Source organism: Oncorhynchus mykiss, chromosome 21 (assembly GCF_013265735.2).
Source record: "Oncorhynchus mykiss isolate Arlee chromosome 21, USDA_OmykA_1.1, whole genome shotgun sequence".
Classification (NCBI taxonomy): Eukaryota; Metazoa; Chordata; class Actinopteri; order Salmoniformes; family Salmonidae; genus Oncorhynchus; species Oncorhynchus mykiss.
Window position 1 is genome coordinate 29,875,988 of NC_048585.1, and position 68,682 is coordinate 29,944,669.

Below are 68,682 nucleotides of genomic sequence, written 5' to 3' on the forward strand. Positions count from 1 at the left end.
CTTTATGACAATACATAAGGCCTTGTTTAGAGGTTGAACAAAATGACAGTTACTTCCAAAGATTTTCAAAAAAAAAATCCTGGTTGACAGATTTCCAGGAATCTTCCAACCACAATTTCTGACTCAAGTCACATTATGCTGGCTTGCAAAGTGATGCGTAATTCCTATTGGAAACCAGCCAGAGATAGGCTATTCAACAGTTGGCATTCTTATTCGCCAACACTCTGCATTCACAATGACTGCAAGGATCAGAAAAATTATAAGGAGACTATCTAAATCAATTAAACTGGAATAACCATTTCAGTAAAGGGTGCATTTTTTTTTTAGATTAGATTAGTCAAATAATACCTTATCTTTATTTAGCATAAGATTTATCTATCAATCCATCCCTCAACCTACATGCAAAAACACAGATATTAAAAACACATTTTAAAAATCGACCTGCAGTAGAGCATGCTGGGGAAAAGTTATTTTGTTGTTATTTATAACTTTAAAAAAAAATTGAGTTGATGTTTTGAGTCAGTACCACATAAACATTTTAAGTAATAATGACTTTTCATTGACTTTGAGTTCAACTTACCAGAAGTATTTGAGTTAATAATGGCTTAAGGTTTACAGTGTAAGAATGGATCTTTCAACATATTGATTTCTTTTACACTATTTTATTTCACTTCTGGAATAAAACGTTATAACTTTCGATCCTGCTCGGGTTGGAACGTGTGACTCACTAATAAGAGAGAATTGACAGAACGGTAGAAATTCCAGCAGTGTGATCGTTATTGTTGGCAGTAAGATGAAGGGAGTATTACCCTGCGAGGCAGAGGCTGGCACATTTCACTTTTTAATTTACACCAATCACTAGGTGTCAGGCTGCACCATCCGCTCTACCGGTCATTACATTAGGTTTCCTCGTGTACAGATACGTTCTCTGGGAGGGAAGCACACTGCTCTTTCCACAAAGTGATGGCTCTTCTCTCTCTCTCTCTCTCTCTCTCTCTCTCTCTCTCTCTCTCTCTCTCCCCCTCTGCTATTTTCTCCTCCTCTGCTCGTTTCTCTCTCCCCTCTCCCCGCCTGTTCCTCTCCCTCCTCCTCCTCCTCCCCATTCGTTTACCACCTCTCACCGCACCCGTTGAATATGACATCTGTTTTTTTTTTGCATTCAGATCACAGGCAGGTAAAGAAACCGACAAAACGGGAACGAATCAAACATATCCCAAATCCCTCCAACGGTCCCCCCCTAAATTGACTTGTGATCCTACAATTCCCTTGACCCGTTCTTTTAGATGAGAGAAGCAACGGAACTCCTTACAGAAGACGTGGTGGAAGTGGTGTGTTAGTATGATTTGTTGCGGGGATAGATAGGGTTCAATGTAAGATACACCATCAGCCTCTGTTACATACGACTGATTAAAGCATGGCATGAAGCAGGCTGCTGTGGAATACAAATCTGTTTTGTGCTCCAAAGATAAATAACGACCTAATGATGTCTTCATGCTAGGCTACATATAATTAGATACAAAAAAACATTATCAAGACATAATGTTTTTAATTCAAGTTCAATATAACATTTTGAGTCTTTCAATTGAGACGGAGTCGTTCATGTGTGTGAAGTAGTGCGTCCTTATTCAGTGAGCTCTGAAAATCACACCATTCATATCCCAATTATTTTCATCTAATTATCCCATATGAATTATAATGAATTCTATCACAAAATACGACGTTTGGGCTACGGATGAGATCAGATGTATGGATCGTTCCTAAATGCCATCAGAGGGGATGCTGTTTCTTGGCGCGCGGAACATAGCAGAGAGCGCATTCCTTTGGGTCAATATTGGAACTTCATTGCGGAGCTCAGCAGTTTCCTTTCCCAACCCTGAACCCTCTCATTTAGCTACAGGTCACGACTGATTGACGATACAGTGGACTGTCAACATCAACTATGCATATCGACAATGAAAGGATAAATAGTTATTTAAGGGCTAATTTGCAGAGCCATCGAGGGTAATTAATTTAACAATGAGGGAGAAAAAAATGCAGATGGATGAGGAGCGAATGATTCTTCAGATAGAGGAAGATAGGGGAAATCTGGAAGAATGATGTTTGATGGGACCTTATCAGACATACGAAATCTATGAAACGAAATATGTAGTTTAAAAAAAATGCCTACCTGCTTTTCCGTGACTTGATTGAGGGTTCCTCGCGCCTTCGCAACCCACTCACAGATGCACGCGCCTCTGGTTTTCGGTGCTGAAAGGGACAGCGCATGCAGCCATCCAGCCAAGCAGCGAGCGCGCGTCTCCGCCAAATGAATCACAAAAAAACACCCACCGGCAGCGATTGGTCTCCCAACTCTCTCTCTCTCTTTCTCTCTCACCCTCTCTCCGCATACCCCCTTCTCCCTTTATCAGCATCGACACCATGTATCTGTTGCATAAATTACACAGAAACTGTATGGAATGCAACATTTAAGCAGTCACATTCTGATGCATCTGCCCAGAAGAGTCCATTAAATGAATCAGTTATGATTGAAATCAACGTCTGTAAACAAGACATCTGAGACGACATCGATAAGCCTACATCTACTATCTGCATAATAGCCGACAAAAAACGCAGGCATTGATTGATTCCTCTCGAACGCTCACACCAATGTGCATGTGTTGCTACATGCAAATAGGCGAATTCTAATCAATTGGCCTATTGGTTGCAATTGTCAATTTATATGAAATGATATTATATTTATATTAATGTATATTAACTTATGCTATATATTAGTAATTAACAACCAAAATGAATACGAACGGAGGTACGAGCAAATGTCAGGCAGCTGATTCATCAACAAAAAAAGTATTTTACGTTCAATGAGGCTAATGTGCGAGACGTGATAAAATTGTGTCATGACTTTAGGAGCGAGCGCCTCACTAGATAGAGCACTATCGCCATCTAGCGTTACGTAGCCCACAGTAGGTCTAGAAACGAAACTTTGGTCATGTCAATTCATGGCAAACTATTGATTTGAGCTCTTCTGTTAAAAAAAATCCCATAGGTTGAATCAACCTAAGGATACTTTTTTTCAGGGATAGACTAATATCAATACGCAAAAACACTTAAAATCCACCAATAATATACCTACTTAAATCCGAACCTCAATATCCAAAGTAGCCTAGCCCAAAGACGCCTGGGGGTCAGCGGAGGTACTACAAGGGGTCCGCTGCCTGATCACAAAATACTGTATCATTTACAGTTCACACCGCCTGTCGGGCTGCTTTGTATAGCAAGCCAAGGCCAAGTGACTCACTCTCTGTACGAGCGAACCATTTTCGTGAACGGTACCTAATAAACTAAACGGCTGAAGAAAATACTTACAAATCCTTCTTCAAATCTACTTCAATCGCTGTGGATGATTGGGGGAGGAGACAGGTTAAAAAGTGACATGAATAAGTGATCAAGGCTTTCACCTGGATTCACCTGGTCAGTCTATGTTATGGAAAGAGCAGGTGTTCCTAATGTTTTGTACACTCGGTGTGTGTAAAACGTTACTATTTCATATTTTTTTTTATGGCTATAAACAACAGATTTAACGGATTTTGGGCAAGGGATCATTGGAAAAAGTTGAGGGTACAACACAGAGTAATATTATTCATTCAAATTAAATCTTTACCCTTAGATGCACAGCATGGGCCTAGTTTACACAGATATTGGCAGTCACATTTAGCAGAGGCTGCTGGGGGGAGGAGCTATAGGAGGATGGGCTCACTGTTATGGCTGGAATGGAAACCACATGTTTGACTCCGTTCCATGAATTCCATTCCAGCCATTACAATGAGCCCATCCTCCTATAGCTCCTCCCACCAGCCGCCTCTGACACAAATAATCAACTCAATTCTTGTATTACCTAAGAATGTTGTTTTGAACATAAATTCACTGTACTTTATGCTTTACACTGCAGCATTCTCTCTGCCCCACGGACAAATGTGTAGAATAGCATTGAATTAGCTCTCTGGTGACAAGTGGGGAGGCCTTTAAAATGTTTTTTTCCCCCAGGGCTCTACTTTTTTTTTTTTTTATCTTTTTTTTTAGGGGGTGGATCAGCTTTAATATTGCGGATAGATTGTTGCTTCCGTCAATGTCTGCATAATTTCCAAACCCCCATATATTTTTCCATTTTGGATTTAAATATAACTTTTATATGACTGATGTCTTTAGTGAGCGGTCTAATGCCTTAATATTTAATCATTTCTGCCCTCCAAATTCATATTTTGATTAATCTGGCCATGCACTGCAGAAGTCATAGTAAAACTGCTTGTACTCTATTTTTATTGCACTCTAAAGCAGGGGTTGAAACCAAAATTATTTTCCAATCGTTCCTTTCTTAGCAGCAGAAACTGCGTGATGCCATCGCGTCAGCATGGACCAACATACCCGTGGAACATGTCCCGGAGAATTCCGGCTGTTCTGGAGGCAAAGGGGGATCTGACCCGGGTGTACCTAATTAACTGAGTATATACTGATGAGAGGTCGAAGGAGCATGGCAAGAATCGTACAAGCTAACATGCGAGCTACAAACAGATGAATAACAACGCGCAGTACAGCAGTGGTGTGCAGAACACTATCTCATCGATCCTTGTCACAGATGGGAAGACGACCACATCGGGTTCCACTCCTCATCGCCTGGTTCGACAAATTCCGGTTCCTGTTGCGTCATGCTGATGGCAGAGTTAGGATTAGGCGTAAACCAGCGTGAGTCCATGGACCCATCCTGCCTGGTATGGTACAGGCTGGTGGCGGTGATGTACCGGCTTCCATTCTGCAGAAACCTTTGATGCCATCGCGTCAGCATGGGCCAACATCCCTGTGGAACATTTCCGACTTGTAGAATCCACAGATAAATTCTGGAGCTCTGTCAGAGTGACTATCGGATTCTTGGTCACCTTCCTGACCAAGGTCCTTCTCCTCCGATTGCTCAGTTTGGCCGGGCTGCCAGCTCTAGGAAGAGTCTTGGTGGTTCCAAACATCTTCCATTGAGGAATGATGGAGGCCACTGTGTTCTTGGGGACCTTCAATGCTGAAGAAATGTTTTGGTACTCTTCCCCAGATCTGTGCCTTGACACAATCCTGTCTCGGAGCTCTACGGACAATTCCTTTGACCTCATGGCTTGGTTTTTCGTCTGACATGCACTGTCAACTGTGGGACCTTATATAGACAGGTGTGTGCCTTTCAAAATCATGTCCAATCAATTGAATTTACCACAGGAGGACTTCAATCCAAGTTGTAGAAATATCTCAAGGATGATCAATGGAAACAGGATGCACCTGAGCTCAATTTCGAGTCTCATACCAAAGGGTCTGAATACTTATGTAAATTAGGTATTGTTTTGTTTATATCTAATACATTTGCAAACATTTCTAAAACCTGTTTTCGCTTTGTCATTATGGGGTATTGTGTAGATTGACGAGGAAAACATATATATTTAATGAAGTTTAGAGTGAAGGGTCTGAAAACTTTCCGAATGCACTGTATTAACTCTTTAAAATGTCAACTTCAATGGGTAGGAACATCCTAAGGATCCCAGATAGCAAGGACCCAGAAACCATGCCAATGCTAAAAACTTCTAAAATGGTGCAGTTCAACACTAGAATGCTCTATGGTCGTCCTCTTTTAAGAGTGGCCATCAAAACTGCTTTCAAAGGTGTGTTTTCCCACGACTGCATTGAGAATGTTGAAGGCTACAATGACTGGGAATGCATGTTTCTCTCCCTGTGTTCCACTTCACAATATGAAAGCACCTCAAGAGGAATATTGTTTTTTCCACATATGGGGTTGTATGATTTAGCTGTTGCTTACTCGTGTTGTTAGCTGAGGAAAATTTTATGTGGACAACAATTTTTCATTAAATAATTTTAAAAAATCCCATAACCAAAGGTACCGCGTCTCAGCTCCGCATGGCTCTCATTTGGATCATAGGTCTTGATGGAACCCGGATCAATTTAACCCCTGGTGGGTGATAGCCTACTGATGGTTTCTCTGGGACTGGTGGCTTCTATGATTGTGGCTAGATGGAGTTCAGCTATGGACGTAACGTCGGTTAGGAGAACTAACGCAGCAGGATAGGAGAACAGCAGGATAGGATAGGTTATGAGAATTAGGTTAAGGTTAGGAAAAGGGTTAGGCTTAGACAACATTTTTACAGTTGTCCCTGACACGACAACTAGACTGAGCTGTACAAGCCACAACCGTAGAAGCCATCAGTACCATGATACCAGCATAATTAATTAATGAGGTGTGTGTCTGTGTGTAAGCCACAATGCTGCATAATATGGCCTGGGTTTGAGACAAGGGGGGCCATAATAAGTTCAGACGGAATAAGCATAAACTGAATATTTCATTCACAGCTCTCCGAACAAATGTTGAGGGTTTGATTATCTCAATTGATTCTGGCTGAAATAGTGGGGGAAATATACATTTCACAACTACAAAATAAAAACACAAGAACACATTTTCCTTTTGGGTTGTTTATTATTGGGGTAACAGTTGATTTCTTCAGGATGGATTTATGGGTTATATTATTTTCAACAGGAAGCCTAACAGATCTACTCTTCTCCTTATCCTATGGAGGCGTTCAGGTTAGTTAGTACACAGTCCTGGGAAATGGCTACACTCGTTTATATCCGAATGTAGAGGACAAATAAGGAAAATCAGTCTCGAAAAGTCAAATCACTTAATTTCCCTTCTGCTCTGTCACAGATGTGCTGCCAAAACACACATCCTCTCTTTTAAAGAAAGAAAGGAAACGCTCAACGTCATTTCACCATCTGGTTTTGACACAGTCATATGAGCGAGAGTCTGAAAATAACAGATTCTTCAGTGCTTTGAACAGAGAGAAAAACAAAAATACCTCACTATTCAGAGATATTGGAGCATACAGTGGGGCAAAAAAGGATTTAGTCAGCCACCAACTGTGCAAGTTCTCCCACTTAAAAAGATGAGAGAGGCCTGTAATTTTCATCATAGGTACACTTCAACTATGACAGACAAAATTAGGAAAGAAAATACAGAAAATCACATTGTAGGATTTTTAATGAATTTATTTGCAAATTATGGTGGAAAATAAGCATTTGGTCAATAACAAAAGTTTATCTCAGTACTTTGTTATATACCCTTTGTAGGCAATGACAGAGGTCAAACGTTTTCTGTAAGTTTTCACAAGGTTTTCACACACTGTTGCTGGTATTTTGGCCCATTCCTCCATGCAGATCTCCTCTAGAGCAGTGATGTTTTGGGGCTGTTGCTGGGCAACACGGACTTTCAACTCCCTCCAAAGATTTTCTATGGGGTTGAGATCTGGAGACTGGCTAGGCCACTCCAGGACCTTGAAATGCTTCTTGCGAAGCCATTCCTTCGTTGCCCGGGCGGTGTGTTTGGGATCATTGTCATGCTGAAAGACCCAGCCACGTTTCATCTTCAATGCCCTTGCTGATGGAAGGAGATTTTCACTCAAAATCTCATGATACAGGGCCCCATTCATTCTTTCCTTTACACTGATCAGTCGTCCTGGTCCCTTTGCGGAAAAACAGCCCCAAAGCATGATGTTTCCACCCCCATGCTTCACAGTAGGTATGGTGTTCTTTGGATGCAACTCAGCATTCTTTGTCCTCAAAACACGACGAGTTGAGTTTTTAGCAAAAAGTTATATTTTGGTTTCATCTGACCATATGACATTCTCCCAATCTTCTTCTGGATCATCCAAATGCTCTCTAGCAAACTTCAGACGGGCCTGGACATGTACTGGCTTAAGCAGGGGGACACGTCTGGCACTGCAGGATTTGAGTCCCTGGCGGCGTAGTGTGTTACTGATGGTTGGCTTTGTTACTTTGGTCCCAGCTCTCTGCAGGTCATTCACTAGGTCCCCCCGTGTGGTTCTGGGATTTTTGCTCATTGTTCTTGTGATCACTTTGACCCCACGGGGTGAGATCTTGCGTGGAGCCCCCAGATCGAGGGAGATTATCAGTGGTCTTGTATGTCTTCCATTTCCTAATAATTGCTCCCACAGTTGATTTCTTCAAAGCAAGCTGCTTACCTATTGCAGATTCAGTCTTCCCAGCCTGGTGCAGGTCTACAATTTTGTTTCTGGTGTCCTTTGACAGCTTTTTGGTCTTGGCCATAGTGGAGTTTGGAGTGTGACTGTTTGAGGTTGTGGACAGGTGTATTTTATACTGATAACAAGTTCAAACAGGTGCCATTAATACAGGTAACGAGTGGAGGACAGAGGAGCCTCTTAAAGAAGTTACAGGTCTGTGAGAGCCAGAAATCTTGCTTATTTGTAGGTGACCAAATACTTATTTTCCACCATACTTTGCAAATAAATTCATTAAAAATCCTACAATGTGATTTTCTGGATTTTTTCCCCTCATTTTGTCTGTCATAGTTGAAGTGTACCTATGATGAACATTACAGGCCTCTCTCATCTTTTTAAGTGGGAGAACTTGCACAATTGGTGGCTGACTAAATACTTTTTTGCCCCACTGTATGTAACCAACATACAATAATCTCTACTTTCAGGGAGATACAAACAAAAACTATACATCACCTATACATCTGCCAATATATCTATCGTTTATACCATCCATATGATAGTTAATATGTACATCAGTCCAAGACCTGGTTTAACAAGCTTTTCCGTTAGAAAAATACAATTTGGTCTGTTTCTATTGTGCCATTGCTTTCTGACTGAACAAGACATGGTACATTTGGTCTGTCGCCATGGCTACGCTTATACAGGCAGCCAATTTCAGATTTTTGTCTCCCCTCACTAATTGGTCTTTTGACCAAACTTATCTTAAAAAAAATAAAAAGTCTGTAGCAAATTGACTTACAAAACCATGATGCATCTGCAAAAGGACTAAGTGTCCTATTTTAAATAAATGTAAAATTTTCGCCAGAATTTTGTACATTTTCACCCCAAATTCTCATTAGTGAAATGCGTCCGGGTTAAATTCTCAGGTCATTACAAAACGTTTTCTTCAGAAAACCTAACAAAATATGTTGCTGTACATGAATCATAAATGTGTCCATAAATCAGAAAAATTGTATACTAGTTGAAGTTTACATTACACTATAATATCCTTTACATACAAATACAGTGTCTGAGGACTTGTCTTATTACCAAATCAGCTAAAGAGCTCAAATTGGGAAGTCGGATTTAATTTGATAATAACTGTATAAAAAATGTCACTGTTATGTTTAACTCAGGCCTTGTCATTAGAGGAGCAATATTAACAAATATTAGAAATATAGATTTGTTTATAACTTTTTTTGACTTTTTGTGAAAAGGTTGGTCAAATGTATAATAGCTGATAAAAAAAGTAGAATAATTATGAAATAGATCTCCTAATCTCAGTGATTCAAGAGGAAATTTGGGGGAAAATGTATTAAAATTAAAACATATTTTTTTCAAAAGTCCAATTAGTGAAAAATAAATATCAGAATTGGGCTGCCTGTTTAAAACACAGCTATAGTCACTCATCAACCAACCAATCAATGGGTCACCATCTCTTCAATGTGCCAGGGTATCGCTGGTCAGCTACCTACAGTGCCTTGCGAAAGTATTCGGCCCCTTGAACTTTGCGACCTTTTGCCACATTTCAGGCTTCAAACATAAAGATATAAAACTGTATTTTTTTGTGAAGAATCAACAACAAGTGGAACACAATCATGAAGTGGAACGACATTTATTGGATATTTCAAACTTTTTTAACAAATCAAAAACTGAAAAATTGGGCGTGCAAAATTATTCAGCCCCCTTAAGTTAATACTTTGTAGCGCCACCTTTTGCTGCGATTACAGCTGTAAGTCGCTTGGGGTATGTCTCTATCAGTTTTGCACATCGAGAGACTGACATTTTTTCCCATTCCTCCTTGCAAAACAGCTCGAGCTCAGTGAGGTTGGATGGAGAGCATTTGTGAACAGCAGTTTTCAGTTCTTTCCACAGATTCTCGATTGGATTCAGGTCTGGATTTTGACTTGGCCATTCTAACACCTGGATATGTTTATTTTTGAACCATTCCATTGTAGATTTTGCTTTATGTTTTGGATCATTGTCTTGTTGGAAGACAAATCTCCGTCCCAGTCTCAGGTCTTTTGCAGACTCCATCAGGTTTTCTTCCAGAATGGTCCTATATTTGGCTCCATCCATCTTCCCATCAATTTTAACCATCTTCCCTGTCCCTGCTGAAGAAAAGCAGGCCCAAACCATGATGCTGCCACCACCATGTTTGACAGTGGGGATGGTGTGTTCAGCTGTGTTGCTTTTACGCCAAACATAACGTTTTGCATTGTTGCCAAAAAGTTCAATTTTGGTTTCATCTGACCAGAGCACCTTCTTCCACATGTTTGGTGTGTCTCCCAGGTGGCTTGTGGCAAACTTTAAACGACACTTTTTATGGATATCTTTAAGAAATGTCTTTCTTCTTGCCACTCTTCCATAAAGGCCAGATTTGTGCAATATACGACTGATTGTTGTCCTATGGACAGAGTCTCCCATCTCAGCTGTAGATCTCTGCAGTTCATCCAGAGTGATCATGGGCCTCTTGGCTGCATCTCTGATCAGTCTTCTCCTTGTATGAGCTGAAAGTTTAGAGGGACGGCCAGGTCTTGGTAGATTTGCAGTGGTCTGATACTCCTTCCATCTCAACATTATCGCTTGCACAGTGCTCCTTGGGATGTTTAAAGCTTGGGAAATCTTTTTGTATCCAAATCCAGCTTTAAACTTCTTCACAACAGTATCTCGGACCTGCCTGGTGTGTTCCTTGTTCTTCATGATGCTCTCTGGACCTCTGAGACTATCACAGTGCAGGTGCATTTATACGGAGACTTGATTACACACAGGTGGATTGTATTTATCATCATTAGTCATTTAGGTCAACATTGGATCATTCAGAGATCCTCACTGAACTTCTGGAGAGAGTTTGCTGCACTGAAAGTAAAGGGGCTGAATAATTTTGCACGCCCAATTTTTCAGTTTTTGATTTGTTAAAAAAGTTTGAAATATCCAATAAATGTCGTTCCACTTCTTGATTGTGTCCCACTTGTTGTTGATTCTTCACAAAAAAATACAGTTTTATATCTTTATGTTTGAAGCCTGAAATGTGGCAAAAGGTCGCAAAGTTCAAGGGGGCCGAATACTTTCGCAAGGCACTGTACATGTCTTTCACTGTCAGCTAATCACACAAACCATATCTCTTGAAATGCCAGAAAAACTCAAGCCTATCTGGATGAACTGAGTTAATATGGAGTCCTTCCCAGTGGATGGATAGCTTACTATGAGCCTACTATGATCTGAGGAAATAAACCACTAACCGCTGGCTCTGGCTGGGTCAACTTCACAACCTACACATGGGAGGTCTCTCCAACCCTGTTCCCGGAGAGCTACCGTCCTGTAGGTTCACTCCAACCCTAATCTAGCACACCTGATTCTAATAATTACCTAGTTGATAAGATGAATCAGGTAAGATACCACTGGTGTTGGAGTGAAAACCGACAGGAGGGTAGCTCTCCGGGAACAGGGTTGGAGAGCCCTACCTTAAAGTCGGATCCTATAAAGCAGAACTGGAGCACCCTCTACTGGTCAGATATGGGATATCTATGGTGTGCTAAGAGCGCTCCCAACCCTGCCCTCTTCTCTCCCGACCCCTAAGGTTTATACAGGCTCAGGTCAAGACCAGGTCCAGGTGTGTGTGTGTGTGTATATATATATATATATATCTACATGTACATACAGTGATTGTAACCTACACACAGCAGTGTGATAGCATCAGTGCCTCCACAGATTTAGTGTCCACTGGCTCCACACCTCTGGCATCACGTTGGCTCCCATCCCTCCTTCTAGTGTCGGATTCCAACAATACTTTTGGTCCCGTAGATGTGAAGTCTCCCCTTCTTTCACCCCTTCCTCTCTCTGTTTCAGTTTTCCAGTCCAGCTCCTTTCTTCATCATCGTTAGCGGCGCTCCTTCATCCGCTAAGTCTCTCCTCTCGGGATGGAGGCTCCCAAGAACCGGGAGTGGGACGAGACTGGGGATCTGAGAGAGAGAGAGACAACAGCAGCTGTTAGAAGGCGCTCGGCAGTCAATTAGAGGCAGTTTAAACACCGTTCCTATTCTCTCTCCTCTGCTCTGCTGGAACATCACTACCCCAAGGACCAGCCTCCTGCCAGACATAAACACCCTAACACTTTAATCAGGTGTCTGTCTGGACCTGGATGACAAAACACACACACACACTAATCAACTGTCTGTCTGGACACTGTCACAGACACAGACACTTTAATCAGTTGTCTGCACTCGCTCCCTTTCATTGAAACCTACAGTCGTCCAGGGGAGAAAACAAGTTCGACTCTCTGGAGGAGAAGCGACACCTGAATCAGCCTGTGTGTGTGTGTCGTAGCAGACTAAGACCAAAGGGTTTCAATGATGTGTGTGTGTTAAAAGAGAATGCTCTTCCCCTCTCTGTGGTCTCTTGACACCCCACAGTGACTAACACTGTGCATAGAGCTACACACACACACACACACACACACACACACACACACACACACACACACACACACACACACACACACACACACACACACACACACACACACACACACACACACACACACACACCATAGTGGTGGGGTTAGTTTAATCACAGCTAAAGAGGCTAGTCCTGAGCGGAGACAGACAGACCACACAGAGCCCAGGGAGAGGAGTAAACCTGGAGGAGGAGGGGATTCAGCCTTATTTCCGGGCCTGGCAACAGGATCCATATTTTATTAGCCAGAGTTAGCGAACAGAGAATTAAGTTTGAGGACATCTAAACTGATAAAACATTGTGATATACGATGGTATCGTATTTCGCTTTAATTGCCACGTCCTCCTCTCTTAATATTGTTGGTTGAATCGCTCATAAAACTGTGATTGAGAATAGCCTTTGCCTATAGACTCCCACTTTCATTCTTGTTCTTTTTGAAAGCGGCAACTTTAATTAACCTTTAACTAACCTTCTTAGGCTATTAGAATGTTGGGGAAAATTGCCTACGGTTCATAACTTTAACTAGTAGGAGAATTGGCCACTTGGTTTTCGCGTCGGGGGGGATTTCTCTGCATCACACGGGATAATTTCTTTATTAATAAGCTTAAACTTGACTCAACTTGTCATTCAATTTTTCTATCGGCTATTGATATATGTTCTCCCTCATTATTACCCCGGCTACTTACGTTTGTAGGCTATTCAAACAACTTTAGGAGATGGAAGTGTAGCCAAGCCAAAAGTAATATATTCATAGCCTATCGAAATGGAGAGAGAAGGGAAAACAGCCCCCAGAAATGTAAAATAGAGACAGATAAGGATTAGCCGTTATAGAATGTGTACAACACGTTAAGAACACCGGCTCTTTCCATGACAGACTGGCCAGGTGACTTCAATCAGTGTAGATTTTTAAGCCTCGAGACATGGATTGTGTACGTGTGCCATTCAGAGGGTGAATGGGCAAGACAAAATATTTAAGTGCCTTTGAACAGGATATGGTAGTATGTGCAAGGCACCTCGGTTTGTGTCAAGAACTGCAACGCTGCTGGGTTTTTCACACTCAGCAGTTTCCTGTGTGTATCAAGAATGGTCCACCACCCAAAGGACATCCTGCCAACTTGACACAACTGTGGGAAGCATTGGAGTCGACATGGGCCAGCATCCCTGTGGAACGCACTTGTGGAGTCCATGCCCTGACGAATTGAGTCTGTTCTGAGGTAAAAATGAGAAACTCAATATTAAGAAGGTGTTCTAAATGTTTTGTACAATCAGTGTATGTATAAAATGAATAGGTTTAGGTCATAAGGTCCATACATCTGACAGAGGCAGAGAGAAATAAACACAATTTTCTGACTGGACATTTTGAGCTGCTTTGGTAGAATTCTCCACTCTACAACATATTGAACTAGGCTATAGCAGGAATAGGATATTAGCCGCAATGTCACTCATGTGCTGCCCAGTCAAGTTCAAATAGGCTAAACCAAGTTCAAATAGGCTGTCAATCATCGCCAACAGACGATACTATCGTGATATCACCCAACCCTACTCTCCTGGCTCAATCTCTCTCTCAGTCCCCCCCTCCCTCTCCCTCTCATAACACCCCATTTCACGCGCCACTTCCTCTCTTTCTCCCTTTCTTACTAGAATATATCAAACAAAGACAACCATATGTGTAGTGAGGCTCACCAGAGCATTGCCTTGGACCGAGTGCTGACCCCCTTAGCCCTGGCGCCGCTGGGCGGCGTGCTGACCGGTGGCGTGGCGTTCCGGTGGCTCCTCTTATGGGACTCCAGGTAGAGTTTCTTGGCGAAGGCCCGGCCGCACACGTCACACGAGTGGAGCGAGAAGTTCTTGGTGACACGCACCTCTGTGCTACTGCTGCTGCTCTCCTGGTGGGCGTCATGGCGACGTGTGTGGGGCGGCGTCGGGGCAGGGGTGTCGGGGTGTTGTTTGTCGTTCTTACGGGAGACAGATGACCCGGTTTGGGCCTCCTGCTGCCTCTCCTGTCTCTCCTGGTTGCGAGTGACCGGAGTGGAGGAGGAGAGGAGGTCCTGTTTGCGTGTGACTGGGTAGGAGGAGGAGTTGAGGAGCTCCTGTTTGCGTGTGACTGGGGGCGTAGGGGGAGAGGGGGCCGAGTGGCACCCGTTCACCTCCTCCTTGACTGTTGTTCCTCCTCTCTTGTTGTTGTTGGCATTGGGGGCAGAGTTGAGGACCACCTCAGCCGGCCGCTTGACCGCACGCGACTCCAGCTTGGGCACGATCTTGGCCAGGTAGCCCGTCGACTTCTTGTGCACCACCGTCACGTGGCGCAGGACGTCGCGCTTGCGCCGGGACTCGTAGCGGCAGAGCGGGCAGCGGTAGAACTTGATGAAGATGTCCGTGCCGTCCGTGTGCAGCTCGATGTGCTTGGTGAGGTTCTGGCGCGAGCTGAACTGACGTTTGCACAGCTTGCAGAACAGCTGCTTGAAGTCGAACCCCACCGAGAGCTTCTGAGGGGGTCTCCCAAGAGTCCCACTGCCACTACTAGTACCACCGGTGCTGTTGATGGAAGTGGAACGAGTTGATGTCTTGGGGCTGCTCCCACCCTCTTCCTCTTTGATCTTTTGACCTGACTTGGTTGCCACGGTGACGCCCTTCCTGTCCGTGTCCTTCCGGTCCGTGTCGCCAGGCGACGAGGCGGGGCTGGAGTCAGGGTCGTCCCAGGATTCAACCGCCTCCTCCTTCATGCTCAAGCTGTTGCTAGGGGTGCTGTCAGTGTTGGTGGCTGTTTTGCTGTTGTTGGTCACCGTGGATGTGGTTGCGGTCGTGGAGACGGAGCTAACGTTCTTGAGATTGTAGATCTTGTGGACGATGCGCATGTGTCTCTTTAACATGACCTGGGAGCTGTACTTTCTCTTGCAGAGCAGACAGCGGCAGGAGGCCAGGTTGTACAGGGCCGATGCCAGGAGAGAAGGGGCAGGGGGCACCGCGGTGGAGGCTTTGGGGGGCTGAGGGGTGGTAGCCCCCGAGGCTCCTCCGCTCTTCGGGGTGTGACCTCTCGCGGGGGAGGAGCTGGCGCTCTTGCGGGGCGGCGTGGCCTCCAGAGACAGCGGCTGGCCGGGGCGCGTGGCTATGTCCGGCGTGATGGTGTCCCGACGCAGGCCGCGGTGCACCTCGTCAAAATGGCGCCGCACGTTGGCCTTGGTGGCAAAGGACTTGAAGCAGACGGGGCAGGACTTGCCGCTGGGCGTGTGCAAGGGGCGAGACCGACCTTTGACCATGGAGAGGAGGCTGATGGGAACGGTGCGCGTCTCGGTGAACTTCCGGAGCTCCTCCAGCTTGGTCTGGTGCATCTTGCGACAGTGGCGGCGGATGCTGCGGCGAGAGTTGAAGTCCTTACCACACAGGCAGCACGAGATGGTAACGTCCTCCACCTAGGGGGAGAGAGACAGAGAGTATTATAGCGAGCATTAGTGCATGTGTGCCAGCGTGTGTCTGCTTGCGCGCTTTCTCCTGTATGTACCCACCCCGCTCGTAGACCCCTCCTCCTCGGGCTGCGCCACCTCCTCTCCTCCCTCCTCCTCCTCCTGGTCACTCCTCCTCCTCTCCTCCCCCTCTCCTGTCTGTCCATTCTCCGGCGTCCCTCCCTGCTCCCCCCAGGGCTCAGGGCTGTGTGTGTGGGTCCCTCCAGGGGTGTGTGGAGCCCGGGGGAAGTGGGCCAGCTCCTCCTCTGAGGACAGGAACTGGAACACAGCATTATTGGAGGTCTGGATTGGCTCCAGGCGCATCACGTAGTCCGGCCGGTCCTTCCTGGGGTAGATGGCCTCCAGGAAGTCCTTCATGGCCCCGCTCTGCTTGTCACCATCGCCCGCTGGATCTAAGGGGTCAGGGACGAGGAAGAGAGAGGCGTTATAAAACGCCTTTCAAATCAGACACCAACATCCTGCTCCCAAATGTGATGCGTATTGAGCCTAGAGACGTAAACAACACTAAGAAGGAACATTCCCGGGAGAAGGAACATTTTCAAACTTGCCAAAGTGAGAAACAAAAACACTATTTTGTTTCGGTTTCCAAATATGACATGTAATGAGCACAGTGTGGCAACATCAACCACGTTTCAACCATATAATTAAATAGCAATTGAACGTAACTTTGTGGTTTCACAGACATGGTCTTATGATCCCTAGTTCAATACACAGATGAGAGAACAGAGGATTTCCTAGATGACTTGCCTTTCTAGATATTGACAGATATAGACAGAAGTCATAGAGAACTGAAGAGTCGTGGCTAATTAGGCTGGATCAAAGACAAGAGGCTGGAGCATGAAAGAGAATTCAGTTAGAGTAGAGAGAGAGAGAGAGAGAGAGAGGGGAGAGACAGCAGAGACATGGAGAGACAGAGACGTGGCGAGACAGAGACATGGAGAGACAGAGACGTGGTGAGACCGAGACATGGAGAGACAAAGAGACAGAGACGTGGTGAGACAGAGACATGGAGAGACAGAGACGTGGTGAGACAGAGACATGGAGAGACAAAGAGACAGAGACGTGGTGAGACAGAGACATGGAGAGACAGAGACGTGGTGAGACAGAGACATGGAGAGACAAAGAGACAGAGACGTGGTGAGACAGAGACATGGAGAGACAGAGACGTGGTGAGACAGAGACATGGAGAGACAGAGACATGGCGAGAGAGAGACATGGAGATACAGTGAGAGACAGAGACATGGAGAGACAGAGAGAGAGACAGAGAAAGAGAGAGTGAGTGTAGACCAATGAAGACCATGAGTGAGTGAGTGAGTGAGTGAGTGAGTGAGTGACAGAAAAAAAGAGACAAGAATAGGCATTAAGTGGGCAGAGAGAGAGACAAACATCGACAAAGAGGGAGAGCGACAGACAGAGAGAACAAGAGAGCCTTAAGAGAGCCACGCACCGTCGGGCTTGGGCAGTCTGGTGAGGCAGTAGTACTCTTTGTGGGTGATGAGGTTGGGCAGGCCCCGGAACAAGCTGCGACATGTCTTACACTCAAAGATGGTGTCCACCTCATTCAGCAGCATGTGCTTCAGCTGGGCAGTACCTACACATAGACAACACCAGGGGGCAGTGTTAGTGATCACTGGCTGATACAGACAGGACAAATAGGACTGATCGATTATCAACTCCTAGAGCCTATAACCTTTTGTTGTTTTCAGATCGGAAGGAATATGATAGGTGTAATTAAATAGATTTGGTTTGGTGGAGGAGCGATCGTCACTTTTATTCAGACCGGCAAACATTGAAAGAGTCGAAGCTAAGTGTTGCACTTGAAATCGTGATTCACAACAAAATGTATGACTACGTCGTGATTCCTAATTAAAAAGACCTCCGTGCTGTCTGACTGGCAAGACTAGATGTTACCTGAACGGAAGACCTCTATGATCTGCTGGATGCCAGACTTGGAGGTCTGGAGCTGCTGCTGCAACAGAGGAGGGTCACCTGGCTCCACGCAGTACCCTGCAGAGGTCACACACTTCATTACAACACTTCAACTCTGCCCTCAGCCGTGTGTGTGTGTGTGTGTGTGTGTGTGTGTGGAGAGAGTGGCTATTTCCTATAGGAAGTGACTGGAATGGGTTTGCTGCCAGAGCCTGGGCATTTAAGAATAGAAGTGGTGGCAGCCCCTATACAATGACTGTGGTGTGAGCAACGTGTGAGTCAATGAGAGTCACAGTGTGTGTGCGTGTAGGCCCCTCCCCCGCCCCTCAGGGTGTGCTGGTTTAATCCAACCCCCTATACAGCCTGTGGTCAGATGGTGACCAATCAAGCGCGCAGACACAGCCAGCACCAAACACAGGAGAGTAATCATTACGCCCTTTCTGTTGCAAAATGTTTCTGAATTATTAAGTGATTAAAACTGTTTACATCATTTCTGAAAAACCTGGTACGGAATTACTGCAATTTAATTGGCTACAATGGGAAATCATCGAAGTCGCAAACTACAGTTGGGTCACCTGCTTACGGTCCTCCCTTCCACTGGCATACTGGTTTTCTTTCTCTTTCTGTCATCTGGTGGTCAAGCAAGTGTGAAAACATTCTGGTCTCTCTCTCATTAATGTAATCTCTCCGAGACACCTACCCACGAGCCCCTTTCTGTCCATTTACTGCAATCTCTCCGAGACACTTACCCACGAGCCCCTTTCTGTCCGTTTACTGTAATCTCTCCGAGACACCTACCCACGAGCCCCTTTCTGTCCGTTTACTGTAATCTCTCCGAGACACCTACCCACGAGCCCCTTTCTGTCCGTTTACTGTAATCTCTCCGAGACACCTACCCACAAGCCTCTTTCTGTCCGTTTACTGTATTCTCTCCGAGACACCTACCCACGAGCCCCTTTCTGTCCGTTTACTGTAACCAGCATCCGGATGTCCAAAGACATTGAAAAGTATTTGACATTTGGTCAGTTCGCCCTGGGCTTGATTTCAGTGTGCACAGACATCGTTGTTTCATACATTCCGGACTGGCTTTAATTTCAACGTCCATTGATTTTTGGTCCGGTCCCGACCGGCCTTGATTCGGCCCATTAGAATTCAGTACAGTACACAGTAGACCACACTAGAGTTGAGTACACTAATATACTGTGCTGTACTATACGGTACTGAACTCTATTGTACTGTACTATACTCTACTGTACTGAAGTTTACTGTACTCTACTGTGTTGTACTTTGATGTCCAAACTTGTGAAAGATAGAGATGTCTATTGTTTCATATTTGGTCCGGTCCAACCTAATTTGATCTTGTTTGGGGCGGAGCTCATTAAAATAATTTGTTGTTTTATTAGGATCCTCATTAGCTGTTGCAAAAGCAGCAGCTACTCTTCCTGGGGTCCACACAAAACATGAAACATAATACAGAATGACATAATACAGAACATCATTAGACAAGAACAGCTCAAGGACAGAACTACATACATTTAATAATATCCAGTGTACCCAACTATAAAAAGTTTATACCTTTGTGTAACTAGGATACATCACCATGAAGAGAACAAAATTGTTATGCATAATTATGTGTAGTACAAATCCACTTCATTTACTGTAGTTCACTAACCAAAAGAGATTTCTTCAAAGTCACGGTGTCATGTCATAGCTGACACCTCATTCTTTCTGCAGATACCTCTCCTCAGCCACTCTCCTGTCATGACACTCTCCTCTGTCATGTCACTCTCCTCTCCTGTCATGTCACTCTCCTCTCCTCTGTCATGTCACTCTCCTCTCCTCTGTCATGTCACTCTCCTCTCCTCTGTCATGTCACTCTCCTCTCCTGTCATGTCACTCTCCTCTCCTGTCATGTCACTCTCCTCTGTCATGTCACTCTCCTCTCCTCTGTCATGTCACGCTCCTCTCCTGTCATGTCACTCTCCTCTCCTCTGTCATGTCACTCTCCTCTCCTCTGTCATGTCACTCTCCTCTCCTCTGTCAGGTCACTCTCCTCTCCTCTGTCATGTCACGTCACTCTCCTCTGTCATGTCACGTCACTCTCCTCTGTCATGTCACGTCACTCTCCTCTGTCATGCCACTCTCCTCTGTCATGCCACTCTCCTCTGTCATGCCACTCTCCTCTGTCATGCCACTCTCCTCTCCTCAGGCAGGACAGACTGACCAACAATGAATGAATATATATATATTTTATCTATATAGCACCTTTCACTAGTGCTCCGCAGTATGTTTTAAGGACTTCAATCAAACTAAGGATGGGTTGGTGTAGACAAGCGGGCAGTCTTACCTGGTGTCCTGGGGGCTGCGTCGGGGCCAGGGTTAAGGTCAGTCATTGGGTTAGGGCTGCTGGGCTGTGGCTCGTCTGTCTGGCAGCTCTGGTCTCTGGTAACATGGCTCTCAGGCTCAGGTTGGGGCTCGTCCTGAGGGATCTCCTCCATCTCCACCTCCATCCTGCTGGAACTCTGACAGACAGACAGACAGACAGAGAATGGTGAGGTTTACCTTTTAAACCTCACAGACACCCCTGGGCTATACGATGGTCAGGGAAACACTGAGACAGAGGGTATGGGGTGCGGAGTTGGGAAAAGAGGCACACATAACTGCCAAAATAAAGGAAACACTTAAGTAAATGAGGGATACAAAGTATATGTGTAACACCGGCATCGCATCCCTCCAATAAAGATCCAGACATTTATAGAATCTATGCCAATGCGTATTAAAGCTGTTCTGGCGGCCCAACGCCCTAATAAGACACTTTATGTTGGTGTTTCCTTTATTTTGGCGGTTACCTGTACATCTACAGACACTCTATGACTAGCCTATGTAACAACAGCAAGTGTTATTGGAGAACCATACTTATATAGGAGAGCCACAGAAATACTGTATATGGCACTACGGAACGGCTTCTACAGCTGCATAATTGGTCTGAGTAAAAGATATCTAATGACTCATTATGCCAAGCACTATTTGATCAGCGGTGCTGTTGCTGATCTAGACACCTGCTGTGTCGTGTGGCATTGTTTGGCTGGGTCTGATAAGGGTGGGTGGTGTGGCATTGTTTGGCTGGGTCTGATAAGGGTGGGTGGTGTGGCATTGTTTGGCTGGGTCTGATAAGGGTGGGTGGTGGTTACACTACTGGCGGGGTAAGATTCTCGCCTGTCTGTCTCTCGGTTTCTCTCTCCAGGGTGATGGAGATGCTTCCCAGCACACCCAGCTAAGACACTTTCTCTCTCGCTTTCACACTAGGCTGTCGGAGATAAGGGACTCTTCTCTCTCTCTCTCTTCCTCCCTCGGAGAGGGGGGGGGGGATGCCTGAGCCATGGCTCCTCCTACCCTAACCACAGATATACACCTGACCAAACTAATGAGGATGGTCTCTGACGACCTCAGAGGAAATAAGAAATGGGGTTTTACTGTACCAATCAGTCTCTTGATGGTCCAGTGACAGATTGGCTTTCTGTATGTACAGTGCCTTCAGAAAGTATTGGCTCCCCTTTTTGTTGTGTTACAGCCTGAATTTTGAATTGAGACTATTGAAATTGTGTCACTGATACACACACACACAAACACACACACACAATACCCCATAATGTCAAAGTGGAATTTTGTTTTTAGAAATGTTTACAAATTCATAAAAAAATGAAAAGCTGAAATGTCTTGAGTCAATAAGTATTCAACCCTTTTGTCATGGCAAGTCTAAATATGTTCAGAAGTCAAAATGTGCTCAACAAGTCACATAATAAGTTGCATGGACTCATTCTGTGTTCAATAATAGTGGTTAACATGATTTTTAAATGACTACCTCATCCTTTACAGATAAGTGTACGGTCCCTCGATGGAGCAGTGAATTTCAAGCACAGATTTAACCACAAAGACCAGGGAGGTTTTCCAATGCCTCACAAAGAAGTGCACCGATTGCTAGATGTGTCAAAATAAACAGATGCTGAATATAGTGAAATTATTCAATTAGGCTTTGAATGGTATACAGTGGCTTGGCATTTTTCCTATTTTGTTGCCTTACAACCTGGAATTAAAATAGATTTGGGGGGGGGTTTGTATCATTTGATTTAAACAACATGCCTACCACTTTGAAGATGCAAAATATGTTTTATTGTGAAACAGACAAGACAAAAAAAACTCTAAACTTGAGCGTGCATAACTATTCACACCCCAAAGTCAATACTTTGTAGAGCCACATTTGCAGCAATAACAGCTGCAAGTCTCTTGGGGTATGTCTCTATACGCTTGGCACATCTAGCCACTGGGATTTTTGCCCATTCTTCAAGGCAAAACTGCTCCAGCTCCTTCAAGTTGGATGGGTTCTGCTGGTGTACAGCAATCTTTAAGCCATACCACAGATTCTCAATTGGATTGAGGTCTGGGCTTTGACTAGGCCAGTCCAATACATTTCAATGTTTCTCCTTAAACCACTCAAGTGTTGCTTTAGCAGTATGCTGTCACGCCCTGGTCTAAGTATTTTGTGTTTTTCTTCATGTATTGGGTCAGGCCAGGGTGTGGCATGGAGTTTTTGTATTGTGGTGTGTTTTGTCTTGGGGTTTTGGTGTGTATGTATTTGGGATTGTAGCTAGTGGGGTTATCTAGCAAGGTCTATGGCTGTCTGGAGTGGTTCTCAATCAGAGGCAGGTGCTTATCGTTGTCTCTGATTGGGAACCATATTTAGGCAGCCATATTCTTTGAGTTTGTCGTGGGTGATTGTCCTTAGTGTCTTGATGTCCGTGTGTATGTGCACGAGTATTAGGCTGTTTCGGTTTTCGTTTCGTTTATTGTTTTGTAGTGGTTGTATTTAGATTTGTGTTGCTATTGTTAAATAAACATGGATCGCAATCCACACGCTGCAGTTTGGTCCGACTCTCCTTCACCACACCTAGAAAGCCGTAACATATGCTTAGGGGCATTGTCCTGCTGGAAGGTGAACCTTCGTCCCAGTCTCAAATCTCTGAAAGACTGAAACAGGTTTCCCCTCAAGAATTTCCCTGTGTTTAGCACCATCCATCATTCCTTCAATTCTGACCAGTTTCCCAGTCCCTGCCGACGAAATACATCCCAAAGCATGATGCTGCCATCACCATGTTTCACTGTGGGGCTGGTGTTCTCAGGGTGATGCGAGGTGTTGGGTTTGCGCCAGACATAGTGTTTTCCTAGATCGCCAAAAAGCTCAATCTGACCAGAGTACGTTCTTCCATATGTTTGGGGAGTCTCCCACATGCCTTTTGGCAAACACCAAACATGTTTGCTTATTTTTTTTCTTTAAGCAATGGCTTTTTCTGTCCGTTCTTCTGTAAAGCCCAGCTCTGTGGAGTGTACGGCTTAAAGTGGTCCTATGGACAGATACTTCAATCTCCGCTGTGGAGCTTTGCAGCTCCTTCAGGGTTATCTTTGGTCTCTTTGTTACCTCTCTGATTAATGCCCTCTTTGCCTGGTCCGTGAGTTTGTGGGTGGCCCTCTCTTGGCAGGTTTGTTCTGGTGCCATAATCTTTCCATTTTTTATAGTGGATTTAATGGTGCTCTGTGGGATGTTCAAAGTTTGTGATATTTTTTTAGAACTCAGCCCTGATCTGTACTTCTCCACAACTTTGTTCCTGGCCTGTTTGAAGAGCTCCTCGGTCTTCATGGTGCCGCTTGCTTGGTGGTACCCCTTGCTTCGTGGTGTTGCAGACTCTGGGGCCTTTCAGAACAGGTGTGTGTATATATACTGAGATCATGTGACACTTTAAAGTCCACCTGTGTGAAATCTAACTAATTATGTGACTTCTGGAGGTAATTGGGTGCACCAGATCTTATTTAGGGGCTTCATAGCAAAGGGGGCAAATACATATGCACACACCACTTTTCAGTTTTGAATGTTTTAAAACAAGTTTTTTTTTTTTTCTCGCTTCACCAATTTTGAATATTTTGTGTATGTCCATTACATGAAATCTAAATAAAAATCTATTTAAATTACAGGTTGTAAAGCAACAAAATAGCAAAAATACCAAGGGGGGTGAATACTTTTGCAAGGCACTGTATAAATACACCCAGTCACTACAAAGATAAAGGCATCCTTCCTAACTCAGTTGCCTGAGAGGATTTCACCATGAGGCCGATGGTGATTTTAAAACAGTTTAATGGTTGTGATTTGAGAGAACTGAGGATGGATCAACAACATTGTAGTTACTCCACAATACTAACCTAAATGACCTAAACAAGGAAGCCTGTACAGAATACAAATATTCCAAAACCTGTATCCTATTTGCATCAAGGCACTAAAGTTATACTGCAAAAAATGTGGCAATGAAATTAACTTATTGTTAAGCGTTATGTTTGGGGGAAATCCAACACACCACATCACTGAGTACCACTCTTCATATTTTCAAGGATGGTGCTTGTCATTGGCAAAGACTAGGTTAAAAAGAAACGGAATACAGCTAGGCACGGGAAAAATCCTAGAGGAAAATCTGCTTCGGTCTGCTTTCCACCAGACATAGGGAGACGAATGAACCTTTCAGAAGGGCAATAATCTAAAACAGGCCAAATCTACACCAGAGTTGCTTACCAAGATGCTCATGAGTGGCTTAGTTACAGTTTTCAATTCAAATCAACTGTCACGTCCTGACCTTAGTTCCTTTTTTTATGTCTCTATTTTAGGTTGGTCAGGGCGTGAGTTGGGGTGGGCATTCTATGTTTTGTTCTGTGTTTGTATTTCTATGTGTTTGGCCTGGAATGGTTCCCAATCAGAGGCAGCTGTCAATCGTTGTCTCTGATTGAGAACCATACTTAGGCAGCCTGGTTTCACCCTTGAGTTGTGGGTAGTTGTTTTCTGTCTTTGTGTGTCTGCACCAGGCAGAACTGTTTTGGTTGTTCCCGCTTTGTTGTTTTAGTGTTCAGTTTCTTTATTAAATTTACCATGAACACGTACCACGCTGCACCTTGGTGCTCTTCACCTTCTTCCACCTACGAATATCGTTACATCAACTTGAAAATCTATGGCAAGACTTGACAATGGTGGTCTAGCAATGATCAACAACTAACTTGATAGAGCTTGAATAATAAAAAAAAAAAGTCAAATGGGAAAATACTTTTACAATTCAGCTGTGCAAAGCTCTTAGAGATCCTAAAAGACTCACAGCTGTAATTACTGCCAAAGGTGTTTATAACATATATTGACTCAGGGGGTTGAATACTTATCTATTAATGTTATATTAGTGTTTCATTTTTAATAAATGTTTTAATTTTTCGACCACTTTGACATGAGTATTTTGTGTAGACCGTTGACCAAAACAAATGACAATTAAATCCATGTTAATCCCACTTCGTAACAACAAAGTGTAGGAAAAAGTAAAGGGGGGTGTGAATACTTCCTGAAGGCACTGTAAGTCTGAGGAGAGACCTGCCTGAGGAGACACCTGCCTGACTGTCAGCACACTTCCAAGTCTTCATGTAAACTCGGCAAAAAAAGAAACGTCCCCTTTTCACGACCCTGTCTTTCAAGGATAAATCATAAAAATCTTCATTGTAAAACCATAAACAATTAATGAACATGCACATGTGGAACTGTCGTCAAGACACTAACAGGTTACAGACGGTAGGCAATTAAGGTCACAGTTATGAAAACCTAGGACACTAAAGAGGCCTTTCTACGGACTCTGAAAAACACCAAAAGAAAGATGCCCAGGGTCCCTGCTCATGTGCCTGAACGTGCCTTAGGCATGAGGACTGCAGATGTGACCAGGGCAATTAATTGCAATGTCCGTACTGTGAGACGCCTAAGACAGCGCTACGGGGAGACAGGGTGGACAGCTGATCGTCCTTGCAGTGGCAGACCACGTGTAACAACACCTGCACAGGATCGGTACATCCGAACATCACACCTGCGGGACAGGTACAGGATGGCAACAACAACTGCCCGAGTTACACCAGGAACGCACAATCCCTCCATCAGTGCTCATACTGTCTGCAATAGGCTGAGAGAGGCTGGACTGAGGGCTTGTAGGCCTGTTGTAAGGCAGGTCCTCACCAGACAAACCCACCGTCACTGGACAAAACAGGTCTGGCAAAAAGTGCTCTTCACTGACGAGTCGCGGTTTTGTCTGACCAGAGGTGATGGTCGGATTCACGTTTATCATCGAAGGAATGAGCGTTACACCGAGGCCTGTACTCTGGAGGGGGATCGATTTGGAGGTGGAGGGTCCGTCATGGTCTGGGGCAGTGTGTCACAGCATCATCGAACTGAGCTTGTTGTCATTGCAGGCAATCTCAACGCTGTGCATTACAGGGAAGACATCCTCCTCCCTCATGTGGTACCCTTCCTGCAGGCTCATCCTGACATGACCCTCCAGCATGAAAATGCCACCATCCATACTGCTTGTTCTGTGAGTGATTTCCTGCAAGACAGGAATGTCAGAGTTCTGGCATGGCCAGCAAAGAGCCCGGATCTCAGTCCCATTGAGCATGTCTGGGACCTGTTGGATCAGAGGGTGAGGGCTAGGGCCATTCCCCTCAGAAATGCCCGGGAACTTGCAGGTGCCTTGGTGGAAGAGTGGGGTAACATCTCACAGCAAGAACTGGCAAATCTGGTGCAGTCCATGAGGAGATGCACTGCAGTTCTTAATGCAGCTGGTGGCCACACCAGATACTGACTGTTACTTTTGACACACCCCCCCCCCCCCTTTGTTCAGGGACACATTTTCCATTTCTGTTAGTCACATGTCTGTGGAACTTGTTCAGTTTATGTCTCAGATGTTGAATCTTGTTATGTTCATACAAATATTTACACACGTGACAGTGAGAGGACATTTCTTTTTTTTTCTGAGTTAATTATTCAAAGAAAAGAGTATGTGTGTGCCTCTATCAGAGACTGCTCAACCCATATACCCACCCACACATTATATGTTCAATGCACTGTGAAGTTGATTTACGGTACTGTCTCTGACTGTACCACGTATTGGTCACCAGATGGTGACAAAGTCCATGTTTTGGAAGTCATCAAAGAAGATGCCACAGTAACTATTCTATTCTAGCACTACTGCCTGAAGAGTCAAACCCCCCTGTCGTGAGTCTGGTTCCTCTCAAAGTTTCTTCCTTCCAGGTAGTTTTCCCTGGTCACTGTGCTAGTGCTTTGCTGACTCACTTTAGGTTACTGTAAGGCACTTTGCAAATGTTTTGGTTAAGTCGCTGTACCTGTCCTCAACTTGCACAGACAAGATCAAAACTCGTTTTCAGATTTCTATTCTTCCAAACCTAGCCTAGTTCAATAGGGAGGAAGATGGTCATCGCCGTTTCAGAGCGGGGAGAAATAAAAGAGCACGTTCAATGAAGAGTTCAGTGGTAATGCTCTCTGAGTGCATGTTGTGAGGCTCAATCAGAAAACGTGCAGCTATCATCAGAGAGGGGACCTGATGATGAAGACTTGGTAACAGGTTCAAGTGTTTCCATGGAGACAGAGACAGAAGTAGTTGTTCCATCTCAGGTAATATGAGTATTTATCAGTGGGCCTGTGGAGACATACACTGCTACCGGAACAAACTCACAAGAGAGTCATTTAAAGGGTAAATCTGTGATTGCTAGGTCAATTTTTATTTGTTTTTTAAACTTTTAAATTCATGACATGCAACCGTCCCATTGATTCTTGAAGAATATAACTCAAAAATGCCACATAAGTTAGCCAAATTGTCTTACCCCATCAGAACCCAAAATATAAGCTTGTTTTACTCCTTTGCTAGTAAACAATGATTTGTAGACAAACACTGTATTGCCTCAAAACATGTTTAAAACGTTTTAAAATGATGTTCTCGTGGATGGTCAATCCTTGCACCCATAGCTCTGTTTGTGATTTTAAGAGTGGTTCTCCACCCCCATCCCTAAGCTCTTTACCAAATCAGTGGCGGGGGTCATTGATTTGTCATTATTTGAACTGCAGATTGCCCCTTTAACATTGCTTAATAAAACTGTACACTGCTGTCAAAGTACTGAACTCACACCTGCACAAGACTCCTGCTAGGCAGTAGGAAGTGGAAATAATTGAATGAAGAAATGACGGAAAAGTTCACAGCAATTATTTCTGTGTGTGTAAAGGGATGAGTTTATAAGTGCTGGAATAAAGACGGGATGCTTCTGTTCACGTTGTAACCCGTGTGAGACACTATAACCTCACATGGAGACTGGCTGCTGCCCCAATAAACACACCCTCTAGACAGACCACCAGCACACCATAACCTCACATGGAGACTGGCTGCTGCCCCCATAAACACACCCACTAGACTAGACAGACCACCAGCACACCATAACCTCACATGGAGACTGGCTGCTGCCCCCATAAACACACCCACTAGACTAGACAGACCACCAGCACACCATAACCTCACATGGCGACTGGCTGCTGCCCCCATAAACACACCCACTAGACTAGACAGACCACCAGCACACCATAACCTCACATGGAGACTGGCTGCTGCCCCCATAAACACACCCACTAGACTAGACAGACCACCAAGCACACCATAACCTCACATGGAGACTGGCTGCTGCCCCCATAAACACACCCACTAGACTAGACAGACCACCAGCACACCATAACCTCACATGGAGACTGGCTGCTGCCCCCATAAACACACCCACTAGACTAGACAGACCACCAGCACACCATAACCTCACATGGAGACTGGCTGCTGCCCCCATAAACACACCCTCTAGACTAGACAGACCACCAGCACACCATAATCTCACATGGAGACTGGCTGCTGCCCCCATAAACACACCCACTAGACTAGACAGACCACCAGCACACCATAACCTCACATGGAGACTGGCTGCTGCCCCCATAAACACACCCACTAGACTAGACAGACCACCAGCACACCATAATGCAAGTCTGTCCTTATAGTGAGTGATTGTCAACTTTATCAATCTAAATCCTGTCTAACAATAACAATAGGCTGGGCTTGGATGTTTTACATTCAGTTATGCAACCCTCTCCTGGTCATTTTAATTCATCTGAAGAAGAATTAGACCAAAAATATACATAACAATAGCATTATATAGGCATGCTTTCTTTTGCCATCGGCTAGTCTCCTTAAAATGGGCTAGAAATCAGTTTCTAAAGAGGGCACTGTTTAGGCCTATACTTTCAAATCATAACCCAATATAACCAAAATATATCCCTCATCTCCACAAGCTAAACACTGTCAAATTAAAATGCATTCAGATGATTTTCATTTGTCAATGAGAAAAAAACTTAAATACTACTTCTTGTTTGAAAGCAGAAAATGACCCTAGACAAGTGTAACTAACATGCGCAGTGCCCAACGGGGCGCAATAACAAAACCAAACGTTCAGTTGGGTAATACACCCCACTCGGGATGAAACCAGAAATGGTACGTTTCCCCCGCTTTAATCTGAAAGGATGCTTTATTTTTATGATTCATTATCGAGTATTTATTGTGTGCGCTATTCGTAAGAGCTTTACGGTCGAACAAAATGTACGTTTACCATACAGTGGAAATAAATATATCCATATTTTGAGAAGTCGCGAGATATCGACACCAGAGGCTCCACAATGGCCACAATGTGTCTTGTCAAACATGAAGGACGAAGTGAACTGCTCTCACTGATTAGCAAAAGTCCATGTGAGCCAGCCAGCCACCATCCCCTTACGCATTCCACGCAATGAGGAAGAGATGTTGCGAATCCGTGAAAGAAAATACCATAATACGATTCCTACACTGTTCCATAACATCTCCAACTCGTCTCCACTAGCGAGTGCGCATTGATTGTTAGCGTTTTGGTGTACAGTTATCTTTCAACGGGTAGCAGTCTCCATTAGCAACTCCATATCCCATGGGCGTGCGAGGGCCGCGGGCTGTGACGCAAATGCCACTGGTGATTTGCAAATTTGACAGATCTAATTCAATGTGGCTGGATGACTATTCACCCCGCATTTAAAACTATAACATTCCCCTCCGTGCAGGGAGATGTGGCGATGCCAGTAGCCACTAGCCAGCATATTATGTTAGGATTCGTTGCATAACTCGCCAGCCCAACTTCATAAATTGTGCAACCAGAGAGAACGGGTGCAGTAGCCAGTGTGGAAATGGTTACGTTTTGAATATGATGGCCCAATCAACACAATACGCGAAATGACACAGCGACTTATAGTGACTTCGCTAAACATGGATCAATGGTAGCCAGCACTTGGCTACGTTCTGCTAGGACGCATGCAGCTGACGATAGAGGAGGGCAGGGCAGCCAGCGAGTGGAACTTGGGACTGCATTCATACATAGACCATACGAGCGCCCGGATAAAGGGCTGCATGAATACTGTATTGTGTGCTCTTTTCTCCAAGTCCCCAAGTATTTACAAAAGGTTCGCCCAAAAATATTGTGGTGAAACACAGGTGGTTTCAGCAGCTGTCGATACATATGGAAAACTATTCAAGCCAACAAACATTTTTTAAACGTCTACTACCTAAAAATGTAAAGATAGACCTACCTACATCAACAGTTTGATATAGTAGATCATACATAAACTCAGCAAAAAAAGAAACGTCAGCTGCGTTTATTTTCAGCAAACTTAACATGTGTAAATATTTGTATGAACATAAGATTCAACAACAGACATAAACTGAACAAGTTCCACAGACATGTGACTAACAGAAATTGAATAATGTGTCCCTAAACAAAGGGGGGAGGGCCAAATCAAAAGTAACAGTCATTATCTGGTGTGGCCACCAGCTGCATTAAGAACTGCAGTGCATCTCCTCATGGACTGCACCAGATTTGCCAGTTCTTGTTGTGAGATGTTACCCCACTCTTCCACCAAGGCACCTGCAAGTTCCCGGGCATTTCTGAGGGGAATGGCCCTAGCCCTCACCCTCTGATCCAACAGGTCCCAGACGTGCTCAATGGGATTGAGATCCGGGCTCTTCGCTGGCCATGGCAGAACACTGACATTCCTGTCTTGCAGGAAATCACTCACAGAACAAGCAGTATGGATGGTGGCAATGTCATGCTGGAGGGTCATGTCAGGATGAGCCTCCAGGAAGGGTACCACATGAGGGAGGAGGATGTCTTCCCTGTAACGCAAGCTCAGTCCGATGATGCTGTGACACACTGCCCCAGACCATGACGGACCCTCCACCTTCAAATCGATCCCGCTCCAGAGTACAGGCCTCGGTGTAATGCTCATTCCTTCCGACGATAAACGCAAATCTGACCATCACCCCTGGTGAGTGAAGAGCACTTTTTGCCAGTCCTGTCTGGTCCAGCGACGGTGGGTTTGTGCCCATAGGCGACGTTGTTGCCGGTGATGTCTGATAAGGACCTGCAGGCCCTCAGTCCAGCCTCTCTCAGCCTATTGCGGACAGTCTGAGCACTGATGGAGGGATTGTGCGTTCCTGGTGTAACTCGGCAGTTGTTGTTGCCATCCTGTACCTGTCCTGCAGGTGTGATGTTCGGATGTACCGATCCTGTGCAGGTGTTGTTACACATGGTCTGCCACTGCGAGGACGATCAGCTGTCCATCCTGTCTCCCTGTAGCACTGTCTTATGCTTCTCACAGTACGGACATTACAATTTATTGCCCTGGCCACATCTGCAGCCCTCATGCCTCAGGCACGTTCACGCAGATGATTAGCGACCCTGGGCATCTTTCTTTTGGTGTTTTTCAGGGTCAGTAGAAAGGCCTCTTTAGTGTCCTAAGTTTTCATAACTGTGACTTTAATTGCCTACCGTCTGTAAGCTGTTAGTGTATTAACGACAGTTCCACAGGTGCATGTTCATTCATTGTTTATGGTTCATTGAACAAGCATTGGAAACAGTGTTAAAACCCTTTACAATGAAGATCTGTGAAGTTATTTGGATTTTTACAAATTAGCTTTGAAAGACAGGGTCCTGAAAAGGGGACGTTTCTTTTTTTGCTGAGTTCATATGGGACATGTTTCTTCATTTGTAGCATTGTGTGGCGATTTCCATCTATCCACTTTGCAGAGATCAGCACAGAAGGGCCACCAGCAAAGGAATGGTCAGCTGGTATTTGCCTCACCACTTTTGATTTGGTTTAATACAAAATATTGAACCAAAAACATTGAAAACATGGGACAAAGTAGCCTACTGTTGTTCAGACTGATTTGCCTCATGATTTGTCAATTCGTGCACAATTCATTGGTGCTTCAGTCTGATCAACGGTAGCCTACCCACTGGGCACACAATGGTTGAATAAACGTTGTTTCCGCGTAATTCGAGTGAAATTACGTGGAATCAACATGGAATAGACGTTGAAATGACGTCTGTGCCCCGTGGGTACAGCTAACAACCACCACTACAGCACAAATGTGGTTTATATTCAAACTTTGGCTGGTTAGGCTACCTAGACATTTTTAATTCAAAATTATTGATTGGAATGAATCATCAACACAATAGTGATGACATACTGATGATTAACTCTTCAATTACAAAAGCAAAGGCCTTACATGATGCAACCCGGAATAAAGCAAGCTCAGCCCTGTTAGTTTTATTGTCCAATTGCAATTGTTGTCTCTTTGCCTGTGTAAAGGACTTCCCATTAGTTTATTTAAAAATATATAATGAATATGAACAAGTACAAGGTTGCTGCACTTTGACAGGGAGGGTTTCAATGGTTTCGTCCTCCCTAGGGCCCTGAGTAAAAAACAAAAACAACATATGACCGGATTAGAAACAAATCTGGTCCCATCATAGCCCGTATAAAACTGTTTTATATTTGATTTATTACTATGTCCTACCCTACAACTTGGACTGGAGTTTTACCTAGTTAGGTTTGCCTACCAGATCAGGAGAAACTCTGTGCTCCTCACTCTGGGGCAGCACATTGCCTAGTGGTTAGAGCATTGGACCAGTAACTGAAAGGTCGCTGGTTTGAATACCCAAGCCGACAAGGTGAAAAATCGATGTGCCCTTGAGCTCCAGGGGTGCTGTACTACTATGGCTGACCCTGTAAAACAACACATTTCACAGCACCTATCTAGTGTATGTGACAATACAACTTTTTTTTTTGGGGGGGGGGACATATCCTATATATCCTATCCTCCTCCCGAGGGGACGATAGGCCTAGAGATATATCTAAAAATGTCAACTTAGTATCTCAAAATGTTGATTTATGTAGGCCCATCTCAACATTTCGACTTAGTATCTGAACATTTTGAGATAGTATCAACATTTTTTTTTACTTAGATAGCTGGATTTTGAGATAGTAGGCCTGTTGACATTGTGTCAATGGGCTTCCATAGATATGAGCAAAGCAGCACATCGTTGCGTAGCACTGGACTTCCCCAGTTTTGTGCTAACTACGTGATTGTCCAAAAGACCATTTGATTCAGTCTGTCCTCATTGGCAATCTGGGAGCCAGGACGCAGGGCAGTTTGCCGTTCTCATGGCACGATTTGCATTGCCCCATTATCCCCGAAAATCTCCTTTACACGGTTATATTGTCAGCCTCAAAACGCCAGTATTTTGAGCAACAAAAGACCAGCTTAACTTGATCAAAGCAGAAGCCAAGTACAAAATGCACCTTTCAAGCCGTAAAAGAGAGGCCCCTTCTACATATTGCAGCATGGCAGGGGAGTGCGGCGTAAAAACGGGCTAACCCAGACAAAATAAATACAAAGAGAACGTACAACACTCACATAAACACATCCATCACCATCTGAGGGAAATCCCTAAACCACTCTCAGATATTTGGCTTTGTAAAGACTCTCCCGAGGGGACGATATTACGAATGTAAAACCCTGCGCTTTGCGGCTCTGTGCCACCTTTTCCAAGAAGCAGCTTGGCGCACAGACCGGTGACCCTTCCGGCTTTGCGCGTCTTTATAACGACTAGATTTTACCAACAAATCTAATTTTAACAATGAAATATGAATAAATACATCTAGTTGTAACTATCATCGTATTTGAGTTCCTGGAAATATTATTTAAGGGCGAGTTTGAGTCGCCGAAACCAATTCCTCTCCCCTCCATGGACAGGCAGAACAAGAGAAGGATGACGCCATTTTCTGCAAAAACAACCACGTTCGGGGAGCCAAGGCGAGGGCTTTTACGCTTCCATAACGCGTTCCAGGTCTTCGATCAGACATTTAGGGCGAATATAAATGTGTTAAGAATAGTTCTTACCTGTATAAGTCTTAACCTGACGATGGAATCCGGTTTCGCGGAGTAAAACTACGGGCTTGGGCCGGGGAGCTACTTCGAGTCCGCGTCCCTGTCTGTAGCTAGCCGGAGATTGTTTATTACGCCTCTCAGCGCTCGTCTCTCGCACTGAACAGTTCCTACAGCAGCTGCCTTTGTGCACTCAGAGGGGACCTTTCAGCTAAAGGCGGCCGCTGCGCAAAGGTGCAGCACTTCTACTTTTCTTTATAAATGCCAGTGTCGTTGGCACTTTGGGGGGTAGGAGAGGAATAGTTGACCCCCCGTGATCGAGGGACACTGTTGCCAAATTCAGGCCGTTTAGTGCTCCATTTACTAAGCGCGCGCACAGGCTTTCCAGAATCCAGGACACACAAATTAAACCGAAACGTTAGCTCGTTTTGTTCTCTTCTGCGCATACTTATCGTGTATAAAAGTGCATTATTCCTTGGGAGAAGTCGTAAAACGCTAATGCAGAATGTAAAGAATAATCTGGCGATTTGGAACTGTTGGAAATGTTGCACAATGGCCATTTATAATTTCTGTGTTGGAGTTGATTTAATAATAGGCCAAACACAACAATGCCAACATTTTGGGAAAAAATACATTTATTTAAATAAATCTAAATTATTTATCTTGACACAAAATCGCAACCTGCAATTGTTCACCTGCGGGTTGAAGTGGACGAGTAGCCTATCCAATGATGCACTTGTTTATTTAAGGATCAAATCATTTATTCAACATATTTTTACTTTTATATGTCATAAAATAGGCCTATATTATAATAATGACACCTTTCTATATTTCACCATTTCCCTCTACACAGGAAGACCGCAATCAAATTTCCCTTAAGAACACATCATTTGATAATCTAATTTTATTTTTTTAAAGTTTAGTCTAGAACATTCGAGTAGCCTATTAGATAAGCCTATATTTTCATATTGCATAAGTAGTCCTATAGCATAGCTACAATTAGTCAGTGCAGATTATGAATTGTAATGATATGTTAATATTGGTTACAACAACGCATGTCGAGCATCGGCACCAGCCTGGTCTCATAGACTAGACATAATATAGTTAGTCTATATCCGGGACACTCAAATTAGTATGATATGTTTTGTCTGATATGGTGACATAAGACAGAAGATTACACAATAGGGTGGTTGGTCGAGGGGATGGTGGGTGTATAACTGGACAATCTGGCAACCCAAAGGTTGTGTGTTTGAATCTCATCAAGGACAACTTTAGCATTTTAGCTAATTAGCAACTTTGCAACTACTTACTACTTCTACTACTTAGCATGTTAGCTAACCCTTCCCCTAACCTTAACCCCTAGCCTAGCTAACATTAGTACCCTACCTAACATTAGCAATAACCACCTAGCTAACGTTAGCTAAAACAAATAGGAATTCTTAACATATCATACGTTTTGGAAATTCGTAACACATTGTATGAATTGAAATTCATAACATATTATACGAAAGGGATGATGGACATCCACAAATTAGTACATACCATATGAAATGCAGTGGAGGCTGGTGGGAGGAGCTATAGGAGGACGGGCTCATTATAATGGCTGGAATGGATAAATAGAATAGTACCACCTATTTGACTCCATTCCAATATTCCATTCCAGCCATTACAATGAGCCTATCCTCCTATAGCTCCTCCCACCAACCGCCACTGATGAAAAGTAACATACCATACTAATTGAAGTGTTTCGGTTTACTTTTACTAAGTTATGTCTACCTCTGTGTCCAGGTTGGCTGCACCCAGTCTGTGAATTTTAGTTTTTTTGGATAGCCAAGTTCAATTTTGTCATAAAAGCAACCTTGCCAAATAGCCTACCATATGGATTAATAAAATGTTGCGCAAATGTAATAACGTTTCTACAACAGTTGTGAATTCCTTTAGGAAAATGTGATTTTCAGCATTAAATGTTCTAGTGTGCTTAATAGTGAAGCGCTAGGCTAGGTGGAGAGATGGGGCTACCCACAGGTTCCATGGAATGCCATGATGATGGTGCCTTCCAATAACCGTATGGTCCTCGCTAGCAGGGTGTTGCAGCATTTTGTTGCTATGCTACCGCAAACTGTCGCGTGAGCACCGAAAGTGTCGCTTAGCTAATCACGTGCTGAATAAAAATGTGGACATGGCAAACAGTGCACTCTAGGCCTAATGGTACGAAGATTGGCGCAAAGATGGTATATTATTCATTATAAACTGGGTGGTTCGAGCCCTGAATGCGGATTGGCTGACAAAACATTTATTATTTTTACTGCTCTAATTGCGTTGGTAACCAGTTCATAATAGCAATAAGGAACCTTGAGGTCTTGTGGTAGATGGCCAACATACCACGGCTAAGGGCTGTGTCCAGGGTCTCTGCGATGTGTCATGCATAAGAACAGCCCTTAGCTATGGTATATTGGCCATATATGCCTTATTGTTTAAATAACTCAAATATCAATAATTTTAGGCTAATCATTCAAACATAGGCCTAAAAGTCATGGCTGTAGGCCAGCAATATCTCACCATGTGATGTGTGTTTTAGACATTATTTAACAGGTATTATTGGCCTAAATATTGTTTAGCCAATGTCCACGTAATATAGTATTAATAACTAGTCGAAAAGTAGTTGGAACCAACTTCTTGCATAGCCTACAATTTAGGTCTTCTGAAAAATATAGTTGTGGTATTTGAGTAGACCTCTTGAGTTATAATCCCCCAAGACCAGACCCTGTCCTTTAGGCCCAGTGAGAAATACAACAAAAGGTGGCCACCGCTATCGGCCAGACAATTAACCAAAGGACCAGCATTAAACTATTATCATAAGAATGCTGTTTGCAATGGGGGGGAAAGCCCTCGGAATTCATTGACATGCTGCATAGTGTTGGAAACCTTTTATGTCATCAATTACATGCAAGCTGCCTTTGCCATTTAACCTACTGACAGCTTCTTGACATTTTGTAGCGCTAGTTGTCTATTTGCTATAATAACCACTTTACAACACACAAATATATTATTTTAAAAGTGAATAGAAAAGGCTCCAGCGAGCCTACCAATTCTGGCAATGAGGCGGCACCTGTTGCTGCACAGTCTATAACGCAGAACTTTTTACAGGTGAACGGATAGGCTACTGTGAAGAATAGGATGAACACAGCTCTGTATTCGCTATCCCCACACACCAGGACTTCTTGTTCACTTCATTATGAGGGGAAGGATGCACCATGCCTAATACGGCTCAGATGCCAGTTTGTTCACCAACGCAATTATCAGGTCTGGTTCCAAAATGGATTCTTGCTCACCTACTAGACTGTATACCAAGTGATCGTTTGTGGTCACTTGTACAGGGGGACACAAAGATATCCTAAACATCAATACTACGCCCACCTCGGCCTTTTCTCACTGCTCCAGTCCATATGGCACAATCCATACATTTTATATTAGGTGGGCCTTTAAAGTGCCACCCCTGCAGGAACGAGGGTAATTGACTTTGCAAGTGTACAGGGGACTAATTCAAGTAAAGGGAAATGTGTGCGTGTCTGTCCTTCTTTCAGGCATAATTCATTGTGTACATCTGCACCCCACGGAAAACAAAGAAATCTCAATTGCATACTCTCGTTTACGCCTTCTAAAAACCCATTGGAGGAGAAGGTCAGAGGGGTGGAACCTCTGACTCCTCATCCAATGGGTATTGAGGAGGCAAGGAGAGAGGACGCTTTTGAGTATGAAATTGAGATTCTCCCACGGAATTACTATCCTGCTATGCTGAATCATGCACCTGGGTGGAGTGATTCCACCAAGAAGGGACAGGACAAAACAGCAGGTAAAAAAAATATTTTATATATATATTTTTTTAATCCAAAACATTGTCAAACCTGAAAATACACATCTAAATGTGTTGATAACACCATGGGGACAACAGGATAAAATAGTCACCCAGGAGTAGAAAGCACATGATGGACGCCACCACAGACTGATAAAATGAACCAGTGACTATTTCATAGTAAGAGCTCAACAAGAACCTGGTTCTGCTTTATTTACAGTGAATACAAAAATAAGGCCTTACTAACAAAGAGACATCCATGTCCTGGGTTAGTGAGGAGACTGCACTGAACCACTAGTCTACTCAAGTCTGCGTCATTCTCTATAGTGCACTACTTAGGCACTGTATTTCCCCGATACAGTGCCTTTGGTTTGATCAGGGCACGCATATTAGGGCATTGGTCAAAAGTAGTGCACTACAGGGAACAGCGTGCCATTTCAGACCAACACGTAGGGAAGACCTCAATTGCATACTCCTCGTGTCCTCTCTCTTGCCGTCATTATCGAAACCCATTGGAGGAGAAGGTCAGAATGGGCGGGACCTCTGGCTTTCTCATCCAACGGGTTTTGAGAAGACGAGGAAAGAGGACACGAGTTCAATTAGACTGCTTATCTGCTGTTCCACACTCAGTAACAAATAGCGAGGAGAGGAGAAGCAAAGTTAACATTCAGGAATAATACCTAGTCAGTCACGTGCCGTTTGCTTACCTAAATGACTGGAGAGGGGCATTGGTGGCTCCAGACCTGACCAATCAGTAGTGCACACATTTTCAGTGATCGAACAGTAACTTGTAATTGATGAGTTATAAACTGATATGTATTCTGTAGGTCTATTACTATTTTGGGACAAGTTACATGCCATCGACATTGACCACTAGCAGAAAGCGAGCATATAGGAGTCATTTGAGTGTGTCGGAGGTCATCCGAGATGGTGAAAAGAGCCAATACTTTCACCTACGAGAACTTCTAGAAATATAGAGTGCTGCAGGTGAGGGCCTAAGGACTTGGAAGAGAGTGCACTGCTGCAGAGGCAGGGTCTGAAGGCAAAACGGCAGGCATAGAAACATTCCCCCACTGTACCTACTTTTCCCAGCCCCTCCCCCTGGACCATGCAGACCTACAGTGTTTGTGATTTCCCTTAGCCATGGAGACACATTCAGTAAAATTGTAAAAAATAAAACATTTAAAAATAACCTTGTCTGAGATTCAGATAGCCTATACATTTCAAACTCTGGACCTCAATGTCAATTCCATTGCATTTTTTCATTGTTCCCATCTAAATTGGGGACTGATTTAGACCTGGGACACCAGGTGTGTGCAATTAATGATCAGGTAGAACAGAAAACCAGCAGGCTCCAGACCTCATGGGGTAAGAGTTGAGTACCCCTGCCCTACACTGTAGCCTAAAGTACACTGGTTTATAAAGGGGATTGAAGTCACAAGGAATACAGGCCTAGTCTTCATATTTACTGTTGTTGACAAAACACCTTTACAAATATATACAGTGCCTAGTGAAAGTCGACACACCCCTTGCACAGTCTTCGCATTGTGCAGCCTTACAATTCCATCTAAAAGGGGAATACATTAGATGTTTTTATCCTTCCGATCTACAAAACCGTCAACATTTTCAAAGCGAAAGAAAATGAAAGAACATTTTCCAAATTCATTACAAATAAAATAAAATAAAAAGTTGTTTTGATTGTGCGTGTCTTCCCACCCCAGAGGTCATACTTGGTGGGAAGCAAATATCTATAGAAATAGAAGTAGATTAACGATCTGGGCATATGAGGAAAAAGTGCAAAAGAGAGTATCTGAAAAAGCCTTATTCTTCCTTCAGGCAACCACTGAACATCCCCATGTATGGAACAGTAGGGGCGCCACCGCTGTTCTGAAAAACACATCTAAATTACCTAAAGTAACTTCCTATCACAAGAACTCTCGAGACAGAAGTCAAATTCCTGTCTGGCAACCACCACATTGCTCTAAACGCCACCTTCGTTTTCAGATCCGGAAAGACAAAGGAGGAGAGGAGGAGAAGATTAGACTATTGAGATGCAGCCCATGTCAGTGATGTCCCTGTAGAGCATCTATCACTGACAGAACAGAAGAACACACTGCAGTGGAAACCAGAGGTATTAAAAGGACTTGGCTAGTGCCATATGTACATTTCTGTAATGTACATATCAAATCAAGCACGTCTGTCAGAGACCAGTGGAAGAGAAAGAGAAGTCATGTTGAAAGGTAGAAACATTGGAAGAAGTGTGAAAAGGGAGAACCGCCGGCAAAAAGGACCCTTAAAAATACAAGTCACCAAGCGGTTAAAACACTTTAGCTCGAGTTCTTTTAGTAATAGGAGGCTTATAATAAATATTAAAATAATAATAAAATATACGTACACATTTCAACAATAACAACTATGATAATAATAATACTGTTTAAAAATTGACATACAAATATAATTTTGCTCAATGTCTGTAGCTCTACTCTGGTCAGTAAGAAAATTAAGAAATTATAAATTATTATACATTAAAAAAAAATCCAACACCATCGTTTTTCCATTTAGGGTGTAGGTCCTCTCTGTGTTGCAACATTTGAGACAAAGAATAAAAACAATCCTCGATAACCTGAATTCTTCCTATTTGAAAGACATTTCATGAAAAAGTGTCAGTATAAAGTCTTCCCTTGTGTGACAGACAGGTTGTTGTGTAGCCTCTGGAGTCCAGGAGGAGGAGAGTAAGTGCACTTTGAACTCTGGCATGCTGGAGAGAAGGGTGTGTGTGGTGAGAAGTGGAGGTCTGCCTGAGGAAGTTTTTGGACATGGGAATTCCTTCCTGGTCACCTGACCACACAGGAACGGGAAGCTACAACAACAAAATGTCTAAATGCATGTAGAGGGGTGATAAAGATGCCAACCTAAAGCAGGTTCCCTTTTCAGAGGGCAGTTTGTGATGATGAGTATCTTGATTTGAGTGCTTCACCCTGGAACCATGGAGACTACCTCTGCAGAACCGCCCATTGGCTGATCAATGTGTGGGCGGGATTGTGAGGAGGGACCACACATCCTAATATGGGATGGGCAGTGTGAGAGGAGGAGCCAAATCATTCTGACCCACCAATGACTCCAAGTCCCAGAATCCCTCATGGGTACAGGTGCAGAGCTGAGTGACATCACTGTTAACAGGGCAGGGCCCCGTGGTACTGACATTGGGTCAAAGGTCACAGATACTAGTCCAGCTGCCCAACATTCTGTCCATGTCTCCTGTTATTGTCAATGATGCAACTTGGACTGCAAGGGGAAAGAGAGAAACAGGGGGAGAGGAAGAGCAGGGGGAGGGCAAGAAAGGGAGATTCAAGTTGACAGTCAAGCTCAACCCATATCCAAAGACGACATCAATCTGTATAATCCATGACAGTAAAAATAAATATGAGGCAGGCTATTTTTTTGTTGAGCCAAGGTAACTTCAGTTGTCAAGTGAGGTGAATTACCATGTGAGTAACCAGGTGAGTTAGGTGTGTTTACCTGTCGAGGTGACTCGGGGCCTGAGGCCAGAAGTCCAGTGCTGTTCCTCCTGAAGATGCCGTCCAGCCCTGCTGCTGCTTTGGTCACCTTACTGGGCTTTCCTCCTCCTCCGTACGCACTGGGGCTCCTCCTCTTTCTCCCCTCCACCCCTCCTCCGTAGGCCAGGGGGCTGGGAGGAGGAAGGGAGCTGGGAGTAAGGGGTGAAGGGCTGGGGTGGTCTTTAGTGAGGGGGTAGGGTGTGGTGGTGGTTTGGTCAGGGTTGGAGTACCAGTCCTCAGCCCTGACCCCCACCTCCCTGGTACTGTGTCCTAAGGTATTTCTCCTACCACTAAGGGGGGGCACGCCAGAGCTGAGCATGGGGGTGGGAGTCAGAGTGTGGTAGCTGCTGTTGTTCCCCCTGAGAGTGTCAGAACTAGGTGGACGGGTGGTCCTCCTCTTCTTGGCCGCGCCACCATTGGCCCCTGGGGGTTTGGTGGTAGTGCCATTACGGGGTTTCCCTAGGGCAGAGACAGGGGCCACGGGCTGGGAGGGGTCCCTGATGCCAAACAACCCTGCTGCTGATGCATCCTGGGGAAAGGCTGTGGTGTAGGGCCCAAGGGAGAAGGCTCCGTTGGTGGAGGGAGGGAAGGAGAGGGGGGGAGGAGGGCTGAGAGGGCTGGGGGAGGGAGTGATGATAGGAGGGCTCCCGAGGGAGAGAGGGCTCTCAGCAGCCAGGGGCACCTTTCTGTAACACAGCAGAGGACAGGGACGTTAGAAAAACCAGAGCAATAATGAAATACATATGGATTTACAGGGGTTCAGAGACATTTCTGTCTAGAATATGAGCTGGCTGCTGATGTCCTATGCCAGAACCCCAGCAGAACCAGGTCATACTAACATCCGCCATTCCACACCTATTAATAGTGTCTATGAGTATCTGTGTGTCTTCCCCAGACAGCTGAACTCACTTTCTCCATAGAACACCTCAGAAGTCTAAAGCTGGATGTATATACATTGGAGTTTGTCCCAGAGCCCCAGAACAACGGGTCGACAAAATCATTTATGCTGCTACAATTAACACACGCACACACTTTCCTCACCTCCACATCTGAGCGTTGACATGTTTCTCCACCATGCAGTGTAACGCCAGCCTCATCCTGTCCCACCGCCGGTCAAACACATAGTGACCACGCCCCATCAGCCTGCTGCTGAACGCACAGCACTGAGACACGGAGGGAGGGGTTAACACGATCAGAAACAAAATATATAGATCAAAATCAGCCTGTATGGATGGCTTCAAGCTAGGGGTGTAACAGTTCACCAAACCCATGGTTCGGTTACGTATTGAGGTTTTGGGGTCATGGTTCGGTTCGGTTTCGGGACAGCGGGAAGACTGAAATGACATTCACAATGTTCAGCATTCACAATGTTCCTGGCATTGTCTGTTGTGACAGGATTGTTATGTTGGTTTCCACTCTGACGAGGCGTTTGTAACCATGTGGGAGGTGGGAATTTACCAGTTGTGAAGTCGTAAATACCAGTGAGCTGCATTCATGTGATTTGAACTCATTGAGAAACGCAGATTGGCTAAAAGTACAGCTATTATACAGTTATATAGTTCAAATCCACATCTTCTAAATCATGTTTTGTTGTCGCATTTAACTTCATAAAAACGCTGTTATAGAGGCCATTTCCTTAGTAGGTGACGTCAAAGGTCAGTATGTGGGAGAAGGGGAGAGCTCAGGATGATAGACGAGTTTCCTACGAGTAATAACGAGTTGGAGGGCTGTTTGAGTGGTAAATTCCCACATCCATATTGGTGACGAAAGCACCATGACACGGTCTCCTTCAGTGCCAGTGCTGCCGGAAACCCCCTATTTTCAACCACCGAAAACAGGCGCATATCCGCGGCTATAAACCAAAGACAGTAAAAAAAATATATAAACATAGCCTACCTATCGCTCTTGTAATTTCTTCAGCCCGGTCAGAATCAGCTGCCAAGGGCTGCTTGCATGCGGTATGCTGAGGTGATGTCAACGTATTTGTCAACATTTGAGGTGTTGCCAGCTGCATAGGCTATTCTCGCTGACCAGTGGCGACATACTGTTAACGTTTTACCCACAACTCTATGTCCACCGCTAATGTAATCTACTAGGAATGCAAAATGTTCCCAAACGGGAGATGTAAAACGATGGAGGATCCTCCAATTCTGGTTTATCGACCCCACTATAGAACTAGTTCCTGGCTGTGCCTCACAAAAAGGCACATTGAAATGCGCACATTAATCAAAATTAAAATCTTAATTGGCGCATAGCTTGTTTTAATGGAATAGGGGGGCGTTCGGCTCAGATTTACTCAAGAGGCGTAGGCCTGCAATGCAGCATAGCCTATAGGTCTAGTGCTTCTTATCTTGTAATATTTGTATGCATTCATTTGTGTTTACAGTGCGGAACGAACTGAGGTCTTCGTACCGAATGGTTCAGTACGAATACGTGCATCGTTACAGCCCTACTTCAAGCAGTACGGTGACATGGCAATAGATCCGCAGCCATTACTAAGGCATTGCTCTGAAGCATTACCATCAGGCAGGCCGGATGAGGTTTCCACCATATCGCTTACACAATCAAATCTCTACAAATAGTGCGCGGGGGGGGGCTGGGAGATATTGACATAAAAGTAATTTAACGATACATTTGGTTCGATAACAATAAATACACTCTTTTTTATTATTTAAAAAAACAAACTTTCCATTAGGGGCAGGGATCTAGCTTTACAGTGCCAAGTTAGACATGAAAGAAGTCAGCTATTTCATCTAACATGTTCAGGGAATGGATGGATACTTTGAAATAGGATCCAGAATGATCAGATTTATTTTTTGGCTGCTAGAGATTAATTTGCCTGCATCCTTTTTTTTTTTGTACATTTCATACATCATTTACCACCTGAGGAAGTGGGAACTCAAAACACATGATCTATATTGCTAACCCTAAATATATGATACTGATGCTAGACAGCCATGTAAAGGATCTAACAGTAAATGTAATGTCCAACAAAAACCTTCCATTGGTAGGCATCAATAGACGACTTGATGTATTGACTGCAAATGGCACATTCCGGCAGCTCATCATTTTAATTACATACCCTGTTTGGAAAGTGGTGTACGTTCCTCAATATTGAGAGTTGAGAAAAAGAGAATTTTTTAACAACAGTAAAATACTATTTTAAAAAGTTGTTTTCCCGCAATTCCATTTTGAAACGTTGCGGCAATGGTCGTATGCTTGCGCTTATCAGAATGCATCTGTCCCTTCACATGGTGCGCAAAAGTGGGGAGAGAGAGTGAGACCGGGCAGCAAAACAGGGACAGGGAAGATACTGTACTTTCAACGCAGAAAGCAGGTTAATGCACATTACAGTTAACAGAATAACTCTTTAGAACAAAAACATTGTGTAGCATATTCACCGAAAATTACAGACGTAAGCAAAATGCTTCGGTAAGAGGGCAATGTCCCTGCCGGTAGTTTTCGGTTTATCTTCCCAGCTCTAGGGAAGGGGCTTAGGGCTGATTTCAGTCTGGGTGTTAGACTGAGATAAGGGAACACTTTATAAAGGATTTACAATTAGTTTATCAACCATTTATTTGTTTACAGATATTTTAGAAGCAGCTGAATTTTTGTGATTACTTACAAACCCTTCGTACAAATTATACAGTTGAATTCAGAAGATTACATACACCTTAGCCAAATACATTTAAACTCAGTTTTTCACAATTCATGAACATTTAACCTTAGTAAAAATTCCCTGTCTTAGGTCAGTTAGGATCACCACTTTATTTTAAGAATGTGACATGTCAGAATAATAGTAGAGAGAATGATTTATTTCAGCTTTTACTTCTTTCATCACATTCCAAGTGGGTCAGAAGTTTACATACACTCAATTAGTATTTGGCAGCATTGCCTTGAAATTGTTTAACTTGGGTCAAATGTTTCGGGTCGCCTTCCACAAGCTTCCCACAGTAAATTTTGGCATATTTCTCCTGACAGAGCTGGTGTAATGGAGTCAGGTTTGTAGGCCTCCTTACTCACACACACCTTTTCAGTTCTGCCCAATACCTTGACTTTGTTATCCTTAAGCCATTTTGCCACAACTTTGGAAGTATGCTTGGGGTCATTGTCCATTTGGAAGACCCATTTGCGAACAAGCTTTAACTTCCTGACTGACGTCTTCTATTGAAGCTGTTGCTTCAATATATCCACATAATTTTCCTGCCTCCTGATGTCATCTATTTTGTGAAGTGCACCAGTCCCTCCTACAGCAAAGCACCCCCACAACATGATGCTGCCACCCCCATGCTTCACATTTGGGATGGTGTTTTTCGGCTTGCAAGCATCCCCCCTTTTCCTCCTAAAATAACGATGGTCATTATGGCCAAACAGTTATATTTTTCTTTCATCAGACCAGAGGAAAGTTCTCCAAAAAGTACCATCTTTGTCCCCATGTGCAGTTGCAAACCGTAGTCTGGCTTTTTTTATATGGCGGTTTTGGAGCAGTGGCTTCTTCCTTGCTGAGCAGCCTTTCAGGTTATGTCGATATAGTACTCATTTTACTGTGGATATAGATACGTTCATACCTCTTCACAAGGTCCTTGGCTGTTGTTCTGGGATTGATTTGCACTTTTCGCACCAAAGTACGTTCATCTCTAGGAGACATAACGCGTCTCCTTCCTGAACGGCTGAGTGGTTCCATGGTGTTTATACTTGTGTACTATTGTTTGTACAGATGAACGTGGCACCTTCAGGCGTTTGGAAATTGCTCCCAAGGATGAACCAGACTTGTGGAGGTCGACAGCTTTTATTCCTGAGGTCTTGGCTGATATCTTTTGATTTTCCCATGATGTCAAGCAAAGAGGCACCGAGTTTGAAGGTAGGCCTTGAAATACATCCACAGGCATCAAATGATGTCAATTAGCCTATCCGACGCTTATAAAGCCATGACATGATTTTCTGGAATTTTCCAAGCTGTTTAAAGGCACACTCAACTTAGTGTATGTAAACTTCTGACCCACTGGAATTGTGATACAGTGAATTAATTATAAGTGAAATAATCTGTCTGCAAACAATTGTTGGAAAAATGACTTGTGTCATGCACAAAGTAGATGTCCTAACCTACTTGCCAAAAGTATAGTTTGTTAACAAGACATTTGTGGAGTGGTTGAAAAACGAGTTTTAATGACTCCAACCTAAGTGTTTGTAAACTTCCGACTTCAACTGTACATATTTTTGCACATAGCTACCTTAATGTTAAATGTTGGGTAGACAGGTACAGAGATAGGTACAAGACACTTAACCCAAATTGCTCCTGTAAGTCATCCTGAATAAGAGCGTCTGCTAAATGACTAAGGGTACAGGTACATACCCCCAGTGGTCGAGGGTGGTGAGGGGAGTAGTGGCAGGATGGTCGGTCATCGTCTCTGTCAGGGCCATCTGGTGTTCCTGGGTCGCCCTCATCACTGGACAGACGACCGTCCCTGTCCCCTCCTGCCCTCTGCCAGACAGGGACTGGGGGGTCCTGTGTTGAGCCTGGGGGGACGGGGGTGGAGGATAGGACAGCAGCACCCCCACTACCAGGTACCCTGCACACAGAGAGGGAGAGAGAACGAAAAAGAGACAGGCAGAAAGAAAGAAGAGAAAGTGAAAGGAAGAACATGTTTAGAACTAGACACTAACATGACTTACAAATACTAACAAGTGTCAAAATCAGTTTGTTTCACTTTGATTCTATCAACAGTAGGTTACACTCCCTAGTGGTGTGAGTTTGAACTGACAGTGATTTTCACAATCAAATAAGTTAATTGGTTGCGTACACAGATTTGCAGGTGTTGCAGAAGGTGCAAGAAAATGCTTATGTTACTAGCTCCAACAGCACAGTAGAATGTCTTACAAATATGCAACTTTGGTCTAACTTTGGTCTAATATTACTGAGCAGCAAAACACAGAATCTTCATTGAAAAATGTAACAAACATGATTCCATTGAATGAATAGAAGCCATACATTGACTTTGGCCTCAGTGCTGCCCCCTACCTGGGTCTGTGTGCATTAGCCAGCCGCAGTTTGAGAGTGGAGACGGTTCTGCCATTGTGGCAGTGGGGGGGCAGGGTGGAGGGGGTAGTATCATTGGCACGGGTGCTCTGACTGCCTCCCTGTGACTCCCTCCTCTGCCCTCCCGCCTTATCTTTCTCTTTCGCCCCCTCCTTATCTTTCTCCTTCGCCCCCTCCTTATCTTTCTCCTTCGCCTCCTCCTTATCTTTCTCCTTCGCTCTGCCCTTGTGTTCCGCCAGGAGGATATCAAACTCTTTCTGCCTGCCTGGGACGGCCCGTCGGTGGATCAGGGAGTGAGTCTGGAACACACACACAATATGATAACAAAGACAAGTGGACACAAAAGGGCAATAAGAACACATTTAAATGAGACTTAAATGAGTTTTACCCTGGTATCAAGGAAAATAAAGCACACAAGGCAAAATGAAGTAATGCGCACGTATGGTCAGAATAAGCTGTGTAGCCAATCAAATGTGAGGTCAGAGGTCAGTGTGTCTCACCTTGCAGGTGAGTGATCGCGTGCAGGACCGTTTGCTCTCTGGGTCTTGGACTCCACAGTGCTTGTTAGGGTCAAACACCCTCCCTGTAAACACCAGACAGTCATCAAGAACCAAACCAGGTCATCACAGCTGATTTCAGAATTTTGTCTTCCAGAGTACCATGAAGTCATCTTTTGCCAAGAGATATTGAATGACGGGAGAGAAGTGTCTTACAAAGTTGTCTTATAGGACCTACAGTAGACTGTTCTTTGACTGAAACTTCCCAAATTCCACTGAGAAGTTTCCCCTACGTTAAACAGTTCAATTGTCCCTGTAATCTCTACATGTCATCTCTATAATCTAGGTAGTTATGGGAGTGTGCGTGTGTTTGGGAGATGAGGCGTGTGTGTGTGCATGCGGGAGATGAAAAGTGTGTGTGTGTTGAGATGAAAAGTGTGTGTGTGTCTCTCATGTGTTTAGGAGATGAGAGTAGAAGAGGCCAGTTGGGAGTCCCAAGCGGTGGGAAGGTTTTTAAGGAGCAGAAGCCTTGGCAGCAGTAGCTCATGAATTACACTTGTAAATCAAAGAGTTGGAGTGACGCACAGCACAGAGACAACAACATATGGGGGGGGGGAGACTGGGAAAAGAGACAGGCAAGAGGAGTAAAGGAAGAGAGGAGAAAGGCAAGAGAGAGAGAGGGAAAAGAGAGAGGCGGAAGAACAAAGAGATAGGAAAGTTGGAAAGAGATGCACGAGGGAAGTCTCCTCATCCACAGCAGAATTAGCAAGGCCCCAGTGCATAGGATTAGTGTTGAGCAACAGCCTCCACTCTCTCTTCTTTCAAAACAGCCCCCACCCATGCCAAGTTCCTAACCCATCATATGAATCTGTTCATGCCCCATCACTCTCATGACTGGGCAACTTTCAAAGGTTAGGGGAGATAAGGAACATGGAGGGGTTTTACACTTATAAACATAGGCTATATATTTATACCATGACCTTTATAGTGCTGAGCAAGACATGCACATTCCTGGTGGTAGAATTGAAGTTGCTCCACCTTAAATTCTTCCCTACCAGATAAAAGGTACATTAATACATTGTATGTTCTCTCCATCCGCCTTTGTGTCTGTTCACCTCGGAGGAGGATGATGTTGGCTGATCTCTGGTCAGTTTTGATCCCTGATTATAATAATTTAGATATAATATATGCTATTTAGCAGACACTTTTATCCAAAAAGCAACTAACATCAAGCATTAATACATTTTCCGTGTGGGTGGCCCCAGAGGGAAATCAAACCCATGATCATTGGCGTTGTAAGCACCATCCCACCAACTGAGCCACACATGGTAATGAAGGTAGGATTGGGGTTAGGGTACACTGATCCTAGATCTGTGGTTAGACTGTGTTCTCACCTGACAGTCTCCTATGAGGCCTGGGGGTCTTGGTTCCATTCTGCTGTTTCCTGTCCAGGGGGGAGGGGGTTGCGGGGGTCCGAGGGGAGGGAGAGGGTCTGCGGTGATTCAGGGGGGAGGGTGAGGGGGTAGAGGAGGGTTGTTTGTCCAGGGGAGAGCGAGCCGGGCTGGGCCGGCGGTCCACCAGGGATGGGGGTGTTGTGGTGGAGCAAGGGGTGGTTGGCCCGCGGCCGTTCACCAGCTTTTCCCGAGACCCCCTGAGGGGAGCTGGGGGGATCAGGGAGGGTTTGAGGGAGGAGGGAGAGGAGCAGGAGGAAGAAAAGCAGTTGACTCTGACGTGTGTTCCCCTCTCTGACCGGCCCAGACATGGCATCTTCTCCAGACTCACTACTGGCAACGACACACTGATGGGGGGAGAGAGAGAGAGGGATGGCGCGACAGATAAAGCAAGAGAGTGAGAGGAACGATATAGAGAGAGGAGGGGGGGGGGGGGGGGGGGGGGGGGCTAATTGATTGAGTAGAAAGTTGTGGGATTGTTTTTATTAAAAAAAATAACCATGACAGGGATTCGATGCAGGAAGTGTCTGCATGTTCACAAGATTTGGCCTGTTTGTGCACCCACCATGTCTTGCTGCGGACACCCTTGGGAGGGTAGACAGCGAGCGGGGCTTTGTTGAAGCGGGAGTGGGGGTAGTCTCTGGGGACCCTGAAGGGCAGAGGGGGAGTAGGACCCAGGGTGGGGGACACTGCCACATTGGGCTTCACAGAGACCACTGGACCCCTGGAGGGACACGGGGAGCCGTGCCGACGCTCTGAAACACACACACACACACACACACACACACACACACACTGTCAGGAGATATACAGACTGAATACAGACTGAGCGTGAACCCACCTGGTAAACACCCAGCATCATGAAAATGTCTTAACACTGTAGATCACTGACTGGTCAGTTATTCACACAATGAATCTGTGATGTTTGTAAGTGATCCATGGCTCCAGACTGCAACCATTTGAATGGAATTTTATTAGTGGTCACGTCGGTGCAAGCTTTGCATTGTCACTCACTCAAACCTTCCCCTTTTTTGGGCAGCTAAAAGCACAATTTTGTCAAACAGTGAAGTACATTATACTCATGATTCCTATAAAGGAAGTGTCCGATTGTATAATATCTCAAAATCCAATTGCAGGAAAAACACAGCTTTGGAAGCAACTACTGTTGTCCCTGTCGAAGAGAGGAGGGTCTCAGCTTTTTATATGTATAATTTTGTTGTGTTACAGCCTGAATTTAGCACGGATTAATTTTAGATTTGTTTGTCACTGGCCTACACACAATATCCCATAATATCAAAGTGGAACAATGTTTTTCAAAATGTTTACAAATTAATAACAAATGAAAAGCAGAAATGTCTTGAATCAATAAGTATTTAACCCCTTTGTTATGGCAGGCCTAAATAAGTTCACGAGTACAAAATAAGAAGTTGCATAGACTCACTCTGTGTGCAATAATAGTGTTTAACATGATTTTTGAATGACTACCTCATCTCTGTACCCCGAACATACAATTATCTGCTAGGTCCCTCAGTCGAGCAGTGAATTTGAAACACAGATTCAACCACAAAAGCCAGGGGGATTTTCCAATGCTTCGCAAAAAAAGGCACCTATTGGTAGATGGGTAAACATTTTAAAAGCAGACATTAAATATCCCTTTGAGCATGGTGAAGTTATTAATTACACTTTGCATGGTGTATCAATACACACAGTCACTGCAAAGATACAGGTGTCTTTCCTAACTCAGTTGCCGGAGAGGAAGGAAACCACTCAGGGATTTCACCACGAAGCTAATGGCGACTTTAAAACAGTTAAAGAGTTTAATGGCTGTGATAGGAGAAAACTGAGGATGGATCAATAACATTGTAGTTACTTCACAATACTAACCTAATTGACAGAGTGAAAATAAGGAATCCTGTACAGAATACAATTATTCCAAAATATGCATCCTGTTTGCGACAAGGCACTAAAGTAATACTGCAAAAAATATGGCAAAGCAATTGACTTTTTGTCCTGAATACAAAGTTATGTTCAGGGCAAATCCAATATAACATATTACTCACCATTTTTTTTAAAGCATAGTGGTGGCTGCATAATGTTATGGTTATGTTTGTAATCGTTAAGGACTGGGGAGTTTTTCAGGATAAAAAGAGAAACGTAACGGAGCTCAGCACAGGCAAAATCCTAGAGGAAAACCTGATTCAGTCTGCTTTCCACCAGACACTGGAAGATGAATTCACCTTTCAGCAGGACAATAACCTAAAACATGTAGCCAAATCTACACTGGAGTTGCTTACCAAGAAGACAGTGAATGTTCCTGAGTGGCCGAGTTAGTTTTTAATTAAATATGCCTGAAGACCTGAAAATGGTTATCTAGAAATAATCAACAATTTGACAGCGTCAAGTTTTTAAAGACAAATTGGCAAATGTTGCGCAATCCACGTGTGGAACGCTCTTATACTTATCCAGAAAGACTCACATCTGTAATAGCTGCCAAAGGTGATTATAACATGTATTGACTCAGGGGGTTGAATACTTATCGAATCGAGATATTTTTTTATTTTTTTTTATAAAACGCTGTATATGTATATATATATATATATATATATATATATATATATATATATATATATATATATATATATATATATATATATATATATATATATAATTTTTCTTCCACTTTGACAGGGTATTCTTTTGTAAATCGTTTACAAAAATGAAAGACAATTAATTTTAAATCCACACAACAAAACGTGGAAAAATTCAAGGGGTGTGAATACTTTCTGAAGGCACGGTATCCCTCTCATTATTAAATACTTTTTTTCTTTACATAGTTGAATTTGCTGACAACAAAATCACACAAAAATTATCAAATGGAAATCAAATGTATCAACCCATGGAGGTCTGGATTTGGAGTCACACTCAAAATGAAAGTGGAAAAACCACACTACAGACAGATCCAACTTTGTTGTAATGTCCTTAAAACAAGTCAAAATGAGGCTCAGTAGTGTGTGTGGCCTCCACATGCCTGTATGACCTCCATACAACACCTGGGCATGCTCCTGATGAGGTGGACAGGAGGATGGAGCGAGACATGATGTCCCAGATGTGCTCAATTGGATTCAGGTCTGGGGAACGGGCGGGCCAGTCCATAGCATCAATGCCTTCCTCTTGCAGGAACTGCTGACACACTCCAGCCACATGAGGTCTAGCATTGTCTTGCATTAGGAGGAACCCAGGGCCAACCGCACCAGCATATGGTCTCACAAGGGGTCTGGGGATCTCATCTCGGTACCTAATGGCAGTCAGGCTACCTCTGGCGAGCACATGGAGGGCTGTGCAGCCCCCCAAAGAAATGCCACCCCACACCATGACTGACCCACCGCCAAACCGGTCATGCTGGAGGATGTTGCAGGCAGCAGAACGTTCTCCACAGCGTCTCCAGACTCTGTCACATGTGCTCAGTGTGAACCTGCTTTCATCTGTGAAGAGCAAATGCCAAACGTCCTGCACGGTGTTGGGCTGTAAGCACAACCCCCACCTGTGGAGGTCGGGCCCCTCATGGAGTCTGTTTCTGACCGTTTGAGCAGACACATGCACATTTGTGGCCTGCTGGAGGTCATTTTGCAGGGCTCTGGCAGTGCTCCTCCTGCTCCTCCTTGCACAAAGGCGGAGGTAGCGGTCCTGCTGCTGGGTTGTTGCCCTCCTACGGCCTCCTCCACGTCTCCTGATGTACTGGCCTGTCTCCTGGTAGCGCCTCCATGCTCTGGACACTACGCTGACAGACACGGCAAACCTTCTTGCCACAGCTCGCATTGATGTGTCATCCTGGATGAGCTGCAGTACCTGAGCCACTTGTGTGGGTTGTAGACTCCGTCTCATGCTACCACTAGAATGAAAGCACCGCCAGCATTCAAAAGTGATCAAAACATCAGCCTGGAAGCATAGGAACTGAGAAGTGGTCTGTGGTCACCACCTGCAGAATCACTCCTTTATTGGGGGGTGTCTTGCTAATTGCCTATAATTTCCACCTGTTGTCTATTCCATTTGCACAACAGCATGTGAAATTGATTGTCAATCAGTGTTGCTTCCTAAGTGGACAGTTTGATTTCACAGAAGTGTGATTGACTTGGAGTTACATTTCCCTTTATTTTTTTGAGCAGTGTATATATATATATATATATATATATATATATATATATATATATATATATATATATATATATATATATATATATATATATATATATATATATATATATGAGAGACAATTCATTTTAAATCCACACAACAAAACGTGGAAAAATTCAAGGGGTGTGAATACTTTCTGAAGGCACGGTATCCCTCTCATTATTACCTTAGGTCTACCATATTTGTAGGTTATTAAAAAACAACTTTAAAAAACTTTGAGATAATCTAGCGGAGTTCTAGGCTAATTGTTTGAACATGCGCGGTGATATATAAATATATTTTGATTTGTTTAACACTTTTTTTGGTTACTACATGATTCCATATGTGTTATTTCATAGTTGTGATTTCTTCACTATTATTCTACAATGATGAAAATAATAAAAACAAAGAAAAACCCTGGAATGAGTAGGTGTGTCCAAACTTTTGATTGGTCCTGTATATTGCGTGACAACGTTTTTTTTTATGGGTGAGACCAAATCATGAACTGGTGATCCATATTGCAGTAGAGGGCATTGGAGAAAGACATAGAGAGGAGAGGATAGAGAAGGAAGGAAGGAGGACTAAAGGAGAGGAAACTTACGGTTCTGGCTATGCATGTCTTTGAGGGAGGTGAGGGGGGGGGGGGGGGGGGGTGAGGAAGGTGGGGAGGTCCTTTACTCTCTCTGCCTCACTGGGACTCTACTCCCCAGACACCTAGTCGGGACAGAGGGACATGTCAAAAACACACACAGCCACACGGGCGCTCCCACACACCCCCCACACGCTCTCGCACACCCACGCTCTCCCGCACACCTACCCGCGCTCTCGTACGCACACACCTCATTAAATGCTTATTGTAGACCTACTACGCATGCAGACTTTGCACTAAAATTAGTGAGGAAAGCTTGTGAATTGTGCAGCGGGGATAAAAATAATGCATTATATCACTGTCAGCAAATAAAACTATTCATGATTATTAATTTTGTTCTGCCCTGGCAATTTCCTAAATAGACTTGGCCCCGGCACCACAGCCATCCTGCCAACTGTCCTCAGCCAACTACTGTCTGACAGGCTGTATCGCCCACTCCACAGAATCTGTCTCGTTGGTCACAGTTTAGTGACTGAAAGTGTGAGGAGCCAATACGATGACAGTGTGTGGGAATGACAGGGAGATTGCCTTACCCTGCCAATGAGTGCTGAAATACCAACAGCTCGTTAGAACAACAGGGATGAATGAGCACACAGATTAAGCAGGTGTCAGGGCGTGTGTGTGTATGCCAGGCGGCAGTCGTGCGTGTGTTCCAGGTGTGTGTGAGCGTGAAACTGCATCCGTCAGGCAGGTGTATGTGCAGGTGAGTAAATAGGCAAAGGTAAAGCAGAGGGGGCAGCTGTATTGGGAGCTAGGACCAAAGTCCACCTCATTCAGGTATGCAGCAGTAGTTACACAGCAGCCAATTCAGATTCACACACAGATGGGTTACTTACAACTGTGGTTTAGAGTACATTGAACAATGCACGCAAGTCTAAATCTTGTGCATCTGCCCTTCCAAGGTACAAGCAATCCCCTAACACAGATCTAGGATCAAAATACCCCTATCCTAACCTTAAACATTATTCAGGGGATTTAAAACTATCGGAACCTCTATCGGGTGGTTAGAGGCAACGTCTACAGAGTCCCTCAAGCCCGTTGCCATGGCATTGTCGAGCGAGTGAAGCGGTGGCTAGCGTGAGAGCCCTGTGAGCCTAGCAGCCACAGGAAGTAGGAAGCTGAGAGTCAGCATCGCACTGAGAGCTCAACTGGGTTTGTTTACATCCTCACTGCCACCGCTAGAGGAAGACACCCACCACAGAGAGAGAAAGAGAGAGAGAGAGAGGAGAGAGAGAGGAAATCCTTCTGCAACAGCCAATACATTTCATAACATGACACACAACGCAGCACATCACTAAACTGCTCTATACAAATCAACACTACACTAAACCTCACACACACACACTATCACTGCAGCTGCTTCAACACAACAACTGCCCGCACTGGCACCAAAGCAAGCACACAAACAACTAACTGCCTCGCCAACACACTACACTGCAGGGAGTGCCAGCCCACACATCAAAGTCAGGAAACGAAACTAAGCTGAGAGGAGAGAGCCTGCAAGGAGTTCAATTAATCCAGGACCATAAGGGCAGTCACCAGACAACCCTATGAATAACAGTCTAGCACACACACACATTCTCTGAATGACACACACCCAACCTCTGAATAACATACAAAAGCTTTTCCGTTAAACTGCTTAGTCAGCCTCCGCCGCCAGCTACAGATGGGCAGAGAGAGAAACAGAGCTGGGTATCAACGGTCTGTCTGACTCCTGCAGACTGGCTGGCTGTCAGAAAGAGTATTTCTCCACACACACACACACACACACAAACACACACACACACACACACACACACACACACACACACACACACAAACGAGCTGGAGGAGCATAGCTGAAAGGCATTGACCCCTGAGCAGAGCTGACCTCAGAGCCTGTCAGTGAACAGCTGTTGTGAGAGGAAGATTTCCTGTTTCCCTTAACCACAGATCTAAGGTCAGATTTACATGCGTTATAACCAGATTGTCACGTCTGAGAGGACTGCAGCTGGAGGCAGCAACCTGCAGGGGGCAGGAGAGAGCACTCAAGGGGGGCGTGTGTGTGCATATGCATGTGTGTTTTGCCTGTCTCTTGGCACAGACAGACTCCTCGCTCTAGGACATGTGCAGCCAGCCAGCAGCAGATGTAAGTGCGCTCCGTTCACTGGGGATCAACGAGAGCGTAAGCAGACTGACAGACAAGAGCTGGTTTTCAATTATTATTATTTTATCTTTAACTCTGCGTTGTTGGAGGAGGACCTGTAAGTAAGCATTTCACTGTTAGTCTACACCTGTTGTCTACAAAGCATGTGACATATAAAATGTGATTCTGATTTGGTCCAGCACTGACCAATGTTGAGGGACTCTTACTGTAATGGGTTAGAGTTAGGGGTCTTACCATAGTGGGTCTGGGTCATGTGTCAAGGTCAGGGTGGTTTGTACTGTAAGGGTAGTGTCAGAGTTAGGGTGGTACGTAAAGCTAGTGTGTTAGGGTTCTTACTGTAGTGTGTTTGGGTAGTGGGTAGTGTGTAGGTGTTAGGGTTCTTACCGTAGTGGGTGAGGATGCCCTGGGCTTTGACCACTTGGTTGCAGACATGGCAGACGACGAGACAGAAATCCTCCTGGTTGGGAAACTGGCCAAACACGTGCATCTCTACAGAAGACAGAGACAGGAACAGAGGTGAGTAAAGGGACAGGGGCTGAACTGGGACTAGAATCAGAAAGCTGCCTAGACATTTTTTTTATTTAACTAGGCAAGTAATTTAAGAACAAATTATTATTTACAATGTGGGCAGAATTGAAAAAGCGTGTGCGAGCAAGGAGGCCTACAAACCTGACTCCATTACACCAGCTCTGTCAGGAGGAATGGGCCAAAACTCACCCAACGTATTGTGGGAAGCTTGTGGAAGGCTACCCAAAACATTTGACCCAAGTTAAACAATTTAAAGGCAATGCTACCAAATACTAATTGAGTGTATATGAACTTCTGACCCACAGGGAATGTGATGAAATAAATAAAAGCTGAAATAAATCACTCTCTTTACTATTATTCTGACATTTCACATTCTTAAAATAAAGTGGTGATCCTAACTGAACTAAGACAGGGAATTTTTAAAAGGATTAAATGTCAGCAATTGTGAAAAACTGAGTTTAAACGTATTTGGCTAAAGTGTATGTAAACTTCCGACTTCAACTGTATGTATGTATGTATGTATGTATGTATGTATGTATGTATGTATGTATGTATGTATATTAGAGGTAGACCGATTATGATTTTTCAACACCGATACCGATTATTGGAAGACCAAAAAAAGCAGATACCGATTAATCTGCCGATTTGTGTGATATATATACATTTGTAATAATGACAATTATTTTTCACATTGTAAATTCTGGTCCAATGCTTTTAACTGCTAGGCTACCTGCCGGCCCTATTTATTAACAATGAAAATGCTTTGTATGAAGTACATTTAATTACCCATGTGATTACCCATTAAATACAAGGATGACATTTGAAATTGTTACTTGAATAAAAACAAACAACTTTTAAATGTAGTGTTTATGACGTTCACTCCATAAAAAAAAGACATATCTGTAGCCATCGATGATGGTAGCCTATGCACGTTTCACGCTTGTTGATTTTTGTCGGCCAATCAAAGCTGCTCCACGGTCAGAGGTTCCATGTGTGGCAAGTGAAGTGAGAGATCTCTAATCAATGCAAAATGGAATTAAAAGTTAGCTAAATAAGAAGGAGTGGGCTTCAACAAACAACCAAGAGGTGGGCTGTTGTTTAATCTGAATCACGGTGTTGCCATTTGTTTACAAGGATGGGGAGTGCAGTAATTGTAGCCTCAATGAGCTAGTTATCTAGCTGGCTAACTTGCTATCTTAGCTATCTTATGTATATCGATTGGATGCAGTAAAAACAGGCACTGTCATTGGATGATAAATAAGCAGCAGCTAATGTTACAAGTTTGCCTAACTAGCGCGGGCCAGCGTGGCTACTTTCTGGTCTCTCAGTCTCATAAATACACACCGGCCCCTCCTCCGAGCAGAACCATCTGCGTCTCTCCCTCACGCGAGATTAAAAAGATACATAAAAAAAAATATTAAAACATGTATTTCGACTATCGGGATATGCGAGGAAAAACATTTCTGATATTATTCTAATAGTGAAATTATTTCAAATGCCCATCCCTAAACAACGAGTATAGTACTTGTAAAAGCGCAACAATTTTTTTTTTTTTTCATCTGTCTCTGCCAAGACAAATGAGAACAGTGTGTAGCTTACTGCCTCGCTCGCCTGCCAGAACAACAGAAACTGCCAAAACAGTGTTGCTGAAACAATCTGTCTTTCGTGAATGAGCGCTACCCAGGCAGAGAGAAACATACCGTCTGTCAGACACCCGCTGAGAAATTTTGTAAAGAGGGGATAACATTTTTCTATATTTGTGCATTGTCAAGTCTCACTTATCCTCGTAAACAACATTGTATGATAATGAATTGAATTATAGACTACATCAGCTGTTGACCTATGTAGCGGAGAGAAGGCATAATGCTGAGTTCACCATATGACTATGGGCATAATCGCTGTCTGGCACTAATCTCAGAGATGATTAGGCTATAGGTCTGTAATGATGTCACTCAGTCATCTTCAGCGCCAGTTAGCTATTACTGTCTGCTTGACACATGGTATGACCTCATCAGCTGATGGTGTGTGTGTGTGTGTGTGTGTCTCACAACCTGCCCGACTCTTGGCCGGGGATCAACAACACTGGGAGACTCCATTCTGGCTGAGTGAGAGGATCTCCTTACCTTAACCATTAGGGGGTCCAGGGGAAACACAACTGGCCTTAGATCAGTATCTGAAGGGCAAGTCAATCTTACTCTGTCTCAGTGTGTTAGCCTGGGATCAGCAGTCAGAACATATTGGTGATTAAGTGATTCCAGTCTAGCTGGGACTGAGAGAGGCTGCTTTTGCACTCAGAGTCTGGCTGAACTGAAGACTGGGGAGTTAGTACTGAAGTTGTACTACACTTGAATGTCTGTCACTCTGGGTGGCCCTCCAACCTATAGTCATCAAATCCCCTCATTTTTACAGTGTAGGTAGAGCCAAGAGCCTCTAGGGTACAAACTCTAGGTAAGCAGGAAGGGAACATACTCATACACGCGTGACATTTCTTGCTTGACCAATATCATGGCACTAAATATCAATCCATTTGTAATTAACAAACGCGGAAATTCATTATCATGTAAAAAAAAACACTTTTATCTTCATAATAAACAGTTTTAGGAAAAATGTATGCTGTGGTCGTCCTTTAGCTTTGAATTTGACAGGATGTGCTGTGTTGTGTGGCTGTAGTGTTAAAATATGCAAGAATGTTGGCAAGAATGCTGGAGTGACAACTGGAGCGTCTTCAGTCCACAAGAACAAGAACAAGAAAAACAAAAACAAGGCTCAGGTGACAGTCACCACAGCACGTTTTGATCAACCTTACCTTCTTTGCTGAGTTTAGTTCCTTCCCAGTTGTGGTACAGCTCTTTCAAGCGGTTTTCGACGAGTGAGTCTGTATTAAAAGAATATAAGAAAATAGAGTTCATATTAGAGTTCATGTGCGATCGGTTAGTTGGTGGTTGGGGGGAGAAAAAAAACAAATCTCACGCACGCCACGCTGAAACGTGTCATTACGTCTAGCTAGATAGCTAGCTCGCAGCTGTAACGTTATCTGACGAGCTGCCTTGATAAATCAAGGAAACTGTCACCAACAAGCAACGAAAGTTATCGTAGCCAGGACAGACATCAGTAAACTAACCCATGCGCATTACGAACATATTGAGAATGCATCAATTGAATACCGAGCATTTGTAAACATGAGTTTTATAGATCTGTAATGAATTTGGTAACTAGCTAAATATTTTTCAGTTTTGACAGATGCATGGAGGACAACTCAACACTGTTCGCACGTGCTATTTTTATAGAAATGAATGACAACATTGGACTTGCACTTACTGTCAGAATAGTGTAATTTTGCTGCGCTGATAAAAGTTGACCAAGGTTTACACAGGAACGTATCCGGATTTGGTAGTTGGCGAATCAATGTCGCCATTGCACTTCCTTCTAGTTGCTTGATTTTTTTCCATCTACTTCGCAGTAAGCTAAACGAGACTAGCGAGGCACCTGACGTCACCTTCGTCATGTTCCGTCTTCGCTCGGCTTCTGACGGCAAGGAGTTGAAAGGTTGCAAAGGGGTGTGGGGGTGCGCCTCTGAAGTTCATAAGTTCAAACGTTTGTTTTTCTGATACATAAATTACACGTGTGTTGTTTTTTCTCAAATTGCATTTCACCCATTTTTTATTTGCTGAAATATATTCCAATGTCTTACATTTTAAATATGTTTTAGTTCATGTTTCAGTAACAGTATCATATTTTAGGCTGGCAATAGCAAATGTAATGTACAGCACACTTGACCAATATATTAGTAAAATTACAGTATAATACAGTATAATACAGTACAGCAACGTGCAGTCGATACGTTGCGTATCCTAGCAATATCCTAGTCGGTCAATAGTAATTGTACTACAGACAAAAATGTTGGACACTTTTGCACTACACAAAGAAAATACCCTTTGCTGCCCACACACGTTATAATATAAAATGCCACTTTTGCTGATCACAAATTTGGCATAGGAATTATATAAATTGTTGCAAGTGCTTTTCAGCTCCATGGCACAACAACAAAAAATGACCCAGCATTGACCTCGTGTGGTTGGAATTGGAAATAGTGTCTCCACTCAATGATGGACAGACAGTAGCCTACGACATTGGTTCATTGATCTGGTGATGTTTGTGAAAATATCCATAGTCAGTACCCATCCAACATTCAGCAAGTGATTGTTGGAGAAATGTGTGGCTGAATGGTCAAACCTGTGTTATATTTACAGACTGTGTAATAACAGTAGTAATAGATCAGTGATAGTCGGCTGGTGTGGAACAGGAACCAAAGCCAATAGGGCTCCATGCCTTCTGCACGTGTCCGTTTGGCATACCACAGACCACATGACTGAGCATGTAACAGTGGTTCTCTAGCTGCAGGACATCACTGGGTGGAAAACCTGAGCCATGTTCCAATAGGCTACTATAATATTGCATAATTTCATCCTCCCCTTCCAGGAAGTAATTGTAACTCTCAAAGACAGTCTGGTAGGTCTAAACAATGATCACACAGATTAAAATGATCCAGTCATGTCAGATGAGTACTTTAAGGAAGGGAGGAATGATGCATTAAGGATGTCAGTGATCAGCTCAGACACACTGGAGCAGCATTACCAGATAGTGTCCTGTTTGTTCTCCAGACAAACAGTAAACAGTGAGGTCACAGGACAAATCATGAAACAAAAACTGCATTATGTCTTCAGGAGTCTTTGAGTCAGAAATCTCCCGCAACCTCCCCAGTATGGCTTGTCAATTAAGTAAATATTACCAGAGAGAGAAAGGGACAAATCTACTTTTATATGATAAAAGGAAACAGACTGTAGGAAATTCATTGGTTTTTATTCAAAAAGAAAGAAGACATTATTTGCATATTGTGGAAAGGACAGCTCTGTCTCTCTCCACAACAGGGCAGAGACATACAAGTCCTCCGTAAAGCTAAAGTTGGTCTAATGATTACAAGAGGAAGACAGCGGCATAACCAGTATACCAGACATTACAAACACACATACACTTAACATTGGCCTTCCATACATACACAAGCACTTCAAGTTACACTTTTATTATATCAAAGGTAATAACATAAAATAGATCAGAAATGCAAAGGTAATGACAAGAAATAATCATTGAAAACATTGCTTAAGCAATCATCAAAAAAAACAGGAGATTTCAAAACATAAAGCCAGCACATGCACAGACAGTGCACAATTTCTTAGTGGCTGTGGTTCAACAAACAGCATAACACAAAGTAGAAAAAACATGGCAGACTAAAGAACATATTTAAACATCGGTCTTCTCAACAGAAGATGACATCGAAAGATACAAGATCGGAAAGTTCTACTTAAGTTTCAAATGAAACAAACGTAAAAATGGTTTAAAACATTTTTACATTTAAGAAAGCACAAGGCCAGCGGGACAGTCAGGGACACATGCATCCCTGTGCAAAATGGCTAGCTAGTTAGCGGCGCGCGCTAGTAGCGTTTCAATTGTTGACGTCACTCGCTCTGAGACATTGGAGTAGTTGTTTCCCTTGCTCTGCAAGGGCCTCAGCTTTTGTGGAGCGATAGGTAATGATGCTTCGTGGGAGGCAGTTGTTGATGTGTTCAGAGGGTCCCGGGTTCGAGCCCAGGTTGGGACAAGGAGAGGGACGGAAGCAAGACTGCTACACTTGGAAAAAAGAGGCAAGTTCTAGGCCGTGAGGTGAAAGGACGCATTGTTTAAGAATCTGAACTATCCCAGATTAGGGTTTGGCAGAAATGCCCGGCACAAAGATAGTTGCAGGTCAAAGTGCACAAAGGCTGTCAATGAGTCTGTACCACAGCTTAGGAGAACGTACCAGGGCTTCGTGGGGTTTACTGGTAAGAGAAGGCACCGGTTTAGAGGTTAGAGAAGGCACGAGGAGAGAAAGCATTGGCATGCTAAGGCACATAAAGGCATGGGCCAATACTGGGATAGGTATTGAAGGCACAGATATATTTGACAAAGCATAGATATTGATAATTAAGGCACAGTATAGATATGGCCCATTTCCACCCAGACAATCAGCAGGCAAGATGAAGCTGCCTATTACCATAAAGCTTATAGTGTATCTATCCAATCCTCTCCGATCTACAGGAGTACTTAGGGTGTGTCAGGGCTATTTTGTGCATTGGAAGTGCAGTAGAGTATTAGATAGCAGCAGGGACTTGTTGACCACGCCCGGCCCCAGCCCCATGCTGGGCAGTGTACTTCTGAGAATGCCAGCGGGTCTCCTTGTACACAAACCAGGCGTTGCCCGCCCACACGATCATATTCAGGTACCCAAACACCTAGAGGAGAGAGGCAGAGATCACTTTAGTCAGAGTGAGACCATATGGTCAAACATAAGTGAGCATGACAAACACAGTATTTCTGTTGGATGTGTAGAAAAACTAAAGGAAAATGTTACATTTTATCTCTTTTTTATCTATGTAATTTTCATGTAATTCAAGTGAATGTGAACTTGATACATTCTCATTAACAAGCATCATCTGTAAGAAGATAAAAGAACGGTTGAGTTACTCACCACAGAGACATTGAGGGTGCGCATGTTGGCAAAGTCAGTGACCTCGCAGGCCACATCGCTCTCCTTGCAGAGTGCCAGTGTGGAGGTGATGCCCGCTGTCCCGGTGGCATCCTTCACGTTCTGCAGCCCCTTGGCCCATGCTGAGGAACACACTAGCCACAGGAAGGCAATCGCTGCCGTCAGACCAAAATCCTGGGGGAAGAGAGGGAAGAGGGAACCGAAGTCATCATCACTTACTTTGACCTCGTTGGAACCACTTTGTTTCAGCAAGGTTTAAAATGGATAAGGAAGTCCATACAATTGTAGCCTGATCTATGTGTGATGTCTTGGTTGGCGTGACAATGACCAGAGGAGTAATCAAAAGACAGAAAAAAAACAGTTGTAGGACCATGCCAAATAAATTGTTCACATCCTACTGGAAGATATGCATGAATAACTCAAGACATTGGCTTAAAACATGTAGGCCTATTTATTTATTGCGTTTTTTTGGACAGAGACGATGTACAACAAAAACATAAATCTCAGAACGCTGAGAAATTATGTGTTGCACAAGACTTATGATGTCAACTACTCCCTTCACAGAACAGCTCAAACTATCTCGAGACAGAATTGAAAGAGGAGTGGGAGGCCCCGGTGCAAAATTGAGCAACAGGACAAGTACATTAGAGTGTCTAGTTTGAGAAACAGACACCTCACAAGTCCTCAACTGGCAGCTTCATTAAATAGTACCTGCAAAACACCAGTCTCAGACTGGCCAATAAAAATAAAAGATTAAGATGGGCAAAATAACACACACACTGGGATAGAGGAACTCTGTCTAGAAGGCCAGCATCCAGGGTTCGCCTCTTCACTGTTGACATTGAGACTGGTGTTTCAGTCACATCTCGCACCCTACAATACACTTGTCTGTTCAATGCATGTACATACTGTAGATTGCCCACTCCATAGCAAGCTGTTCTATTTGTTGGTGAATTAATTTAATGTCAAGCTAAATATATAGTGGGGCAAAAAAGTATTTAGTCAGCCACCAATTGTGCAAGTTCTCCCACTTAAAAAGATGAGAGAGGCCTGTAATTTTCATCATAGGTACACTTCAACTATGACAGACAAAATGAGAAAAAAAATCCAGAAAATCACATTGTAGGATTTTTAATGAATCTATTTGCAAATTATGGTGGAAAATAAGTGTGAAGGTGCGGACTGCGGCCGCAAAACCTGACTCTAAAGAGGATGGTCCGGGTGGGCATCTCTTCACGGCGGCGGCTCCGGTGCGGGACGTAGACCCCCCTTCACCCGCAGATCCCTTCGCTTTGGTGGTGGCCCTGGTGCATGGGCCTTCACTGGAGGAACTGAGCAGCAGATCATCGCCGACGGAACCAGACCACCGATCATCGCCGGAGGCTCCAGACCGGAGACCCTCGCTGCAGGCTCCGGACCGGGGACCATTGCTGCAGGCTCCGGACCGGGGACCGTCGCTGGAGGCTCCGGACCGCGGATCAATGCTGGAGGCTTCGTGCCATGGATCCTCACTGCAGGCTCACTGCAGGCTCCGGGCCATGGATCATCCCTGGAGGGTCTGTGCCATGGATCATCACTGGAGGCTTTGTGTCATGGATCATCACTGGAGGCTTCGTGCCATGGATCATCAATGGAGGCTTCGTGCCATGGATCATCACTGGAGGCTTCGAACATGGAGCCGGAACAGGTCCCACCGGACTGAGGAGACGTACTGGCAGCCTAGTGAGTGGAGCTCACACGTCCTGGCTGGATACTCACTCCAGCTCGGTGAGTGTGGAGAGCTGGCACAAGATGCACTGGGCTATGACGGCGCACTGGAGGCATAGTGCGTAGAGCCAGCACAGGACACACTGGACCGTGGAGGCACACTGGAGGTCTGGAGCGCAGAGCTTGCATAACTCGTCCTGGCTGGATACCCCCCTTAGCCCGGCAAGTGTGGGGAGCTGGAACAGGCCGCACTGGGCTTTGCTGGCGAACCGGGGACACCGTGTGTAGAGCTGGTGCAGGATAACCTGGGCCGAAGAGACGCACCGGAGGCCAGGAACGCTGAGCCGGCACAATCCGTCCTGGCTGAATGCCCACTCTAGCACGGCCACTGTGGGGAACTTGCATAGAGCGCACCGGGCTGTGGATGCGCACTGAAGGCATGGTGCGCAGACCCGGATAGCATGGTGCTTGACCGGTCACTCGCTCCCCACGGTAAGCACGAGGAGTTGGCTCAGGTCTGAACCCTGACTCTGCCACTCTCCCCGTGTGCCCCCCTCCAAAAAAACATTTTTGGGGCTGCCTCTCGTGCTTGCCTTGTTGCCGTGACCCCTGGTATCGCTGCCGCTCCTCCCTTGCTGTTTCCTCCTGTTTCCATGGCAGGGTCTTGTCCCCTGCCATAACCTCCTCCCATGTCCATGAGGTCCTCCACTCACTCTTCTCCCGGTTCAAGGATCCCTGCTCCTCCTGGCCAAGCTGCTTGGTCCTTTGGTGGTGGCTAGTTCTGTTACGTCTCTCGTCAGAATGAGGATCGGACCAAAGCGCAGCGTGGGAAGTGTTCATGATTTTTATTGATCAAAAAACACTCAAACAAAATAACAAAGTGAAAAAACGAACAGCTCTGTAAGGCTAATAAACTATACAGAAAATAACTACCCGCAAAACACAGGAGGGAAAAAGGCTGCCTAAGTATGATTCTGTATGCCTCTGATTGAGAACCACACTCGGCAAAAAACAAAGAAATAGAAAACATAGAAATAAAGAAACTAGAATGCCCACAGTCACTCCCTGGAATAGACAAAATAGAAAATAAAAGCCTCTCTATGGCCAGGGCGTGACAGCAATCAGTTGGTTGTACATTTTGATTGAACAGATATTCCCATATATTTTCAGTAACTGCATATACCGCCTAAGTTCCTATTCATATTATCACTAACAAATATAATTACAAATATTTTAAAAATCCATTAAGAATGTTTTTTTTATTAATCAGTATATTTGAGTTTAACCATAACATTTGTTGTAATATTTTTTCTATCTTTTCTGGAGGATAAAACTGAAATTGTAACCAGCTTTGTTTGGCGTGTTTAAGAAAGGGCGATACTTTAAACAAAATCAGTCGGATATGAGAAGTTGTAATTTGTATGAAGGCAAAAAGGCCATTTTTGAACAAAGGATGAGCCTTTCTTTAATGATCTACCGGAGAACCATTTTGGGTTTAAGTATAATTTATGTATGAGGTGAGCTTTTAGTGAGAGGTTTAAAGCTTTAATATTTTATCATTTTCTCTGGCTTAGCATTCCAAATAAAATGAAATATTTTTTGCTCATACGATTTAAAAAACGGAGTCATCTGGAGTAGGCAATGCCATTAGTAAGTAAGTAAACTTTGATAGGACCAAAGAGTTAATCAATGTGATTTTTCCATAAATAGACAACTATTTACCTCTCCATAGTTGCAGAATCTTATCTATTTTTGCTAACTTTCTATTGAAATTATTTGTGGTAAATTCATTTATATTTTTTTAGATTTGAATACCAGGCATGTCTACTTCACCATCCACCCATTTTATTGGTAAACTACAAGGTAGTGTAAACACTGTATTTTTTAACGATCCAATACATACATATGGTACACTTGTCATAATTAGGTTTTAATCCAGAGAAGCTAGAAAAGTGATCAAGATCTTCAATGAGACTGTGCAGGGATCCAGATTGTGGACTTAAGAAAAAAACCAGAGTCATCGACATACATTGACACTTTTGTTTTCATCCCCAGGATTTCTAACCCATGTTCTTGTTGGATCTAATTTTAATAGCTAGCATTTCAATGGCCATAATAAATAGATATGGAGACAACGGACAGCCTTGCTTTACTCCTCTTAAAAGCTCAATACTTTCTGAGAAGTATCCATTATTTACTATTTTACATCTGGGGTTGCTGTACATAACTTTAACCAATTGTATAAGAGATTCGTCAAAATTAAAGTAATGAAGGCATTTATATAGAAATTCTAGTCTTACTTTATCAAACGCCTTTTCAAAATATGCTATGAAGACCAGGCCTGGTATCTTCGATGTTTCATAATGTTCAATTGTTTCAAGTAATTGTCGTATATTATCTCCAATATATCGTCAATGTAAAAAACCTGTCTGATCAGGATGAACAATATCTGGTAAAACCTTTTATATTCTATGTGATACGCATTTCACCAGGATTTTCACATCACAACATTGAAGTGTTAGAGGCCTCCAGTTTCTTAAATGGACTGGATCTTTATACTTACCATGTGGGTCCTGTTTTAGAAGTTATGAAATCAGACCTTCCTGTTGAGTACCTGAAAGTCTACCATTTGTATTAGAGTAATTAAAACATGCTAATAATGGATATTTGAGTACATCAAAAAGGTATGATATACTTCTACTGGTATACTGTCAAGCCCTGGTGTTTTTCCAGACTGAAAATATTTTATTTCCTCAAAATGTCCTCTTCTGTAAGCCTTCACACAGGTCTTTCTGTAAATGTGTTAATTTTACATTATTAGTATTATTAGTATTATTAGGAAAGAAATCCTTACAGTTAACATCATGCAGTGGAAATGGAGGATACAAAAGAAAACATGCATAAAATATTTAGCTTCTTCTTTCAAAATATAATTTGGTGAATCATGGATAACTCCATTTGTAACGAGTTTCTGTAAATTATTTTTGGTAGAATTCCTATGTTGAAGAGTCAAGAAAAATGTTGTGCATTTTTCACCATTTCCCATCCAATTCGATTTATTTTTGTAATATAATACACTTAATCGTTCTTGAATAAGTACCTCCATTTCTTTTCGTTTTTCCTCTAACCTATTTTGTGCCTCTATAGTAGTGTCGCATACAATAAGGGGATCTGCTGTAACTATGTTGTGCAAAAAAAAGTAAATTATGAATTATTTTGTTTTAGTCAAGAACAAATTGTCTTTCAATAGGTTTTGATTAAATTTCCAATATCCCCGTCTACGTGGAATTCTGTAAGAGTTAAATGGAGGCCAATTAGACGGTGTTCCGATCGCATTCGGTCTCCTATTAATATTTTTTTTTTTTAC

General features: G+C 43.8%; 4 protein-coding genes across 8 annotated transcripts in view; all 4 read right to left on the reverse strand.

The window, feature by feature from the left end:
* Positions 1–2,322, reverse strand: part of LOC110500204 (metabotropic glutamate receptor 8) — a 224,196-nt gene extending 221,874 nt beyond the window's left edge. For both annotated transcript variants that reach the window (XM_021577412.2, XM_021577413.2), the window contains exon 1: positions 2,168–2,322. The gene's annotated coding sequence lies outside the window, so the exon portion shown is untranslated. The remainder of the gene's footprint in view (positions 1–2,167) is intronic.
* An 8,766-nt stretch (positions 2,323–11,088) lies between these two features.
* LOC110500205 (zinc finger protein 800-like) lies at positions 11,089–34,455 on the reverse strand. The gene is made up of 7 exons (XM_036957583.1): positions 34,156–34,455; positions 20,304–20,478; positions 17,939–18,034; positions 17,475–17,618; positions 16,070–16,419; positions 14,250–15,976; positions 11,089–12,073 (listed from the first exon to the last, which is right to left on the reverse strand). Coding segments are annotated over exons 2-7 (2,481 nt in total). The 5' UTR covers positions 20,467–20,478; positions 34,156–34,455; the 3' UTR covers positions 11,089–12,072.
* A 3,534-nt stretch (positions 34,456–37,989) lies between these two features.
* On the reverse strand, positions 37,990–60,559 carry LOC110501057 (ataxin-7-like protein 1). 3 transcript variants are annotated; one of them, XM_036957586.1, is made up of 12 exons: positions 60,347–60,558; positions 59,835–59,903; positions 56,885–56,989; positions 54,307–54,419; positions 50,101–50,290; positions 49,479–49,882; positions 48,088–48,170; positions 47,570–47,886; positions 46,904–47,120; positions 42,592–42,713; positions 41,513–42,236; positions 37,990–41,278 (listed from the first exon to the last, which is right to left on the reverse strand). In XM_036957586.1, exons 4-12 carry the CDS (start codon positions 54,320–54,322, stop codon positions 41,261–41,263), a joined length of 2,091 nt encoding a protein of 696 aa, XP_036813481.1. In that variant the 5' UTR covers positions 54,323–54,419; positions 56,885–56,989; positions 59,835–59,903; positions 60,347–60,558; the 3' UTR covers positions 37,990–41,260. The 3 variants fall into 3 exon arrangements, with proteins under 3 accessions (XP_036813481.1, XP_036813479.1, XP_036813480.1); XM_036957584.1 differs by lacking the exon at positions 54,307–54,419 and having other exon boundaries at positions 60,347–60,559; XM_036957585.1 differs by lacking the exons at positions 54,307–54,419; positions 60,347–60,558 and adding an exon at positions 60,003–60,110.
* A 1,313-nt stretch (positions 60,560–61,872) lies between these two features.
* Positions 61,873–68,682, reverse strand: part of LOC110500206 (synaptophysin-like protein 1) — a 14,909-nt gene continuing 8,099 nt past the window's right edge. For both annotated transcript variants that reach the window (XM_036957587.1, XM_036957588.1), the window contains 2 exons: positions 63,591–63,782; positions 61,873–63,354 (listed from right to left, as the gene is read on the reverse strand). In XM_036957587.1, coding sequence (XP_036813482.1) covers positions 63,214–63,354; positions 63,591–63,782 — 333 coding nt within the window. In that variant the 3' untranslated portion in view covers positions 61,873–63,213. The remainder of the gene's footprint in view (positions 63,355–63,590; positions 63,783–68,682) is intronic.

Coding starts and splice junctions, on each gene's coding strand:
- LOC110500205 (XM_036957583.1), bottom strand. CDS start 20,466: ATGGAGGTGGAGATGGAGGAGATCCCTCAGGACGAGCCCCAACCTGAG. Junction 18,035..20,303: donor CGCAGCCCCCAGGACACCAG/GTAAGACTGCCC, acceptor TGACCTCTGCAG/GGTACTGCGTGGAGCCAGGT. Junction 16,420..17,474: donor CAGACTGCCCAAGCCCGACG/GTGCGTGGCTCT, acceptor CTGACCCCTTAG/ATCCAGCGGGCGATGGTGAC.
- LOC110501057 (XM_036957584.1), bottom strand. CDS start 60,533: ATGACGAAGGTGACGTCAGGTGCCTCGCTAGTCTCGTTTAGCTTACTG. Junction 59,904..60,346: donor AAAATTACACTATTCTGACA/GTAAGTGCAAGT, acceptor CTTTTAATACAG/ACTCACTCGTCGAAAACCGC. Junction 48,171..49,478: donor GCCTCATAGGAGACTGTCAG/GTGAGAACACAG, acceptor TGGTGTTTACAG/GGAGGGTGTTTGACCCTAAC.